This window comes from Oncorhynchus mykiss, chromosome 19 (genome assembly GCF_013265735.2).
Source record: "Oncorhynchus mykiss isolate Arlee chromosome 19, USDA_OmykA_1.1, whole genome shotgun sequence".
Classification (NCBI taxonomy): Eukaryota; Metazoa; Chordata; class Actinopteri; order Salmoniformes; family Salmonidae; genus Oncorhynchus; species Oncorhynchus mykiss.
Window position 1 is genome coordinate 44,126,361 of NC_048583.1, and position 60,948 is coordinate 44,187,308.

The 60,948-nt window shown below is 42.0% G+C and overlaps 3 protein-coding genes across 8 annotated transcripts; 1 reads left to right on the plus strand and 2 right to left on the minus strand.

Annotated features, from left to right (window-relative positions):
• Nucleotides 1–9,410: 9,410 nt before the first annotated feature.
• LOC110497951 (acid phosphatase type 7) lies at nucleotides 9,411–33,905 on the minus strand. 5 transcript variants are annotated; one of them, XM_036954893.1, is made up of 15 exons: nucleotides 33,733–33,905; nucleotides 33,179–33,308; nucleotides 32,259–32,392; nucleotides 30,430–30,633; nucleotides 30,117–30,299; nucleotides 29,906–29,931; nucleotides 28,718–28,815; nucleotides 20,984–21,046; nucleotides 19,974–20,088; nucleotides 19,658–19,771; nucleotides 18,884–18,950; nucleotides 12,285–12,352; nucleotides 12,121–12,192; nucleotides 10,310–10,447; nucleotides 9,411–10,145 (listed from the first exon to the last, which is right to left on the minus strand). In XM_036954893.1, the coding sequence occupies exons 2-15, from the start codon at nucleotides 33,181–33,183 to the stop codon at nucleotides 10,080–10,082; spliced, it is 1,353 nt and encodes a 450-aa protein (XP_036810788.1). In that variant the 5' UTR covers nucleotides 33,184–33,308; nucleotides 33,733–33,905; the 3' UTR covers nucleotides 9,411–10,079. The 5 variants fall into 5 exon arrangements, with proteins under 5 accessions (XP_036810788.1, XP_036810791.1, XP_036810789.1 ...); XM_036954896.1 differs by having other exon boundaries at nucleotides 32,259–32,402; XM_036954894.1 differs by having other exon boundaries at nucleotides 33,827–33,850.
• A 3,766-nt stretch (nucleotides 33,906–37,671) lies between these two features.
• zgc:194887 (fibrinogen-related domain-containing protein) lies at nucleotides 37,672–41,044 on the plus strand. Of its 2 annotated transcripts, none has more exons than XM_021574439.2 (3): nucleotides 37,672–37,821; nucleotides 38,029–38,192; nucleotides 38,894–41,044. In XM_021574439.2, the coding sequence occupies exons 2-3, from the start codon at nucleotides 38,045–38,047 to the stop codon at nucleotides 39,586–39,588; spliced, it is 843 nt and encodes a 280-aa protein (XP_021430114.2). In that variant the 5' UTR covers nucleotides 37,672–37,821; nucleotides 38,029–38,044; the 3' UTR covers nucleotides 39,589–41,044. The 2 variants fall into 2 exon arrangements, with proteins under 2 accessions (XP_021430114.2, XP_036810793.1); XM_036954898.1 differs by having other exon boundaries at nucleotides 37,715–37,821; nucleotides 38,042–38,192.
• An 81-nt stretch (nucleotides 41,045–41,125) lies between these two features.
• Nucleotides 41,126–60,250, minus strand: LOC110497952 (muscarinic acetylcholine receptor M5-like). The gene is made up of 2 exons (XM_021574438.2): nucleotides 59,571–60,250; nucleotides 41,126–42,859 (listed from the first exon to the last, which is right to left on the minus strand). The coding sequence occupies exon 2, from the start codon at nucleotides 42,767–42,769 to the stop codon at nucleotides 41,183–41,185; it is 1,587 nt and encodes a 528-aa protein (XP_021430113.2). The 5' UTR covers nucleotides 42,770–42,859; nucleotides 59,571–60,250; the 3' UTR covers nucleotides 41,126–41,182.
• Between the last annotated feature and the right edge of the window lie 698 nt (nucleotides 60,251–60,948).

The following is a 60,948-nucleotide window of genomic DNA, read 5'->3' on the forward strand; positions in this document are numbered from 1 at the left end:
CTCTTGGTCCCAGCTTTGATGCACCTGTAGCAACCTCGCCTCCTGGATGATAAGAGTTGTGGCTTGGGTGGTTGATGCGGTCTCGTTGATGTGGATGGGGGCGTGCTCCCTCTGTTGTCTCCTGAAGACCACGATCAGCTCCTTCGTTTTGCTGACGTTGAGGTTATTTACCTGGCGCCACTCCGCCAGGGCCCTCACCTCCTCCCTGTATTTACTATGGATCCACAAAACAGCAGCTACTCTTCCTGCGGTCCAGCAAAATTAAGGCAGTTGATACAATTTTAAAAACTTTACATAACATTCACAATTTTCACAACACACTGTGTGCCCTCAGGCCCCTACTCCACCACTACCACATATCTACAGTACTAAATCCATGTGTATGTATAGTGCAGATGTTATCGTGTGTGTGCCTGTGCCAATGTTTGTGTTGCTTCACAGTCTCCGCTTTTCCATAAGGTGTTTTTTTAATCTGTTTTTTAAATCTAATTTTACTGCTTGTATGAGTTACTTGATGTGGAATAGAGTTCCATGTAGTCATGGCTCTATGAAGTACTGTGTGCCTCCCGCTGTGAAAAGATCTCTTGTGGCATGTCTTGTGGGGTATGCATGGGTGTCCGAGCTGTGTGCCAGTAGTTTAGACAGACAGCTCGGTACATTCAACATGTCAATACCTCTCATAAATAAAAGTACTGATGAAGTCAATCTCTCCTCCACTTTCAGCCAGGAGAGATTGACATGCATATTACTAATATTACCACTCTGTGTACATTCAAGTGCCAGCCGTGCTGCCCTGTTCTGTTTTTTTGTTGCATCTGACCACACAACTGAACAGTAGTCAAGGTGCGGCAAAACTAGGGCCTGTAGGACCTGCCTTTTGATAGTGTTGTTAAGGCAGAGTATCGCTTTATTATAGACAGACTTCTCCTCATCTTAGTTACACCTGCATCAATATGTTTTGACCATGACAGTTTACAATATAGGGTTACTGCAAGCAGTTTAGTCATCTCAACTTGCACAATTTCCACATTATTTATTACAAGATTTAGTTGAGGTTTGTAGTGTTTTGTTCCAAATACAATGCTGGTTGTCTCATCATGCTAGGCTGTCTCGTCATTGTTGGTAATCAGGCCTACTACTGTTGAGTTTGAGGTGTGCATGGCCATGTAATCATGGGTGAACTGGGAGTATAGGAGGGGGCTGAGCATACACCCTTGTGGGGCCCCTGTGTTGAGGATCAGCATAGTGGATGTGTTGTTTCCTACCTTCACCACCTGGGCGCAGCCCGTCAGGAAGTCCAGGACCCAGTTGCACAGGGCGGGTTCAGACCTAGGGCCCAGAACTCTCGAACAGTATAAAGTTTGACCTTTGTGGCCAATATTGGGCCCTTTATGGTCTCTATATCAGAGGAGAACAAGGGGAATAGGAGTCAGAGACTTCAAAATGAGAGGGCCATCCCCTTACTGTGTTAAATTGCCTGTAGCAAATTATAATTTGGCTGTAGTAATTGTTCTTGATGCATGGGTTGAATCTGATTGTCCAACAATTAAACTAATGTCTCACTGATCCATCACTGAACAGGGGAAATAATTACACCTGTACTGCCTCTCAGATTGTTGCAGATTTCATTGTCAAAGCTCAGAGAAGCCGGCTCTTGCCTTTGTCTAAACTCCATGAAATGTCTATTTTTATTTCACCTTTATTTAACCAGGTAGGCTAGTTGAGAACAAGTTCTCATTTGCAACTGCGACCTGGCCAAGATAAAGCAGCAATTCGACACATACAACAACACAGAGTTACACATGGAATAAACAAAATGTGGTCAATAATACAGCAGAACAAAATAAAACAAAAAGTCTATATACAGTGAGTGCAAATGATGTAAAATAAGGGAGTTAAGGCAATAAATAGGCCATGGTGGCGAAGTAATTACAATATAGCAATTAAACACTGGAATGGTAGATGTGCAGAAGATGAATGTCCAAGTAGAGATACTGGGGTGCAAAGGAGCAAGATAAATAAATCAATACAGTATGGGGATGATGTAGGTAGATAGATGGGCTGTTTACAGATGGGCTATGTACAGGTGCAGTGATCTGTGAGCTACGCTGACAGCTGATTTTTGCAGTTCGTTCCAGTCATTGGCAGCAGAGAACTGGAAGGAAAGGAGGAATTGGCTTTGGGGGTGACCAGTGAGATATACCTGCTGGAGCACGTACTACGGGTGGGTGCTGCTATGGTGACCAGTGAGCTGAGATAAGGCGGGGCTTTACCTAGCAGAGACTTGAAGATTACCTGTAGCCAGTGGGTTTGGCGACGAGTATGAAGCGAGGGCCAACAAACGAGAGCGTACAGGTCGCAATGGTGGGTAGTGTATGGGGCTTTGGTGACCAAACGGATGGCTCTGTGATAGACCGCATCCAGTTTGTTGAGTAGAGTGTCGGAGGCTATTTTATAGATGACATTACCGAAGTCAAGGATTGGTAGGACGGTCAGTTTTACGAGGGTATGTTTGGCAGCATGAATTAAGGATGCTTTGGCACACCCATAGAGACTGTCAGAGGTCCGGACAACAGGCCCTCCGATTTGACACAATGAACTCTATCAGAGAAGTAGTTGGTAAACCAGGCGAGGCAATCATTTGAGAAACCAAGGCTGCAGAGTCTACCAATAAGAATGTGGTGATTGACAGAGTCGAAAGCCTTGGCCAGGTCGATGAAGACGGCTGCACAGTAATGTTTCCTATCAATGGCAGTTATGATGTCGTTTAGGACCTTGAGCGTGGCTGAGGTGCACCCATGACCAGCTCTGAAACCAGATTGTATAGCGGAGAAGGTACAGTGGGATTCGAAATGGTCGGTAATCTGTTTGTTAACTTGGCTTTTGAAGACCTTAGAAAGACAGGGTAGGATAGATATAGGTCTGTAGCAGTTTGGGTCTAGAGTGTCACCCCCTTTGAAGAGGGGGATAACCGCGGCAGCTTTCCAATCTTTGGGAATCTCAGACGATACGAGAGGTTGAACAGGCTAGTAATAGGGGTTGCAACAATTTCAGCAGATAATTTTAGAATGAGAGGGTGCAGATTGTCTAGCCTGGCTGATTTGTAGGGGTCCAGATTTTGCAGCTCTTTCAGAACATCAGCTATCTGGCTTTGGGTAAAGAAGAAATGGTGGGGGCTTTGGCGGATTGCTGTGGAGGGTGCCGGGCAGTTGACCGGGGTAGGGGTAGCCAGGTGGAAAGCATGGCCAGCCGTAGAGAATTGCTTATTGAAATGCTCAATTATAGTGGATTTTTCGGTGGTGACAGTGTTTCCTAGCCTCAGAGCAGTGAGCAGCTGGGAGGAAGTGCTCTTGTTCTCCATGGACTTTACAGTGTCCCAGAACTTTTTTGAGTTAGTACTACAGGATGCAAATTTCTGTTTGAAAAAGCTATCCTTAGCTTTCCTAACTGCCTGTGTATATTTGTTCCTAACTTCCCTGAAAAGTTGCATATCACGGGGGCTATTCGATCCTAATGCAGAACGCCACAGGATGTTTTTGTGCTGGTCAAGGGCAGATAGGTCTGGAGTGAACCAAGGACTATATCTATTCCTAGTTCTAAATGTTTTGAATGGGGCATGCTTATTTAAAATGGCGAGGAAGGCACTTTTAAAGAATAGCCAGGCATCCTCTACTGACGGGATGAGGTCAATGTCATTCCAGGATACCCCGGCGAGGTCGATTAGAAAGGCCTGGTCGCAGAAGTGTTTAAGGGAGCATTTGACAGTGATGAGGGGTGGTCGTTTGGTCGCAGACCCATTACGGATGTAGGCAATGAGGCAGTGATCACTGAGATCTTGATTGAAAACAGCAGAGGTGTATTTGGAGGGCGAGTTAGTTAGGATGACATCTATGAGGGTGCCCGTGTTTACGGATTTGAAGTTGTACCTGGTAGGTTCATTGATAATTTGTGTGAGATTGAGGGCATCAAGCTTGGATTGTAAGCATGTCCCAGTTTAGGTCACCTAGTAGCACGAGCTCAGAAGATAGATGGGGGGCAATCAATTCACATATGGTATCGAGGGCACAGCTAGGGGCAGAGGGAGGTCTATAGCAAGCGGCAACAGTGAGAGACTTGTTTCTGGAAAGGATAATTTTTAGAAGTAGAAGCTCGAATTGTTTGGGTACAGACTTGGATAGTAATACAGAACTCTGCAGGCTATCTTTGCAGTAGATTGCAACACCGCCCCATTTAGCAGTTCTATATTGGGGGAAAATGTTATAGTTAGCGATGGAGATTTCAGGGTTGTTGGTGGTTTTCCTAAGCCAGGATTCAGACATGGCTAAGACATCCAGGTTGGCAGAGTGTGCTAAAGCAGTGAGTAAAACAAACTTAGGGAGTAGGTTTCTAATGTTAACATTCATGAAACCAAGGCTTTTACGGTTACAGAAGTCAACAAATGAGAGCACCTAGGGAGTGGGAGTGGAGCTAGGCACTGCAGGACCTGGAATAACCTATACATTACCAGGGGAACAGAGGAGAAGTAGGATAAGGGTACGGCTAAATGCTATACAAACTGGCCGTCTAGCACGTTCGGAACAGAGAGTAAAAGGAGCAGGTTTCTGGGCACGATAGCTTAGATTCAAGGCATAGTGTACAGACAAAGGTAAGGTATGATGTGAGTACATTGGAGGTAAACCTAGGCATTGAGTAATGATGAGAGAGATATAGTCTCTAGAGACGTTTAAACCAGGTGATGTCATCGCATATGTAGGAGGTGGGACAACATGGTTGGTTAAGGCATATTGAGCAGGGCTAAAGGCTCTACAGTGAAATAAGACAGTAATCACTAACCAGGACAGTAATGGACGAGGCATATTGATATTAGAGAGGCATGCGTAGCCAAGTGAACATATGGGTCCAGTGAGTGGTTGGGCTGACTGGGGACACGGCGATTCAGACAGTTAGCAGGCCGATGCTAACACGCTAACAGTTAGTAGGCCGGGGCTAAACAAGCTAGCAGTTAGCAGACTGGGGCTGGCAAGCTAGCAGTTAGCAGACCGAGTTAGCAAGCAAGCAGTTAGCAGACCGGGGCAGGCAAGCTAGCAGTTAGCTATCTGCAAAGGATCACACACAGTACATGTGTATTATGTGTTCCGGTCTTGCCAACATGTGTGTTTACAACAAAGGTCAATTCTAATATATGCATGGTCTCATTTGGTATGAAATAGCTCAGCAGTAAGCTATGGTAGTCCCTTTTCAGTTAACATGAGGTGTATTAGTGTATTGACATTGATTCCATCTTAATTGTACACACACTCAAGGTATCTTTCAGTCAAACAGGGACCTCTACAATGAATTCTGGTGGTGGTAACTACTTATAGTACATGTGTATACAGCAATCGATCAAAGGAGGTCACCTTTTGAAAATGTCCATCTGACACCCCATTCTGATGATGTGAGTTGCAACCAGACAATCTGAGCCCATGTGCTGGAATGTGACACTTTGCTTACACATGTTGTGCGAGACGAAAAAACACAGGACTGCCATAGCGTTTTTCCAGCGCTGAGCCCTGTGTTGTGTTTGTTTCAGATTTACTATGGAGGTTAGCTTTTCGTGCTGCGCTCCTCCTGTTGACACCACATTCTTGGGTCCTGTAAATCAGTGGTATTGTTATTAAGAGAAGATCTACAGCAGGAATGTGGGGAGATGTGCAGCGCTGCATACCAGCCTGGGCTCTTTATAAGGGGCAGAGGGAAAATATCTCTCATACAGATATAGGATCTTAATTTGAGCCAGTTTGCTACAGAAACGGAAAATAATCCTGCAGCAACAGGAAATGTGAATTATGATGTGGATTCTTTGTTGGGGTTGATACAATAACTTCTTTGTAGGGCAAATCAAGTCTTACATTTTAAAGTCAAAATTACAAACTTTAGAAACCTTTTTAAAAATTAAATATCCTACAAGTTTGCATTTCCTGCTGTGGAGTAAAATTCTCAGCAACAAAAGAGTGATCAAATTAAGATCCTACATCTGTATCTCTTGCATTGTGGTTGTGGAAGCACACTGAGTGTTCTGATTTGATTAAATTTCTTCACGGAACATCTGAGAGCTTGAATTCATTAAAAATGTTCAAGTCCAAGTCCTCAGAGAGGATGGCAGCAGGCTATCCTTGGATCAAGCAGCTCTCCTCTTGATCTCCTGTGGAGCAAAAATACCACACAGACGTTGACTTTCGAGGGGGAATTTGATGTTGAAGGGACTACTTTACTCTTTTGGAAATAGATAAACAGTGAGGACTAACCGCAGTGCCATTCTGAGGAGAGTTTAGAGTGTTCTACCAGGGATTCTTGGCGGCTGTTTTGAATAGAAGGAGACGTTTTCTTTCCAGTTTCACGTGGGTCTCTACGTGGTCATCACTCTGGAGACTATTAAACCCATCAGCCTCCAGAGGACAACTATTTGGGTATAGATGTGTCATTACTAATGACCTTGTAGTGGTAAAATGAGTGATGATGGAAGTAGATATGTTACATTGAAGAGGTAACATGACCTGGATGGTACAATGGAGGTACTACATCCTGTGCTATATCATCATAACCCAGAGCAAGGCCTGTTAATAGTTCCCAGGGCCATGCAATCTGATTAGGACTAACAAGGTGAATTCCATTGTGTTCATTTGAGATAAGCCAAAGAGCAGGGTCAACCTCTACTTCCTATAGGCTACGTGGAACCGTCAGCCTATCTAGGAAAGGCACTAGGTCTCCTTGACTTCTTACACTGCAGGGCAAAGCAAACAGCAACTTTACTAACACACTATACTAACATGGACTAGGAGTGGTGGATTTAAAAGTGTCTTTAGTGTCTGATCAAAGATTCTGTTATGCCAAACCAGCTTGCTTTTATTTTGCCAAGTAAAAGTGCACATTCCACCAATTCAAAATTATGGCCGGACACACAAGAAAATAACATCTCTGTTCAAGATACAGAAATAATTACTTCGGTCAACAAAGGACTTTTAACCGCAAACCTGCTATCTCTGCCATAGACATTAATAAGCACATCGTATTTCACAAATAGGCATGCGATCTGAAGTGACATGTTATTTTCTCCTTGCTAGTTTTTTCCTAGAAAGGGATACATTTTTCACAAAAACACATGAAGTCAACAACAGACAAACGTGAATACCATGTGATACACTCATTAACAGCATGAACTTTGTGCTTACAAAGCAGCCCCCTCTGCTGAAATGAGATCTATGTATTGTCCTCTCATGTAATATACATTACGGTTAGATGATTGAGAGGGAAAACAGCAGAGCTTTCTAGGATTATAAATGGTGGTCATCAATCATAGTAAACAAACACAATGTCTCAAGATATACATTTACAGCAAGTCAACCAGTCCCCCTCCACCCGACAAATTGTACCCTGTGCACCTCAGCACACACAACAGGGTCTCCGCAATATACTGGATAAAGGGTCAAAGTACAGGAACACAGTGGCATAGGGGTCTTTTATCTTCAGAGTATCTTAAATAATCCCACAGCACCCCCCCAATATATGTATTTTTTAACGCCTTTGCCTTTTGTTAACTAACATGCACACTTCTTTTCTTTTCTTACTAGCACTGACTTAAACTAATAGCTACTTTATTGAGGTAAAATGTACTTACTATGACTGAAATACGCTACATGACCAAAAGTATGTGGACACCTGCTCTTCAAACATTCATTAATATGGAGTTTTTACCCCCTATTGTTATAACAGCCTCCACTCTTCTGATAAGGATTTCCACATTGCTGCGGGGACTTGCTTCCATTCAGCCACGAGTATTAGTGAGGTCAGGCACTGATGTTGGGCGATTAGGTCTGGCTCGCAGTCGGTGTTCCAATTCATCCCAAAGGTGTTCGATGGGGTTGAGGTCAAGGTTCTGTGCAGGCCAGTCAAATGATTCCACAGCAATCTTGACAAACCATTTCTGTATGAACATTGCTTTGTGCAAGGGGGCATTGTCATGTTGAAACAGGAAAGGCCCTTCCCCAAACTTTTGGCACAAAGTTGGAAGCACTGAATCATCTAGAATGTCATTGTATGCTGTAATGTTAAGATTTCCCTTCACTGGAACTAAGGGGCCTAGCCCGAACCATGAAAAATATTCCCAGACCATTATTCCTCCTCCACCAAACTTTATGCATTGGGGCAGGAGGCATTCTCCTGGCATCCACCAAATCCAGATTCGTCCATTGAACTGCCAGATAGTGAAGCGTGATTCATCAATCCGGCGGAGTAGCCTAGTGGTTAGAGCGTTGGACTAGTAACCGGAAGGTTGCAAGTTCAAAATTGTACAAATCTGTCGTTCTGCCCTTGAACAGGCAGTTAACCCACTGTTCCTAGGCCGTCATTGAAAATAAGAATTTGTTCTTAACTGACTTGCCTGGTTAAATAAAGGTAAAAAAAATAATAATCCAGAGAACACGTTTCCACTGCACGAGTCCAATGACGGCGAGCTTTACGCCACTCCAGCCGACGCTTGGCGATCTTAGGCTTGTGTGCTGCTCGGCCCTATCAGCCCATTTCATGAAGCTCCCGACAAACAGTGCTTCCAGAGGCAGTATGGAACTTGGTAGTGAGTGTTGCAACCAAAGACAGATAATGTAAGGTAGTAAAACTGGCAATTAACAGGAGGCATGCGCGCTAGGCTAGGAAATGGACACGTACTGTTAAATGACCCAGGCCTCAGACGACCTCTAACTCTCTGAGCTACTGTTGGGCTCAGTAAATTAACAACCTCCTACGTGTACTGACTTCATTAGTGACTGAATACCACCAGTAACGCAGCAGCCACTGCATGTGTGCAATGGGTAACTTCAACTTCCTGTGTAGCTACCTTTTAAAGCCCCATACTGTGATCTTAGCGGCTTCCTTTTTTTAACATTTGGACATTGATCCAGGTGACGAGTTGTAAAACCTTTTCAATTTACAGGGACTTTATTTATTCACTTGGCAGAATGGTTCTGTACGGGTTACGGTACAGTACCTATTTTGTCGTATACTGCATTTTAACAGCTGGAGTCTGTTAGCTCAAACACACATTGAGTTGGGCTGGTGGGCTGCCAGTAACCATCCCAGTCAGCATGCAGCTCCTGACTGTTGTTGTGTTGGACAAGTCAACTGAGGCTGCAGCGTTTTAGATTTGCCAAGTAAGGATCAGTCATCTTGATGGAATGATGAGAGACTTGATCTTTTAAACATATTTCCAGTTCTTGGCCAGTGGAAAACGTGCTTGGTGCAGCAGATAGGATATGGCCTGGTGGTACTATCCCTTAGTGTGCCTGTGAGGACTCAGGGCATGTTGAGTTAAAGAAGCCAATTTGTTTGAGGTGGCCTGCCAGGTGCCTGCTACTTCTGGAGAAACTGACATACACTTGGAAAGACAGGATTTATTGATATAGTTAAAAGTCTGATGGCTTGTTTTACAGTACCATTCTTAACAAGACAGTAAAATAAGACGATTTACATTGAATCATAGCATTTTTCTATTGGTGCTTTAAACAACTGTTTGTTTGTTCCTTTCTCACTAACAATATACATTTTTATGTTAAACATTTAACAGATACATACAAATCTAGGTAGCAATATGAGTAGACTGTTATAAAATGTAGGCCCCTTACAACCATTTGTCAGGGGAAACTAACCACATTGTGCCCATTTGAATGAAACTAAGATGTACAGAGATATGATTGTGATCTACTGTATAAAATAACTGTCACCTCAGGTTTGGGCCTCTCCCAATGTGCTCAGCTAATTCACTGATTTCATCTTGATTCTTGAATAACCAACAGTAGACAGCATAAATATGAGCAGACAGTTTGAAATCTGAAGATTCGCTTTTCCTCCCAATCTGAAACATGTGTCTAATCCCTAATGGTCCTCCACGGATGGGCCTGTGTGCAAAAATATCCATTATTTGGAAAATAATAATTTTCCTATGATTGGTTTGATAGCAGTCAACAGTGCAGTTCACCATGATTAGGTTTCAAAGTGCATTTCCTGAGAAGAGATGTTGATTTGATTGGCTTGGTTTCTTGGGGTCTTCAGAACCAGGCTGAGAAGCCGTGTTTTTCCTTCACCACCCAGATGCTGTCGATCACCTTACCATACTGAACGACAAAGAGGCATTCTCCTTTATCACTGAGCCAACAAAACTGAATGAACAGTGCAATGACTTGTTTTTTCCCCATGAAGTGTATTACATATCAGTAAGAGATTGGAGAAGATCATTCACTTCATAGTTATAGAACTGAGGACTTCCCTCTCTGCTCACCTGGTCATCGGAGACCTGCTCCAGGTACAGATGGGTGGTGTTGTGCACTTGCATGCGGGTGTATCCATAATCTGTACTGCGGAAGGCACTCCAGTCCCTCGGATTAGGGACGAACGGATCATGATTCTCACGGCAGCCCTGAAAAGACCATAGATATCTACAAGCCATCCTACAGTGCCTAGTGAAAGTCTAAACACCCCTTGCACAGCATATATTTTGCTGACTTGAAGTTAAAAAGAAAAGAAAAAGAAAAAAAGGGATTACATAACATTTTCTTCCCCCTAAAGAACATTTTCTACAGTAAAACCAAATTGTCCAGCAGGGTTAGATATTTAGAAGGTTCTCCTCTAACTTTTTACCTGGGCTTTGCTACTTTCATATTTATTTTGATCATGACAAACTCAGTCCCTCCTGGTGACAAGCATACCCATAACATGATGCTGCCACCACAGAGGGTTTCACTCTGATATGTTATATTGGATGTTATGTTAGCCTCTACGGGATCGGTGTGAGCTAACGTAGGCTAATATGATTAGCATGAGGTAGTAAGTAACAAAAACATTCCCAGGACAGACATATCTCATATGGGCAGAAGCTTAAATTCTTGTTAATCTAACTGCACTGTCCAATTAACAGTAGCTATTAGTGAAAGAATACTATGCTATTGATTGAGAAGAGTGCACAGTTATGAATTTGAAAATGTGTTAATAACCCAATTAGGCACATTTGGGCAGTCTTGATACAACATTATGAACAGATATGCAATAGTTCATTGGATAAGTCTAAAACTTTGCACATGCACTGCTGCCATCTAGTGGCCAAAATCTAAATGGCACCGGGGCTGGAATAATACATTATGGCCTCTTGCATTTCAAAGATGGTACACAAAAAACGCTTGTTTTTTCCCCTCTTTGTACTATCTTTTACCAGATCTAATGTGTTATATTCTCCTACATTAATTTCACATTTCCACAAACTTCAAAGTATTTCTTTTCAAATGGTATCAAGAATATGCATATCCTTGCTTCAGGTCCTGAGCTACAGGCAGTTAGATTTGCGTATGTCATTTCAGGTGAAAACTGAAAAAAAGGGCCCGATCCTTTTAATCCAAACCTGAAGGTTTTAAATTTAGGCCAAAAAGTTATTGGAATCATTTCTTATCCTCCCCTGATCTATTCCTGTTTAAAAATGTATCCCAGACATGCTTTTAAAGCTCATTGGTGGCTTTGCGGTTGAATTGTTAGACATTCACTAACCAAGGGAACTTAGACACAAGAACTAAAATCATGAGAACCACTACTTTTGCAAACAGATAGACCTCATTCAACAAATATGATTTTGTATGAAAATATTTTCTCCTAAACTTATTTAGATGTACCTCAGCAAGGGGTGTGAAGACCTTTGTAATTAAGACTTGTTATTTCAGAAAAAGTATTTTACTTGGAAAATGTGGAGGTTGTGTAGATCAGTGAAAAAAATCCAGACAGAAATTTTAGGTAGCAAAATATTAAAACTGCAAGGCTGTGTAGACTTTCACTAAGCACTGTATGCTACTTCACAGTCCTTTGATAGTCTATAGTGTCCTGTTTTCAGTCAAAGGTTCATGTTGTTTCTGGAGAGCCACATGCCTCCCTAAAGCTCATTCTCAGGCATCTGACATTTGGAACAGGACTGAGGCTCTGGTGCGGTCCTGACACCACTCTGATATGGGGATGACCAACTCATGTGAGCATTTATTCATGTGCATTTATACACCACAGCACACCACCCATTGACTGAAAAATGAGTGGTCAAAGCAGTGGTCTACTTACAGCAGAGCCTGTGATGATATGTACTGGGGCTTTGGGGTTTACATAAGGCTGTTCGATGCTCCCATTGAAGACCTGGAAGAGGAACATTAAAGGCTCTTCAGTCTGACAAAACACTGACGACATGGAGTGTGTGTGATGTAGTGATTATTCACATGAGAACTGACCTTGTAGCCATAGACAGGCCACAACCTCTCATATGTGTGTTCATGGGCCCACAGCTCCAGGTCCACTCCTGGAAAAAGACGTCGCATTAGTTGATATGACAATTTTGATGCAGTACTTACCTAGTATAAGCCTGGGCAATATACATATGGCATGATTTTCAATACTGAAAAAAATACAAATACCACAGCCTTGACATTCCACATTTTGTTGTGTTACATCCAGATTAATTATTATTATTTTTATTTTTTTTAAACAATATCCCATGTCAGTGGAATTATGTTAAGGTGTTTTGTAACCGATGCCTCTTTCCACTCATCAAATTGCAGGTGCACAGTCTGTATAATGTCAAAGTGTAATTACGTTTTTAGAAAGGTTCACAAATGTAAAATGAAAAGCCTTGAGTCAATAATAATTCAACCTCTTTCTTATCTTATGGCAAGCCTAAATCAATTCAGGATTAAAAATGTACTTAAGTCACATTCAGTAAGTTGCAAAGAGTGTGCAATAACATGAATACCTCATCTCTGTACCCCATACATATCTGTAAGGTCCTTCAGTCAAGCAGTACATTTCAAACACAGATTGAGACACAAAGAACATTGAGATTTTCCAATGCCTCGCAAAAAAAGAAACCTTGTAGATGGATAAACATTTTAAAAACAGACATTGAATATACTTTTAAGCAAGGTGAAGCAATTAATTATACTTTGGATGGTGCATCAATATACCCAGTCACGACAAAGATACAGGAGTCCTCCCTAATTCAGTTGCCGGAGAGGAAGGAAACCATTTAGGGATTTCACCTTGAGGTCAAGGGTGACTTTAAAACAGTTAGATTTTAATGGCTTTGATAGGAGAAAACTGAGGATGGATCAACATTGTAGTTACTCTACAAAACTAACCTAATTGACAGAGTGAAAGGAAACCTGTATAGAATCAATTATTTTATTAAAACATGCATCCTTGTCACAACAAGGCACTAAAGTAGTACCGCAAAGAAAATGTGGCAAAGCAATTCCCTTTTTGTCCTGAATACAAACTGTTATGTTTGGGGCAAATCCAATACATTACCGAGTATCACTCTATATGTTCAAGCATAGTGGTGGTTGCATCATGTTATGGGTATGCTTGTAATTGTTAAGGACTGGGGAGTTGTTCCAGGCAAAAATCCTACAAGAAAAGTAGACTGAACCAGGTTTCCACCAGACACGGGGAGATTAATTCACCTTTCAGCAGGAAAATAACCTAAAACAAGGCCAAATCTAAACTGGAGTTGCTCACCAAGACAGTGAAGATTTTTTTTAAGTAAAAAAAAAAAAAAGGCATTAGGTGAACAATAGATAAGTAAAGAAATAAAAACAACAGTAAAGACAGTGAAAAATAACAGTAGCGTGGCAATATACAGGCACCAGTTAGTCAGGCTGATTTGAGGTAGTATGTACATGTAGGCACGGTTAAAGTGACTACACATATATGATAAACAAAGAGTAGCAGTAGCGTAAAAGAGGGGTTGGCGGGTGGTGGGTGGCAGGACACAATGCAGATAGTCTGGGTAGCCAATGTGCAGGGGCACCGGTTAGTCGGGCCAATTGAGGGAGTATGTACATGAATGTATAGTTAAAGTGACCATGCATATATGATAAACAGAGAGAAGCAGCAACGTAAAAGAGGGGTTGGGGGGGGGGGGGGGGGGGGGGGGTACACAATGCAAATAGTCCAGGTAGCCATTTTATTACCTGTTCAGGTAGAAACCTTTTGGTCCTAGACTTGGCGCTCTGGTACTGCTTGCCATGCGGTAGTAGAGCGAACAGTCTGTGGCTGGGGTCTTTGACAATTTTTAGGACCTTCCTCTGACACTGCCTGGGGTAGAGGTCCTGGATGGCAGGCAGCTTAGCCCCAGTGATGTACTGGGCCGTACGCACTACACTCTGTAGTGCCTTGCTGTCGGAGGCCGAGCAGTTGCCATACCAGGCAGTGATACAACCAGTCAGGATGCTCTCGATGGTGCAGCTGTAGAACATTTTGAGGATCTGAGAACCCATGCCAAATCTTTTTAGTTTCCTGAGGGGGAATAGGCTTTGACGTGCCCTCTTCACAACAGTCTTGGTGTGTTTGGACCGTTAGTTGGTGATGTGGACACCAAGGAACTTGAAGCTTTCAACTTACTCCACTACAACCCCTTCGATGATAAATGGGGGCGTGCTCGGTCCTCCTTTTCCTGTAGTCCACAATCATCTCCTTAGTCTTGGTTGAGGGATAGGTTGTCTCGTTGTCGGTGATCAGGCCTACCACTGTTGTGTCGTCTGCAAACTTAATGATGGTGTTGGAGTCGTGCCTGGCCACGCAATCGTGGGTGAACAGGAAGTACAGGAGGGGACAGAGCACGCACCCCTGAGGGGCTCCAGTGTTGAGGATCAGCGTGGCAGATGTGTTGCTACCTACCCTCACCACCTGGGGGCTGCCCGTCAGGAAGTCCAGGATCCAGTTGCAGAGGGAGGTGTTTAGTCCCAGGATTCTTAGCTTAATGATGAGTTTTGAGGGTACTATGGTGTTGAACGCTGAGCTGTAGTCAATGAATAGCATTCTCACGTAGGTGTTCCTTTTGTCCAGGTGGGAAAGGGCAGTGTGGAGTGCAATAGAGATTGCATCAGCTGTGGATCTGTTGGGGAGGTATGCAAATTGGAGTGGGTCTATAGTTTTTGAGATAATGGTGTAGATGTGAGCAATTACCAGCCTTTCAAAGCACTTCATGGCTACGGACGTGAGTGCCACGGGTCTGTAGCCATTTAGGTAGGTTGCCTTCGTGTTCTTGGGCACAGGGACTATGGTGGTCTGCTTGAAACATTTTGGTATTACAAACTCAATCAGGGACATGTTGAAAATGTCAGTGACACCTGCCAGTTTGTCAGCACATGCCCGGAGCACAAATCCTGGTAATCCATCTGGCTCCGCAGCCTTGTGAATGTTGGCCTGTTTAAAGGTCTACTCACGTCGACGACGGAGAGCGTGATAAAACAGCTGTCCGGAACAGCTGATGCTCTCATGTATGCCTCGGTGTTGCTTGCCTCGAAGCGAGCACAGAAGTAATTTAGCTCTTCTGGTAGACTCGTGTCACTGGGCAGCTCGCGGCTGTGCTTCCCTTTGTCATCTGTAATGGTTTGCAAGCCCTGCCACATAAGACGAGCGTCGGAGCCGGTGTAGTACGATTCAATCTTAGTCCTGTATTGACGTTTTGCCTGTTTGATGGTTCGTTGGAGGGCATAGTGAGATTTCTTAAAAGCTTCCGTGTCAGAGTGCCACACCTTGAAAGCGACAGCTCTACCCTTTAGCTCAGTGCGAATGTTGCCTGTAAACCATGGATTCTGGTTGGATTATGTGCGTACAGTCACTGTGGGGACGACGTCCTCGATGCGCTTATTGAAAAAGCCAGTGACTGATGTGGTGCACTCCTCAATGCCATCGGAAGAATCCCGGAACATGTTCCAGTCTGTGCAGTTTAGCATCTGCTTCATCTGACCACTTTTTTATAGACCGAGTCACTGGTGCTTCCTGCTTTAATTTGAGCTTGTAAGCAGGAATCAGGAGGATAGAATTATGGTCAGATTGACCAAATGGAGGGCCAGGGAGCGCTTTGTACGCGTCTCTGTGTGTGGAGTACAGATGATCTAGAACGTTTTCCTCTCTTGTTGCATATTTAACATGCTGATAGAAATTAGGTAGAACTGATTTAAGTTTTGCTGCATTAATGTCTCCGGCCACTAGGAGCACCGCCTCTGGGTGAGTGGTTTCCTGTTTGCTTATTTCCTTAAAACAGCTGACTGAGTGCGGTCTTAGTACCAGCATCCGTCTGTGGTGGTAAATAAACAGCCACTAAAAGTATAGATGAGAACTCTCTTGGCAAATAGTCTGGTCTGCAGTTGATCATAAGATACTCTACTTGAGGCGAGCAAAATCCTGAGACTTCCTTAGATTGTGCACCAGCTGTTGTTTACAAATATGCAAAGACCCCCCCCCCCGCCTCCCATCGTGTTACCGGAGTGTGCTGTTATATCTAGCCGGTGCAGTATATATCCCGCTAGCTGAATAGCCATGTCATCATTCAGCCACGATTCTGTGAAACATAAGAGGTTACCGTTTTTGATGACCCGTTGGTAGGATATTCGTGATCGTACCTCGTCTAATTTACTGTCCAATGATTGTACTTTGGCGAGTAATATTGACGGTAACGGCAGCTTTCCCACTCGCCTTCTGCGGATCCTTACGAGGTACCCCGCTCTGTGTCCTCTGTACCTGTGTCTCTTCCTCTTGCCAATAACTGGGATGTTGGCATTGTCAGGTGTTCGGAGCATGTCCTGTGCGTCCTGCTTGTTGAAGACAAAATCTTTGTCTAACCCGAGGTGAGTGATCGCTGTCCTGATATCCAGAAGCTCTTTTTTACCGTAAAATATGGTGGCAGAAACATTGTGTACAAAATTAGTTACAAATAATGAGAAAAAAAAACACATCATAGCACAATTGGTTGCCGCCCGTAAAACTGCTGCCATTTCTTCCGGCGCCATTTTTCAACAACCAATTTGACAGAGCATGAAGCATAAAAAAAAGCAATTGTTGAACAATCCAGGTATGGAAAACTCTTAGATACTTGCCCAGAAAAATTCACAGCAGCAATCACTGCCAACGGTGATTCTAACATGCATTGACTCACAGGGTTGAATACTTATCTAATAATACACACACACAGTACCAGCCAAAAGTTTGGACACACCTACTCATTCATGGGTTTCTTAAGTTTTACTATTTTCTACATAGTTTTGATGACTTTACTACTGTTCTACTATGAAATAACACATATGGAATCATGTAGTAACTAAAATGTTAAATCAAAATATATTTTATATTTGAGATTCTTCAAAGTAGCCACCCTTTGCCTGATGACAGATTTTCACACTCCTGGCATTCTCTAAACCAGATTCACCTGGAATGCTTTTCCAACTATCTTGAAGGAGTTCCCACACATGCTGAGCACTTGTTGGCTGCTTTTCCTTCACTCTGCGGTCCAACTCATTCCAAACCATCTAAATTGGGTTGAGGTTGGGTGATTATGGAGGCCAGGTCATCTGATGCACACTCCATCTCTCCTTGGTCAAATAGCCATTACACAGCCTGGAGGCGTGTTGGGTCATTGTCCGGTTTAAAAACAAATGATAGTCCCATTAAGCGCAAACCAGTTGGGATGGCGTATCGCTGTGCTAGCCATGCTGGTTAAGTGTGCCTTGAATGCTATTTAAAATCACAAACAATGTCACCAGCAAAGCAGCCCCACACCAATACACCTCCAAAGGACAGATTTCCACCAGTCTAATCTCCATTGCTTGTGTTTCTTTGCCCAAGCAAGTCTCTTCTTATTGGTGTCCTTTAGTAGTGGTTTCTTTGCAGCAATTCAAACATGAAGGCCTGAGTCACTGAACAGTTGATGTCGAGATGTTTCTTACTTGATCTCTGTGAAGCATTTATTTGGGCTGCAAGTTGAGGTGCAGCTAACTAATGAACTTTTCTCTGCAGCAGAGGTAACTCTGGGTCTTCCTCTCCTGTTGCTGTCGTCATGAGAGACAGTTTTATCATAGATTGATGGTTTTTACAACTGCACTTGAAGAAACTTTCAAAGTTCTTGAAATTGTCCGGATTGACTGACCATGTTTTAAAGTAATGATGGACTGTCATTTATCTTTGATTATTTGAGCTGTTCTTGGTCTGTTACCAAATATGGCTATCTTCTGTATACCAAACCTACCTTGTCACAAAACAACTGATTGGCTCAAAGAAATTCCACAAATGAACTTTTAACAAGGCACACCTGTTAATTTAAATTCATTCCAGGTGACTCCCTCATGAAGCTAGTTGAGAGAATACCAAGAGTGTGGGAAGCTATCATCAAGGCAAAGGGTGGCTACTTTCAAGAATCTCAAATACATTTTTTGGTTACTACATGATTCCATATGTGTTTTTTAATAGTTTTGATGTCTTCACTATTATGCTACAATGTAGAAAATAGGATAAATAAATAAAAACCCTTAGGTGTCCAAACTTTTGACTGGTACTGTATACATTTTTAAATAGCACCCCTTGTGTGCACATTCAGTAATACGTATACTTCAGCATGGTACAGAAACGGTATGAAAGGCTTGGGTGGTATCCAGATTATCTACAAAGACTATTGACAGCAACACAAAGGACTAGGAGCAACCGTGGGATCCTCAGGCCTTTTCATTGCATTATGCAATATAGCCATGAAAAGGTGCATTATGACCATTTTAATTAATGAACCCCATAGAACATACCTCACGTTTTACCTATTTACTCACGTTTGCTATTCAAAGAGCACTAAATATAAGGGTTTCACTCAAGAAACACAACCAACAAGCGAGAGAAATGTAACATTGAAAAACATTTGGATAATGGTCAGCTGTTGTAATAAAGGAAAAGTTGTTGGATTACTCTGTTCAAGCCGAGTGCTGGGACGTTAGTCTGTCTGAGAGGACAGATTTGTGACGGTAACAACTTTAGAGCACAGTTCTGTTGTGTAAAATGGAGACCATACCGTATAGATATAATAGATCCTCCAGACCTGGCGCTGGCGGTTTTGTGTCATTCCGTCCCAGGCGGACCTGAAACAGAGCAGAGACAGACAGAGCATGCTGGGATTAGGATCAGAAACGTCATCAGATATCACCCTCATGTCCATGCCAGGCTGTCACTCCTTACCCATGCCAAGTGCTGAATGCAACAGGTCTGAATGGAAACTGTGCTTCAGGGATTAATGTGGACTAGCCAGGCGTTGACAGTTTTAGTCAGACACGGCAACTAATGTCTCCAGCAACAGCGCAGAAAACAAATCCTGTAAATGCTTGTATTTAACATAGAATAGTTCTCTGGGATACAGCCTAGCTGTTCTTTACATATCTGTCAATGCCATGTCAAGTAAATCAGGGCCAAGTGTTATAAAGCGTATTAACAGAGTGATAGAGCGTACCTGGTCAGAAAATAACAGCAATCAACATGTAATGAGTAAATAGTTGCACTGATGGGGAGCAGGGAGATACTTCTGCTTGTAAAACTTCACTTATGATCAGTACAGGGGATGTTTGGCCAGTCAGCTAGTTGCTCAGATTTGGTCAGAGACTAAAACCCCTGTGCATATTAACACTAGTTGCTGTGGAAGTTCACTTGCTGAAAGCAAATTGTACATTAATGAATTCTTACATCCAAGAACACTATTAAATATCACAACTAATACAGAGGGTATAATCATCCATCCATGTAATTGACCCCCACCCCTCTCTCTAATCAGTGAGGTGTTTTGTGCCGTACATACATAACTCTCAAACTGGGTGCAGTCGTCTTTGTCGTTGTTAGAGCAGTACATGGGTCTGTGTCCCATAGTGATGATCCAGGGGCGCTCTGCTCGGTTCTCTGGCTTGTTGGCCTCCTGAGAGAGGATCAGGCAAGAGAAGGAGTCACACCGCTGTGTGTGTGCACGCACATGTGTGTGTTTGTACTGTTTAGGACAGCAAAGTTTATTACTCAAGAAATACTACTAAAAAGGGCATTACTGTCACTGCCAGGTTCAGTTGTCCAGAGATGCGACAAATGGCTTCACTAATACTGGGACTGTAAATTAAGTACTTTACCTCAAGGTCCTTTTTAAGCCACTCGTACTGCTTGAAGATGAGGTCCACACCATAATCAAGAAAGAAGTAGATCTCAGTGGAGAGAGAAATGATATGGGCTGATCCTACATTCCAGCTGTGGACAGAGCATACAAACGATCAAAAGCCTTGACCATCCAAAGTAAACAAACTACTGAGAGGGGCACATACTTAGTCTATAGTGAAAGACTTTCCCCAAAGGAACATTTGCAAAGGAGCGTGTGAAAGATGAAAATTTAACTAACTTGCATTATGTAATAGGCTACATGGCATACATTTGACATTTTGATACATTGCACAAACAAAGAAAATAGTGCTGTGTCATCACTGCTATTTTACGGTACAATCTCTCAAACATTACTAGCTATCTTGTTTTCCAATGGAAGGGATGTGGGTAGTGACTGTGAGAGCCCTATGATTGCACGGTGCCTGGCAGAGTGGGGGACCAGGAGAGAGACATTCTGTATGTGGCTAGCTCACAGCTAAATTGGACAAGATTTAGTGCAGGGATGGGCAACTTTAATCGGGGTGGGGGACAAAGAATCTGAGCTCATCAAGGGGGGCCGCAGTGGCTTGCGGGTCGGCGTAGTCATAGTCTTTTGCGGATCCTTAGCAACATTTGTGTCCCTCATGTACATGTCTGTCTCCTCAGGCATCACCCCAGTCCTGCAGGCTGTGCAGGTGCTGGAAAGAAGGGGCCTCATCCCTTCTTTAGCTTGAGCCAGGGGAGAGAGGGGCAGGTCTGTGGTCTAGGAGGTATTATCTTACTGCCTCAGAGAATGGCATGTGTGTTATGAGCCTGCCACAGATCGGATGTATGGCTCCTTTGTGCCGCCGGCCCCTTCACTCAGACTGAACCAAAGTGTTCCAAAGGGGATGCTAGATAGAGCTCCCCTCTCTTTGGCCAAATCATTTGGGGGTGAGTTTACTTTCATCAATGACTACTTCTATACAGTAGAGGGTAAGTGTGTGTGTGGTAGATGATCCCTTACCTGTACCATAGACTCTCAGTCTGTCCTGGCATGCTGAAGCGGTTCCTGTAGTTGGAAAAGTTGCTGTGAAAACAGAACGGGTTCGGCTAATGAGATGCATGGACTTTAGTGTTCCATCTAGGTGCCTTAAATACCTCAGGTGAGATATTTAGTGCCAGAAACCTTAGTTCTATCATCATGTGGTTCCCTTGTCAGTAGTCGTAAATGTCACAGGTGTGACGAATTGGTTGTCATTTTCACCAAGCTGGCATTGGCATTGGTTGATTGTTTTCCCATTAAAAAAACTATTATTTTGCTTCCAGGCAGCCGCCCACAGGACACCTGCCTTGGGACTGGGTCGCTTTCTGTTTATTAGGTTTGTGTAATTGACTGAAATTATTACTTTGCATTGGTTTGAACAAAAAGTGGATAATTTATTTGGCTAAATGACTTGAATCTGAACTTAAATAAATTGAACTTGATGTATATTGGAAACCTAAAGTGTATTTTTTGTAAAACTATGCATTGACAAAGTTAAACTGGAATCAAACAACCCCATTGTCTGGTCTTTCACACCACCTGCTCAACCCAGATCTTAGAACCTGTTACTTTGCACTTTGTGACATAAACAAGGCTAATCTTAGACAGCTATTCAGAATACATACTACAGAAAGATTCATTACACAATGACACTGCCATTTTTTGTAGTTGCTAGCCAATCGTGGCCGTTACCTCTCCCACACTCACAATAGCTTTGAGTCACATTCCTCATGGAGATGACCTATCTAGCCAACTTTGACTACAGAAGTAAAGCATCTGCTTTAAACCTGCATGGAATACAGCCATTTATTACACTAGTCCACTGCTACAGCCAAGGTCTGTAAGTGGTCACCTCTAGAGACAGGATAGGATACGACCAGACAGTATTTCCTACAACGCCACCACCTCTACCGCTGGTCATTTATCAATATTATAGTGCCAGAACCACCAGATCCGGACACACACAGACCGAACCGGTTCCCCTAATGAGACCCAAACCGAGACTTGTGCCTTGGAGAGCACCAGTCGCAGGCGTGCTATCCACCCACCCAAACACGTGCCATTTCCTAAATATTTCAATTGGCCAAACCTGTGTTAACAAGCGGCATGCAGAAAGGAAATGCCTTTCTAGGAAGACGTTCACTAACGACGGCAGGCCAAGCCAAGAGCTAGCTGTCTTTAGGGGTTGACAGATTTGAATTTCACCAATAAAACTGGGAGCCAATCTTCCTTCCAGTTAAAGCAGTAGAGTCATTCCACAAAATGACTGTCTTTTGCATCCCTTTGATATTTTAAGTAGAAATTGTGCACCAATATTTAATTTTAAAAGCCTGTTAAAGTATATTAAATAAAGTGCCCTTTAATATAGACTGCATGGAGAATAAAATAAATTAGATTTTTTTTTTTTAAATGAATAAAGACTTGCTAAAGTGTCTTTTATTTCCCTCCGTCAACACTAACTTCTAGGAAGATTTTAACCCACTTAACCCCAGCATTTCTCCCTATTTTCACCATTGTAAAGCCCTTGCTACTTTGATGCTTTGACAAAGTCATTTCTGAAGATTATTATTTATTTCTTGTGATTAGTGATTCATTTACATCTGTCTCTCATTTTAAGGTCAACCCTTTCACGTGAACTGAACTCTCGTTTGAATAAAAATAAACATTGAATACGTAGTCAAATCACAGTGTAAAAGCATATTTATATATTTTTTGGGCAATTTACTGGTGTTTTGTGGTGGAAAACTGAGTGGGTCAAGCATAACACATTAACCCTGTTACCCATAAACAGGCTAGAAAGGTTTTAACGATTTAATTTTTTTGTGTGAAACTTGCATTAAAATGCCCATCCCTGGTTGAACACATGGGGATTTATGGCTGATTTAAGATGAAATCGTCAACCCTGTTACGGTCAACCATGCTACTTTATTTGTCACTTAATAGGCACTTACTATAGTCCTTTTTTATTTAACCTCTTGAGATGGGGAAACATGTGTTTTATTAAGTTGAATTTATGCTCTTTGACAGGACGTTAAAATTAGGTGAAATCCAAAGTTTTTTTTAAACCAACTTACACTTCTCAAAAGGCACCGAATTGGTGGAACGACCCAGTAAGGTATGTGGTGAAGTGATGGGGGAGTCTGATAGCTCTCCTGGCTTATGTAAGAGGCAGACAGGGACAGAGCGGGTTAATGCAAAGTTAGGTAACCAGAGACAGTTCTGGTCAGAGATTTAAAGGAAAGATCAGGATCATAGAGAATCTCTAGTTAATGGGATAAGTTGACCTTGGGGTCAAGATTACATGGTCAAATTCAAAGGTACGATAATAACTCAATAATTGAACGGTCTGTTACAATTGACCAGTCCACCATTTGCAACAGAGATTCTGACATAATCCTTTTCATGCTGTAACATACTTAATCCCAAACCATTCTGGGTGGTTGAGAAAGGAAGACACAGTGTGTCCCGCCATATGCAGAACTGGGAGACGCTGTGAGCAGCAGCACGTCTGAGTCAAAGCTACTTAGTCTGGAGCACAGTCATGGGTTAATTCCCCCATCTTGTGGTGGCTAGGCAGGGAAGCAGCTGACTGTTTGTTGGATGGACACGAGACGCAAGGTCTCCTTATGGGCGGACACCTCTTACCTCATACATAAAACAATATACATTTTAAGAGACCCTGGACAATGAAAATAGAACAGGGGTAATAAAAGCACTTCTATTTGGTCCAATAATATATGGACTTGTTTTGGTATACTGAACGATATATGTGCATGTCTAAAGGGGAATCATTACAACTTCCTAACACAGCCGCTCAGAAGTTTTTTTTCTCCTCTACACAGTGGAAAAACTGATCAGCTCAATTGAAAATGCTTATTTGTGTCATTCATTTACATTGTGTCCCCGCATTGCGGGGGACCCTCTTCTACGCTGCTTCTACTCTGTTATTATCTAAGCAGTCACTTTAATAGCTCTACCTACATGTACATAATTACCTCGACACCGGTGCCCCCCCCGCACATTGACCCTGTATATAGCCCCGCTATCGTTATTTACTGCTACTCTTTAATTATTTGTTATTATTATCTCTTACTTTTTTAGGGATTTTCTTAACCGCATCGTTGGTTAAGGGCTTGTAAGTATTGTTGTATTCGGCGCATGTGAGAAATACAATCAGTCATAGTTTGTAACTAGAAAGGCTGTTTCCCTTGAGTGATTTATTTTCCCCTAAAATAATATCATGATACAAATTTGAAGGTAAGTGATCCAGCTTAAACCCTGTCAAATGCAACGTGGATGGACTGGTTCATAATCCTAATCAACAGGACTTTCCCCTGCAAGTAAACTGTTTAGAAACCACACATACTAACAAATCAGATCAGCCCTTTCATTTCACTGATGAGTCTGAGCTACAAGATGCCAACCTAATCCTGGCTTTTTGAAACCTTAAAAGGAACAATTGCTGTCTGAACATCAATTCACGTCATGGCTCATTGTTTGAAATGGCAACAGTCACTTCCTATTGCCTCAGATGGGCCATTGAACTATAGATTGTGCGGGGGAACAAAGGCGCTCTTGACTGGGGCCTTAGCATCTAATGTGGACATGCTGGCCTCATGCAGCTGGAATGCTGAGGACTCGTGGTCAGCCCGGCTCAATTGCTTTTATCAGGGGTGAAAGTAAACCAGTACGGTCCCGTACGGAGTCCTGGCAAAATAAATATTGGGGGTACGGTGTACCGATAAAATCTGAGCCTATTACAATAATTAAAATGTAAAGAAAACTGTAGGCTTTTAAAACATTTATCTTGATGTCAGCTGCATGAAAAATGAGCAAAATCCCTTGAAAACGGGTGGTATACAGTGAACACTCCAACGCTGTGTGGTTCGAGGAGAAATGTCAGTGTTTTCCAAGGCAGAGATGAATGGCCCGAGACTGACGCACACAGACAGCAGTAGACTCATCAATTCAGTCAAAAAATGTAGGCATATTGATAATCATTGAAATGTACTTTACATTCATCAAATGGCAGGTGCAAATAGCTGGAATTAATTTGTGAGTGTGAGAACGTGCGCAGGTACCCTACATGAGCCTTTGATTATTTGACAATCAGATGAAAACACCCTGAATGGTTGTGTTTATGCCACATTAAAAAGGCAATACATTTTTGTTAAGTTAAATGGCAAATCTTTACGACTAGGCCCAAAGAGATTCTATATGAAATTCTATGATTAGGCCCATAAAAACAAATGTGTGCACGTGCTTAGTAGATCCCGTACAGGGAATAAATGACATTTACTTTCACCCCTGCTTTTACTGGGGTAAGAAAATATAAATAAAAAGCAGAAGCAACTGCTGAAAATCTTGGTTCTTAAGTATTATATACTTTTTATCTAAACAATAAAACATACACATACAAACATCATCTACATCACACACTGTCCAAACCCACTAGCACACACCCCCATCGCCAGCATCACTTTCCTCAACATGGCCTGAAACTGCACCATTTTGTTTCTCTCCGTAGCCCACGCACTTTCAATATCTAAATAATAAATCATTTGATTGGTTCTGACAAGCACCACTGAATAAAACAGTGTATCTGATTGAGGGGGATGGTAGGCTTTAGGCTATGTTATCCAAGGTTGGAGGGTACTGCTTTTTGATATCAGGTTCTGATGTCAGGTGACAAGGCCAAGAAAAACAGGCTACTGTTAGCAGCTCCTTAAATTAGGCCAGGCAGTAGGCAGACTAGGCACATTCCACCAGGGAAGAGGAGACCAGGCCTGGCCTGGGGATACAAGAAGCATAATCATTATGATGCATGATTAATGTAGATGTTTAACATTCAATCACTTCCTCATGCTAACACACTCACACCTGAAAGCACATTGTCTGCACGACTCTGTACGGGTACTTCCTGTATATAGCCATGTTATTTTTACTCGTCATTGTTATTCACTATTCACTGTGTATTTATTCATCATGTCACACAGACACAGTACATACATATATTCAGTACCAGTCAAACGTTTGGACACACCTTCTCATTCAAGGGTTTTTCTTTAGTTTTCTATTTTCTACATTGTAGAATAATAGTAAAGACATCATAACTATGACATAACACATAATATAACACATAATGATGTAGTAACCAAAAAAGTGTTAAACAAATCAAAGTATATTTTATATTTGAGATTCTTCAAAGTAGCCACCCTTTGCCTTGAGGACAGCTTCACACAGTCTTGGCATTCTCTCAACCAGCTTCACCTGGAATGCTTTTCCAACAGTCTTGAAGGAGTTCCCATATATGCTGAGCACTTGTTGGCTGCTTTTCCTTCACTCTGTGGTCCAACTTATCCCAAACCATCTCAATTGGGTTGAGGTCGGGTGATTGTGGAGGCCAGGTCATCTGATGCAGCAGCTGATCCATCACTCTTATTCTTGGCCAAATAGCCCTTACAAAGCCTGGAGGTGTGTTGGGTCATTGTCCTGTTGAAAAACAAATGATAGTCCCACTAAGCGCAAACCAGATGGTATGGCGTATCGCTGCAGAATGCTGTGGTAGCCATGTTGGTTAATTGTGCCTATAATTCTAAATAAATTACAGTGTCACCAGAAAAGCACCCCCATACCATCACACCTCCTCCTCCATGCTTCATGGTTTGAACCACACATTCAGAGATCATCCGTTCACCTACTCGGCGTCTCACAAAAACACAGCAGTTGGAACCAAAAACCTAAAATTTGAACTCATCAGACCAAAGGACAGATATCCACTGGTCTAATGTCCATTACTTATGTTTCTTGGCCCAAGCAAGTCTCTTCTTATTATTGGTGTCCTTAAATAGTGGTTTCTTTGCAGCAATTCGACCCTGATTCACGCAGTCTCCTCTGAACAATTGATGTTGAGATGTGTCTGTTACATGAACTCTGTGAAGCATTTATTTGCACTGGTAACTCTAATGAACTTATCCTCTGCAGCAGAGGTAACTCTGGGTCTTCCTTTCCTGTGGCGGTCCTCATGAGAGCCAGTTTTATCATAGCGCTTGATGGTTCTTGCGACTGCACTTGAAGAAACTTTCAACTTTCCAAATTGACTGACCTTCATATCTTCAAGTAATGATGGACAGTCATTTATCTTTGCTTATTTTAGCTGTTCTTGCACTAATATGAACTTGCTATTTTACTAAATAGGGCTATCTTCTGTATACCACCCCTATATTGTCACAACACAACTGATTGACTCAAATTCTTTAAGGAAAGAAATTCCACTATTTAACAAGGCACACCTGTTAATTGAAATGCATTCCAGGTGACTACCTCATGAAGCTGGTTGAGACAATGCCAAGAGTGTGCAAAGCTCTCATCAAGGCAAAGGGTGGCTACATTGAAGAATCTCAAATATAAAATATATTTAGATTTGTTTAACACTTTTGGTCACGACATGATTCAATGTGTTAATTCATAGTTTTGATGTCTTCACTATTATTCTACAATGAAGAAAAACCCTGTAATGAGTAGGTGTGTCCACACTTTTGACTGGTACTGTATTATCTTTATCTCTGCATTGTTGGGAAGGGCCTGTAAGTAAGCATTTCACAGTTAGTCTACACCTGTTGTTTACGAAGCACGTGACAACTACAATTGTATTTGAAACAGACACGCACACACGGTACAGGATATGACACTAAATGGCTGAGCCTGTAAATCCCTGGCCTTTTAGTGCAGCCCTCTCACTGAGCTGATAGCCTAGACCAAGATCCCCAGGACTAAAGCTCTGGTATTCACCCCAATAACCAGGGGGCAACAAGGTTGTCCATCAAGGACAGGGTGGTACTGAGCATGATGAGAGTGGAGTATTTAAACTAAACTTGGTCAATAATATACAGTAGCCTGTTTTTTCTGAGCTGCACAGAAATAACATTACAGACCAGTAGACTTTGTCTGAGAGTCATTGTGTAGTAAATAAACAAAAACAACATTTCAGTGAGTTTCTGTCAGTAGTTTCTGTTGGCCTAGATGCAAGATAGGAAACTGATGTCTCAGTCAGTGTTTATTTTGGACAAGGTTTACTTGTTTAGTTATCGGTGGTTCTTGAAACACCTCCAGACCTTAGAAGAAGAAATAGTTCCCATCTGTTCCAATGGCACAGCGGAGTTGACCAAAGTGTTTTCTATAGTGGAAAAGCTATGGTTGCTCCACTCTGACCAAAATGTTGTTTTTCGGAGCTTCTACCCTTGCCTCACAGTACAGTAGCACATTATGGATATCAAGTCTGGGGAGGTCTGGCAGTCTGTCTCACCAATATGAAATACAGCATGTACCGAGTATTTTTCCCAAACCCTTTAATAATAGCATTGATTAGATGTGACCTGTACAGAATGCACCAAAATATGTACCAGGAGCAGAAAACATTGGCTAATGGTGAGCAGAAAATAAGCCGACTGCTACCATGTTGACTCACTGTTTATGAAGATTAGAAACTGTTCATAACACTGTCAGTTTTAATCATCAGTTTAACACTAAATGACTGGTGCATATGTGTGTGTGTGCATGTGCGTGGGTGTGAAAGAGAGAGAGAAACAGAGAGAAGTAAATAATTAAAGGGGATCATAAGGTTCTACTCATGACAGACAAGCAGAGAGCAAGAGAGAGAGAGAGAGAGAGGACTAAGTAAATAAGTAAAGGGGGTCATGATAAGGTCCTACTCACTATTCAGCCTCGTGGTTCCCAGGACAGGTCATATAGGGCACGTAGGCAGCTATGGACTGGATCTGACGCATGAACTCATCTCCAATCCTGCCGTTGTCCTGAAACAATTAGATTCAGTCATTTACCACAGCATAACAAACCATTTCAGTGGTAATTAAACCTGATATAATAAGGCTGACAGGATACAAGTAAAAAGCACATTAAACGATCTAAAGCCAAAGTACTGTAAATCAATTTTCCAGACAGCTTCAGGAATGTTTCATTTGCATACCAAACAAAACCCCAATGAAACTAGAACCATTGATTTCACAACTATTCTAATGGTGGCAATTGAGCTTATGAACACACTGTGGTGGATGGCATGGTAATCTTCTGATTTTCAGTTGCCATTGCCCTTAATGAGCTTTCAGAAAGAATTTCTATTTATAATATCAAGGAAGCCGCGGAACAGAGTTCGACATTCCAGCTCAAACTCAGCATGAATTGCGGCGATTAATTTTTATGGTTGTCTGCTCATAATGTCCAGCATTTTTCTCCATATTTGAGAAAAGTATGAAAGGAACAACATAACCAACATTGCTATTTAATTTTAGGGAAACAGCAGCAGCTGATGTATGCCATTGGTGATTAATAGATGTCATAGTATTTATGAAGGGCACTGTGAGACTGGCCAGTTAGGTTTGGGGAAAACATGGCCTCTTGTCTACATTAGCTAGTTGTCTCGGCTGAAAAGAGCCCTGCTGTTGTACTTCATTGGTTACTTCAGTGTTATGCACCTAATTCCAGTCTTTCAGCACAGGATTAAGGCATTTCACAGCTATGCAGGTCATTACAGCAGCGTGTCTTAACCATGGCCCAGGCATGATCTGCTGATGAATAGTAATGGGACGCTAGGGATAAGACTGAGCAGGGTTAGAGTAGCTCTATCTCATCTGTCATCATGGATCTAGCCAGACACCCAGATGGTCTTAAGAGGTCTAGCCTCATGCTGACATAATCCACTTTCATATCTTACCCTGAGGGTACCATAAACTTTGAGTGTGCCCCTTATGCCCATAGCTTAACTTCATGAAAATCTAATGAAAAAGTCCTTAACATAATTGGTATGTGTATCATTCTACCAGCTGATCAGTGATGGACGTTGTAACGTGTGTGTGTGCAGGAAACAAAAATATGTAGATATTTTACCTCATGCATGTCATATGCAAAGTCCCCTAGAAAACACAAAACCACATATTGGTCATGCATCACCTCTCCAAAGTGTGCTCCATGTTACACCCAAAGTAAAACACAATGTTATACCACTGTGATTCAAGTTATTATGTAGTTAGGATCAACAATTGTAAACATTGATAAGGTTATTCACTTAAGACAATCAGTTGGGAGTTTAACCACTTACCAACGTGTAGGATGACATCATACATCCCGACCTGGGTCTCCTTTTGTAGTCTGGCCAGAGACTGAGGGTTCTCATTGCCCATGTCCCCATAGACAGCAAACCTGGGACTCCAGCTAGTGCTCTCATTCAGAGCAGTAAAGGAGAATACATCACTCCAGCCAGCCTCACTGCCACAGTGGTACACTGCAGTCAACACAGGGAAGAAATCACTCCCCTATAAATACTATGATGATGACAGGCCACAGACTGAATGTGACAGGCAACAGACATATCCTAAATACATCATGCTAGTTCTATTAACATGGAAACCTACCATAAGCAGAGGCAGGTCTCAGATCAGTGAGAGTGACCCTGTGGATGTACATCTTCCTCCCCTCTGATCCTCCATCCACAAACAGAGTAGCTTTGCCCTTGGCTGTCAGCTCAAACAGCCGTCCGCCCCACAGGCCGTACTCCACGGTGCTCTCCTCCGTCTCATTGAATGTGGTCCAGGTGATCTCCATAGAGCCAGCGAACCCTAGGGAGAAAAGCCCCATAGTTATCCAGCCAGATCAGGCTGCTCACCTTGCCCACCTGGAAAGAGTTACAGCCCTGGATACTTACTGATCCACTTACGTAAGCTGGGAGAAACTAGCTCAAAAGGCTGATTGTTCAATAGCTCACAGAGCTTGACATTATATTTTGTTTACCACTTGGTCAAAAGCTCAAGTCACTTGTTCCCCCCCCCCCCCCCCCCCAAAAAAAAAAGTCTAACACCATTTTTACATCATTGTATGATGCAAGGAACCACTTTACAAAATAAAATGAATTACTATATTTTTTACCATAGAGAATCAGACAAAAATGAAGGCTACACTCTACCTATTGGCTTCTTTGCATATCCAAACCTCAAAATACAACACTGCCCCATTAAGGCTCTCATGGAGGATGGTTGGCCACCCTTGGTAGCCTATAAAATATTGCAATATTACAATTACAACCAAATAGTTTTTATATCTTTATAAAATAATTATCTCCAGTGCTCGAAATGAAGGGTGTCCCGTTGTCCCTGGGATGATCAAAGATATGTCTGCAGTTCAAAACAGACTCTAAGACAGTTCTGGGACAACAGATGCTAAATTCATACAACCACAGCAGATTACATGTTTTATTTATTTTTAAGTAATGAGGCTGATGCAGCAGATTAGACCGTTTATCTTAAAATGTTGATAAAGTTGTATTACTTCCTATTATAAGCTCAACAATGCTCACATGGCTTTAAGTCACATGTGAATGTACCAAAATGCAGTTAGTGGGAAAACACTGGTCTCAGAAGTGAACCACGTGCATGAGCGCTTTCATGTGACATAGATTCAAATATCAGTACAAAATGAAAGGAGAGGGGAGATCTAAAGATGCATCAACCAGGCAGGGTTACTAACATCACTAGGAGTTATGCCTTTGGCTGCTGGACAATAAAATACAATTGATTTGAAAACCAACAGAGCTTGAGAGAAATGCTGGTTTCAATGGCATATTAAGTGTTTATAAAATCATTTTCTCAACATTTCTATGGTCATATTTTGGTTAGGCTACTTTGAAACAAGGTAAGACAACCATAAAATGGCATAAAACGTCCAGGTTTTAAACAATTACGTTTATGGTTAAATAGCTTCTGCTCAGATTCAAGGTGGGTGATGTGCGGTGCGCAACAGGCTCTGCCCTTCACTCTCCGCTCTCTTGATAATTTGATCTGAATGAACCATGACTCGAGTATGTCGACAGAATCAAGCCTTTAGACCGGGAGTTAGCAACTTTGTGTGTGGGACACAAAAAAATCTGAATTCATACACCACATTCATACACCGCCCCCCCCCCAGGTACCACATTCATACACCGCCCCCCCAGGTACCACATTCATACACCGCCCCACAGGTACCAAATTCATACACCGCCCCCCAGGTACCACATTCATACACCGCCCCCCAGGTACCACATTCATACACCGCCCCCCAGGTACCACATTCATACACCGCCCCCCAGGTACCACATTCATACACCGCCCCCCAGGTACCACATTCATACACCGCCCCCCAGGTTAAAGCCTGGACATATATATAGATTTTTATATTAAAGATGAATGGAAACAGATCAAAGACCTACCTGCATAGGAAATGTGCACCTGCTCAGGCTGGGTCCCAATGGGAGGAACACTAAGCACTAGCAGGGGTGCCAAGCTCAACGCAACGAACACAGCAACAACAACAGACACCATCTTTGCTCTGTCTGGTCGACTTCTGCACAGTCCTGAGGGGAAAGGAGAGGTGCAATTCACACAGTAGGAAGTGGATACCAGTAATATACTAATATACTGCTGTGTCTGCAGTCCCATGACTTTTGTTGCCCTCTCATACAAAGTCACATGATGTCATAAAAAACATGTAGGCTAGTTAAACTCAATAGACTCTGCTTCCCTTAAATGAAACCCAGCCTTTCAGGATACAAATAGTCTCAATTAGGCTACAGAAAACTGTGCCAGATACATGTTCTTCTACAGTTGTGCTAGTGTACTGCACAGTCAGCCAGTCAGTCAGTGTGTCTCTGATGAGGAAATCAGAATCAGTTGACCAAACTGATGAAACAGCAGCCAAACCTGTGAAGTCAGCAAATGCAGTGTGGCAAGGCATGATGAGTCAATAAAAGCAGTTGATGTTGTTTGCGATTGTTGATGTGTGCTCATTTAAAGGACAAGTCATTCGCTTTGAGTGGATCTATTCTTGCATTGGCTTTCTAACTGATGAGAACTGTATCACTTTATGATTGCCTCCCCCATAAAATTATACAAGCCTTAACATGTTATTAAAAACGTCAACTATGATTCTCTTTTAAAACAGTATGTTAGAGAGATGCAGTGAAAGATCCAATCTACTATGAGAACAAGATAAACCTAAAAGTTATCGAAAATAGATTATTCATTCTGTATTTAAAGCAATTAAGATTTCTATTTTGAAATCGAATGCACTGAGCACATTGGACACTAGGGGGTCGACAACAATAATCCAGTATGCCTATTGTACATTTACCGCATTTATGAATCCCAATAACGTCCAGCAGCCAATTTGAGCCTGGGGACGAGGTTAATGAATCCCCAACAAAGTCTCTGGTCACAGTTCAGGAAAGGAACCGGGGCTTCGTTTGGGTTAAGAAACCAAGCTGAAAAGGATAGTAAAACCAGCCTCATTAGATCAGAATATATGACTTCTTAGAAAGTACATCAACACTGACAGGTAACGTTAGGTGATTGCAGCATTAGCAAGGTAGCTAACTAGTAGAGTAGGTTAGATCGAGGAAGTGTTAGTACAAGCCACGTTATATGTGCTCATCGTCTATAGCTATCCTTCGACATTATACTGCTGCCTCGAGCTCTTTGTCAGCTGTGCTGCTGCTGTTAACAGATAACGCAACTAGGAGACAGCAGCCAATGCTAACTGCAATGCTGGATTCACTGGATGATAACTGTAAAACAGATATGTATCGTGGTAATTGCAAGTGTACAGTAGCTTCCTATAAATTGAAATGCGCAAAATAACCAAACGTGGCAAAAATACATTAGCTAGACAGACAAAGTTGCCCTCACCTTTTCTGGTTACGTCATTATTCAAAATAACAACAATGTGCCCGCGAAGAATTGTGGGTAAAACCAGTTTACCCAGTTTGTGTGAAATCCTTACTTCAAATAGTTGCAAAATGTTCCGTTTTGCAACGAAAATGTGCGGTTATGTTGGACAGATTCAGGTAGTTCCCTCCCTGTTTGCTGAACCTGTCTAATAGATAACAGTTTAGAGTAATGATTACACTGCTGCTTTCCCTATATAGTGTATGTAGGGCCACAGACAAACCTAGGAATAATTTAGCTTTAAATGTATGTGTATGTTTAATGTGTGTGATTCAGGTTCCCACTCGGCCGTCAGCCCTTCAATCCGTTATTGTACAGACAGCTGTACTTTCTCTCTCACTGTGGGTATTCCCAGAGCCATTTACAGTGCTTTGTGTGTGTGTGAGGAGTTTTGATGTACATTGATTGAAAAGAATGTGTACTTTTTGCCTCATGAGCATAGTTCAACTGTTGTACACCAACAGAACCAAATATAATATTGAATTACTCCGGTGTTTGTAAACAAAGTAAAAGTAAACAAACACTATATAGCCTCCACACATGGTTAAAACTGCAATTCTGATATCATAGATGGATCCATAGCTCTGCCTATGAATTTGAGAGTGATTACATTTCTCCAGCCCCATCCTTCAGCTTTTCTACTGATACAGAGGCTGGGAGATGGCTTTGTTATTGTTAACTGCTGATTGCCACTTTAATTAAATCTTGAACTGGAACAACCCTCATACCTTTTTTCATCGCTTCATATAACTGATGATTGAATCTAGTACGTCTGAGTATTCAACCATGTCTTTGTTTCATAGACGTCTGGCAGGTCGTTCAAGGAACAACCCTGGAAGACTGAAGGGAGTTGTGTCGTGTACTGTAAGTGGAAGACCCACCATCTCACTATCATTCGGAGGAAGCAGCGATCCACAGGGAGGACTTATGATGTGGCCAACAAGGAGAACGAAATGGCCTGTGTGCAGAGCATGTAGCATCGTCTACATGGACCCATGGGAGTTTCCACCCACTGCCCATCATACTAACAAGACTGACGAGGCTGGTTCAAAAGACAATGACTACTTCACAGAGGTGTGAAATATCAGTAGTCTGTTTGCCTGAAGGGTTGATTGTCTCATCATCGTGATATGCTTGGTGTCACAAATATTTGAATGTATTCCACCTCCGGTCTTCTGTTTTCCACAATACAAAGCTGCTCTTTGGAAGAAATCTGAGACTAAATCTAGCCTTGACCCTGTGACGAAGAAATGTTGGAGAACTGCTTACATATTTTTTAAGGTACAGTAGAACTTGTCAAGATTGAAATATCAGAGGTTTTATTGGTCCAAAGTTTTGATTCTATAATAGCATAGCTCTTTTGTCCTACAGTATCAGACACTTGTAAGTAATAACAAAAAGGTACATTTCTAATGTTTTTTTCCTGGTAAAAAACAATGATTACAATTTACGTTTAATGCCATTTATGTATTATTTATCTAATCTTTCCCCGATAGTCTTGATGATGAGTCAGAGTCATCCAGTGTTTCCATTGGCTGTTGTGTTGACCTTTTCCCTCTAGTGAAAAAGGTTCTCACTAGTCCATATGAAGAGTGAGTACCACTGTTAATGACACACTATCCATTACAAATTCTTGATAATCCAACCAAACTGATCCCATGTTGTCTTGCAGCTACCTGGTAGTTGGATAACGATGGGTACAATCAGTGTTGAAACATTGGTGGCCAGAGCTCTCAACAAGTCGAGGTACTAACGCTCAATCTATGGATGGGTAGGTTTTAACAGAAAATATATGGCAATCTATCGTAAATTTGGTAATTTATACTTGAATAACTTTTTAAAAATGTATTCATATACAGAATTAATGTATTATGTCTGTGTCCATATTCTCCATGAGTTTAGTAGATAGACCATACACAGTTCAAGAGAAAATAGCCTAATTAATGAACAAAAAGCATCTAATCAACAATGACATTTTTCAATCAACTCTGCAACTCTTCCATCATTTACTTTTTTCCAAACTGCCTCCAGTTTGATGCCAAAACAGTTCCTAGCAACTCCCTTTGCAACACTATTTAAAATACATGATCATTTGAACATAAGTACAAATAGTGTTTGTGATGTATGTGACATTCGTTCCTGTTTTTCAGGCTATAGACTCTTACCTGTTTCAGTTGCCATGCTTGCAATGGTGGCCCATGTCAAGCTCAAGTCCTGATGACTTTGTTTCCTAATTCCCATTGTGAAACAACGCACAAGAACCAAATGGACTTGTGACTCAATGAACTGCACTACTTGAAGTTTTATGCTTGGAAAAACATAACCTGGTTCATTTGAGGTCTGCTAAAGAGTGTCTATCTGACTCAGAGAGACACTCCAGACAATGATTGTGCCTAATTCTTTTTAATGGCACAGTGCAGTCAAACAGGATTTCCCTGTGTTTTATATACTGTATATTTCACATGCTATGAGGTTGGAATAATAATGTGAAATTGTGGAAATGATAATAATGCCCTTTTAGTGTAAGAGCTGTTTGAAAAGACTGACATTTCTGACTGTTTTAGTGGGATGGGGTTTTGGTCTTACATGGTACTATCACCATGCGGTAAATTAGTTAATAGACCAATGAGAAAGAGGGTTCCAAACATCTCTGCCAATGACAGCTAATTTCCACTCCAACCACTCCCAGAAAGTCCCAGCAAAGTTCTTGATGAAAGTAATTGCTCTTTGCTAAGAAGCTATTTTTGTTTCTTTTTGACCATTTTAATTGAAAACAATCACAGTAAAAGTACTTAGTTGTTACCCATAAGTGATTTGGTATTGAGCTAAAAATGGCTGCATTGGATCTTTAAAGCATTTTCATTGAATTCGAATTTGATATGACCACAATGCTATCATGATTTCATCTCAACGGCACAACATTGATCCAAAGGATGAAAGCGCATAGAACTGTCTGGTTACAGTAGTGAACCATTTGAAGTTGTATTTAGCTCATTAAAATGGTACTTAAACTTGTTTTATTGTAAACTAATAAATTACTTAGATATAAAAATGTCAGCCATAAAATGTTACCCTGTGTGGCTCAGTTGTTAGAACATGGCACTTGCAACGCCAGGGTTGTGGGTTTGATTCCGGGCGGGGATGTGAATAGTCTGGGTAGCCATTTGACTAGATGTTCAGGAGTCTTATGGCTTGGGGGTAGAAGCTGTTTAGAAGCCTCTTGGACCTAGACTTGGCACTCCGGTTAATAGCAACTTCCACTGCTGAAGGTTTTATTTTTGTTTAGTCAGGCTATTGAAATATTCCAAGCCCTAGTTAGAGCCCATAACAAGGACCCAGAGTATAAATAATGCCTCGAGTTTTTCTTGGTCAGGTCACATGGTTAGAAAATATTCCTGGCCCTATTCATAAGGTACATCTACAGTATGTGTTGTGTTAGTGCACAGGTCCTCCAGACATAGTTTAAATGCTCTGTTTGAATCATCATGAAGATAAGTTGTTTAGGCCTTATCATGTATGGCGCTTTGTTTATGACTATCTTTGTATATTAAAACAAATAGCTGTAAAATACCTCTTTGCAAAACAGGGACATGGTGATACAGTATTTGTGATGATGGGGGAACACATTTAGGGGATGCCAGTTTTAAAAGTTGTCTTGTTTGTTGTTCTACTTGATCAGCTAAAACAAACTGACATTGCAACACCAAGACAAAGGTTACAATCGCTTCTTCCCAGCAGTGGAGGAAGTGTTCAGAAGGTGAGATATTAGGCAACCATCCCACTTGACACAGATACGTTGAAGGTTGCTTTAACCCATGGTGTTTCCTATTGTGACGTGAAGCTGAGGCTGAAGTCCAGTCGTGACTGGCCTGTAGAGGCTGTGTGGAAGGGACTGCACCTCAGTGGACTGGTTGGCAGCCTGGGTGGCCTTGTTTGTTCTCCCCCCCCCCCCCCCCATATAGTGCTATCAAAGTACAATGTGTGTATAACGGTTTATGGTCACAGAGCACAGCACACAAACACACACACAGTGGAACAGTAACAGCGAAGGTAAGTGTTCATTCTTTACAACATTTCAGTAAGGTTCTTAAAGTACCTGTTCTATACATTGTATTAAAAAATGACAGATTTTTGTCCAAGTATGAAATTGTCAAATACATGTATCTCTTGAATGGGCATAACACAATTGTTAGAGAAATTGCATTACCACTCTGTATGTATGGTCAATTGAATCCACATGTCTGTTTACCCTGAAAGAACTTCCCGTTAGAAGATGCAGAGTTTTGGGACATGGGCAGTGGCAGTAGCAGCAACACTGGTGATCAGTCTGATGGGAGTACACACTAAACACCTGGTAGCTGAGAACACCCATCTCCTGACCTCTGAAGAGCACAAGATGGTCCTCAACCAGGGAATGAAAGGTAGGGATGACAATACTGTACTATTATTAATGGAATATCATTACCAACATAATGTAGAAATGGATTCTACAGTAGGACTTATGGCTGTTTCTGTAGTTGTCATGTGTCGTTTCAGTGGGATTTAAATTGTATTAATAGTATTAATTAATTAAGTATAAATTGTATTAATGTGTGGTGCTTGAAGTATCATATCTTTGCTGAAAGACAAACCCGTTTGTTTTGAGTCTCTGTAATTCTGGAGGTAGTTCAAATGCAAAAGCCTAGACGGAATTACTTACTGACCCTTCTATACTTCATACTGGACAACTGTGTTCCTATAAACTTCTTTGACATTTCTTACCTGCTGCTGAGAACAGTAGTGTATTGTAGTGACACACTTTTGTCAGACTTAACAGCAGAGATGCTACGTTAGAGCATCAAGTTTTGACTACGCTTGTCATGGACACGGTGAAATCCCATGGATTATGAAACTGCCAACAGTCATGAAGATTAGCCCATTGATGATAAGACAGGGAGTGGCAGGTTAATCATCGTGGTCCGTCATCATACAATACCTTGAATAGGTGTACACAATGATTAGAAAAATACATCCAGATTATCTGCTTTGATTTACTCAGCTTGATCTCATGTTAGTCGTCAACTCTTTGTGCAATTTGCGTATTGTGGGTGTTAATTCAGTTTGTTGCTATTTCACCCTTCAGAGTACCCCAGGGATTGCTATGAGATGTTGATGGGTTCAGGGGGTCAGGCCAGAGATGGAGTGTACTTGATTCAGCCAGCTGACTACCCCATCCTGGCCTACTGTGCCATGCAAGATGGTGGTTGGACCGTAGTGCAGCACATCACGGTTAACAGCAGCGTGGACTTCGACCGCACCTGGGTCGAATACAAGCAGGGTTTCGGGGTGCTGAATGGTGACCACTGGCTGGGGAACGAACACCTCCACCATCTCACCCGAGGGCCAGGACGCTACAAGCTGGGGGTCAAGCTGGTGGACAAAGATGCCGTCGCCAAGATTGGCGAGTATGACCCTTTCATGGTGGAGGACGAGCGGTCTGGGTTCAGGCTGCGTCTTGGTCTGTTCCAGGGCTCTGCCTTAGACGCTCTCACCCAGGACACAGAGAACTACCTGCATGACAACCAGAGGTTTACCACCAAGGACCGAGACAATGACAACTACTTCCAAAACTGTGCTAAGCTGGAGTTCCAGGGTGTGGCGGGAGGGGGCTGGTGGTACGACGCCTGTGCTGGGGCCAACCTCAACCGCAGGAACGTGATCTACTGGCAGAAGGACTGCAACAAAGAGCACTTGTGTAAATACGCCTGGATGATGGTAAAGCCCTCAGACACAGTAAAGGTGGTCCACACTGGGGACTGTAAGAAGGATGAACTGTGAGTCTGTTGTCTGGAGATTAGGTTGATCCATGCCATCTGTGGTTATTCTAACGCAGTGGTTCTCAAAACATTGTTTACGTAATAGAGACAATAGTTCAACACATTTAATTCAGAAATACATAGAGACATATGATCACAAAATGCTGTAAACAAAACAGTTCAGTATCAACTGATTTGTCACGCATTTTTTTAAGTAATAAAAAAAAAGCTATAGTCATTTTGGGGACTTCATACACTTAAATCTCCCCCTCTACCTTTCCCCCAGAACTGTATGTCTAAATGATCACAGACCACATTTTGTGGTCATTATATCATAGCTTATTACACATGTAAAACCACTTTTGCTGTATTTATTTACTCACCTAATATCACCGAATGAATGTGTTGGTTGTTGGCACAAAAAAACAATATATACTGGATCAAAATAAGATTCAATCCGGTAAGTTTACAGTAGGTTTTCTGATGACACATTTGATTAAATAACTAGATTTTAACGTTTTTTGATGGTTCTGGTCAATTGAAATTCTGTGAATGTAATGTCTAGCAATGGGGACATGAGAATTATACAGCACAGAATGACCAAAACAAAAGCCTGTCTCCTGAGTACAGACAGACGTTAAACACATTCTAATGAATACATGACACAGAACAGTGCATGAATCAAAGCCTACGGTCTCCCACTCAGTATGGATGTAAATGTTGAGGGCTGTCACTGTACTGAGTGACTTACAGTGACCCTGGACAGATTAAATCACTCCCTGATATGATCCCATGCTTAGGCCTGAACTGAACCCACTATGATTGATTAAAGGCTAATCCTTATCTGACAAGTAATTTGTCAGGTGTATACTTTATGCGGAAGTGTCCCATAAACTATTGCATGAAATCACGTGTTTTACACAGTTTATGTGCAGATTAAAGCTGCTGAGTTGAGAGTAAGACTAATCGTTAAATAGAATTTGATATTGCAAACTCAGCATTTACTTTAATCAAATCTCTTCCCCTCTGTTTCTGTGGTGTCTGGATTCATTTGGATTGAGGGATGAATACATTTGTACTGTATATGTGTTTGTGCTTGTGTATTGGTGGAAAGATTGGCTGTTGAATGTTTGATTATTAGTATCTGACAAAAGTCAATGGTACATGTGAACAAGGCTTTGATGATCAGAGTGTACAATCATTTGTTATCCAGCTCACTCTGAAATCAAGTCAAGAGCTGTGATAGCCCTTAAAATAAACACAATGTAGTCTAACATAATGCCTAGAAAACATTCAGAACATGTTTTTCTATGAAATATCTCAAACTTTTTTGTGCATGTTGGGTTATTTTTAATATTTACATGTTCAATTATGTATTGGTGTACAGTATCAGCATTTGGGGCAAGATTATCAAACACTTCTGAATTCCTTGTGAGCAGTGATCAAGGTATTGATTAAAGAACAATACCATTGACAAACTAGAGTCTTGTCTCTAACCTTTGCACTTTTGACACACCCTACATGTAGACATAACTCAAATACTGACAGAAATATTTCCACATCTATCGAGTCATATAGTCTTCATACTCGTTCCTCTGAAGGAAGGTGTGAATGGCTCATGTTAGCTTGCTGCTCACTACAGGGTTTTGCCCGTACCAGTAAAGTTTCTCTTCCACTCTCTTCTTCTTCCACTGACAGAGCAGCAGCATGCGGAAGGTCTTCTGGAAGGTCTTGTTGCAGAGCGCGTAGCACATTGGGTTGACTGTACTGTTGACATAGCACAGCCAGTAGCCCAGGTGCCAGAGAGACACAGGGATACAGTCAGAGCAGAAGGTGGAGATGAGCACCATGATGTTGTATGGTGTCCACGTCAGGATAAAGGCCAGCAAGATAGCACTGAGAGTCTGGGCAGCCTTCCTCTCCTTAATCAGCACCATCCTCTTCCTCTTGGTCAGCTGGATCTTCAGAGTGGTGTCTATTGGCTTGGAGGAGGAGGTGGAGGGTGGGGCACTCATAGAGTCAGCTGAAGAGAAAGATGATGGGGCCATGTTAGTGTCCCCATTCTTGCTTTGCTGGGCACCGCTGCTAGTGTCTTTGGGAACTGGTTTAAACTTGTAGGACACACACTTCTTGCTCTTCTGGGAGTTGGTCTTTGGTGGCGTGTGGAAGAAGTTGTTCTCCTCATAACTGCTGAGCTGTTCTTTATCACAGCCCGCTGCACCCGTGCTCTGCCTACACTCCTGGTTCCGGCAGGTGGGCTGAAAGGCCCCCGGGGACACGGGCCGCTCCTCGTCCTCCGAGGAGGCATAGCTGTTGAAGGTGGTCAGCTGCTCACTCTTGGACCACTCGTCGTTGGTGGCTGCTGCTGATTTGGCTGCATTGCTCCTGTTGGAGGAGGACCAGGAGGCCTGGGTTCTGTCGCGGGAGGCAGAGCTGAGCTGCTTGCAGTTGAAGCAGGATCTAATGATGGTTTTCTGGGGCTTGGTGACACCAGTGTCTGTGGAACTGTTGATGCCCTGGAGCTCAGCGAGGTCCTTGGTGCGACGTTCCGTCTCCTTGTAGATCCGACAGTACAGGATGGTCATGATTGACACTGGGATGTAAAACGCAGCAATGGCTGTCCCAAATGTTATCACTGGCTCCGAGAAGAACTGGATCTGACACTGCCTTTCAGGGACTGTCCTTTTCCCCACAAAATACTGCCAGCACAGTATGGGAGGGGCCCACAGGATGAGGGACACCAGCCAGGCCATGCCTATCATGACCCCAGCTCGTTTGGGGGTGCGCTTGGCTCTGTAGGTCAGGGGTCTGGTGATGGAGAAGTACCGGTCAAAACTGATTACCAGCAGGTTCATCACTGACGCATTACTGGCCACGTAGTCCAAAGCCAACCAGAGGTCACAAGCCACACTCCCCAGTGCCCAGTATCCCATCAGTATGTAGGAGGTGTAGAGGTTCATAGAGAACACACCTATAATGAGGTCAGCTACAGCCAAACTCAGCAGGTAGTAGTTGTTGACTGTCTTCAGCTGGCTGTTAACCTTAAACGACAGCATCACCAGGACGTTCCCCACTATCGTAATCAGGCTCACGATGGCCGACACAGTTGCTATGGTTATGACCTCCCATAGACTGTGTGTGACAGGGTGGATGTCTGATGCATTGCCATTTATGGACAAGTTCTGTATTCCCCCACCTTCCATGTTGTTTCTCTAACGTTGTCCTTATTGTGGTATGAGTGGTATGGCTATGAGAGAGTAATCTGTTGGGTATGCCATCTTGAGTAGGCTATCCTAGAAAGAAGAACAAATAAAGTGAGTTAATAAAATAACAAATGCAGTTGTACATGTACAGTATATAAAATAAAGGGTAGTGCCATAAATAGTCACTAGATGGCAGTAATAATCAACAATCATCCCCATGTGAGTCTAGTAGTAAGTAGGGCAGCAATGCTCACACTGGCCAAATATGGGGTCCATTCACCTTGCAAAACATCTTGTCTAGACAGTTTAAGACCTCAATGTAAATAGTGTGAAAACAGCACCTAAAAAGTATGCATGTTTGTGCTGTGTGATATTAAAGTGCATGATTCTATTTTTGCTGCAAAAAAAGTTCAGGTAGAGCTGTGTCACACATGAATATCTGTATGAACATTTTAGGGCCATTAGGTCATATAAGCACTCAGGTCTCTTTTGCTATAGTTCTTGTGTGTTCATCTAGTATGTAAAGATATGTGTGTCTGTATTGAGGTCTCTCACAGACAGTTTGTTACACTACAGAGGTACATTAGCAGACAAAGAGGCTTAGCAGATTGACACATGGGTCATTGTAGGCAGTCTAGCCAAATGACACTTTTTAAATCCAGGTCATTAAAATAACTAATAATAGTCTGTTGCTCATCAATATCAGCAAGCATGTTTCTTGTCTGTATTAAATGGATATAGATGTCACAGTATTATCTCAGTGGCTCTCTGTAACCAGGGTGACGATGAAGTGATTGCTTCTGATTCTGAATGACGAACACTGATATCAGTAGAGCTAAATAAAATGTGCTTAAGCGTTGTACTGATGGAACAATCAACAAACAGACAAAAGATGACCATGACATTTCTGTCCCAGAGGTTGTTTGAATTGTCTGGCGAGGCGGTGGTTTTATCAGGGTTTTTCTCTGCCTCCTGGCTGAGTTTACCCAGCTGAAGAAGAGTAGCATCCCAGTTCTTGGGACACGTAGTGCGCCATATGTACTGACCGGGATTGATAAAACACAATTAAACCTGGGCCTTTGCAGTTTCTCCACACACCTTAATGAGATGAATCCACCTCAGATCACCATGGCGGTGCTAAATCCCAAGGTCTTGGTCTCTATTTTTCTATCTGTTTTCCTGGCTTCAGCCTCTCCACTCCGCTTCTGAATGGGCTGACTGGGATGTTTTATTTCAATGTCAAGACTGTTATGGTTTGTGATTAAGTAGATTGTAGATTAGCAACAAAATACAGGCTACCAGGCTACCAGAATTGTCCTTTACACTTAACACTTTTTCTCCAAAGTGACCTACAGATTCTGAAGTGTCATATGTCAAATGGCCTCCATGGTAATTGAACATGCAACCCTGGATTCGATTCTAACCAATTGGGTTAAAACAGAGGCTTACATCTAGCCCTGGAGACAGGAACTTCAAGTGCTCATTTCAGCGTTGCCCATTTCTTCCCGGCAGGTTATTCAGTGTAATGATCATGAACTCAGGCATTATGTCAATGGAACAGCACCCTTAGAGACTGTGGAATGAAATAATGATTGGAGTGATTGCTATCATTTATTCTTCCTGTGTTTCTCTGTCACATCTGACAGCAATCGTTTCTCCTTTCATTTCATTTTGTTCTTGACAATACTGTAGGGAGGAAAAGAAAACCACATCTCTAATAATATTGAGATGAAGAAATGGTGCTGTTAAGAGAGATGTGAGCAACATTTAGTGAGTCATATTTGATCTAAACTGAGTATACCAAAAATTAGGAACACCTTCCAGTAGAGTGTGAAAAACACACCAACGTTGCAGTTCTTGACACAAACCGGTGTGCCTGGCACCTACTACCATAGTCCGTTCAAAGGCACTTCAATCTTTTGTCTCGCCCATTCACCCTCTGAATGGCACAGATACACAATCCATGTCTCAATTGTGTCCAGGCTTAAAAATCATTGTTTAACCTGTCTCCTCCCCTTTGTCTACACTGTTTGAAGAAGGATCATAGCTTTCACCTGGATTCACCTGGTCAGTCTATGTAATGGAAAGAGCAGGTGTTCTTAGTGTTTGTATACTCAGTGTATAAGGTTGACTGTGTCTACTACCATGAAAATACATCTAATGGGAGATCAGGGTGGTAGCGTTTTTAGCATAGACAACCTGTGCCTATGTATGAAACCTGTGTCTATGTGTTACCATGAGCCTAAGTATGCAATGTCCCAGGTCATCTCATTGCTAACCCAATGTTTCTGGAGAACCTCCAACATGGGTAATGTCCATTTTGTTGAGAGGGGATGAAGGTGGCATCACAGATGCCGAGTTTAGGGCCTTGTTAAATGGATATCCACTGTACACCTTGTCCATGATACTTAGGATCAATGGGATCACTCAGTAATGGAAGAATTCCCATTATCATCTATAAAGTCGACACTTGCTTAGTCGTTCCCTTCCTCAAAACATCTGCATCATCAGTCTACTGAGAGATCTTTGTGTCATACACCAGATGCTCTTCAAATACATTTTGAGTCCTGCCGTAAGTTGTAACAATGGAAACATTGACAGTTCATTACATAAGACGCAGTATGGTGTGCGATATCTTGCTTAACTTGCTGTCTCAATTTTAGCTTTGCTGTCTCAGTATAACTATTATGATAGACTATCACATCCTCCATTTCTGATCCTGGATACCTGAATAACTCATATGTTATCCTCTCAGCCTTGGAAGATGAATCTATACTTTGTCAGTTCATCTACCAGTAGTATTTTGACCCTATCGGGACCTATGCTTCGGAGTAACTTCTCCACTCATTGGTATTCTGTTTCCACACTGTGGCAGCCTGAGGTCCACACAAATGACATTCCACTCACCACAGGGAGGCTCAGCGAGCCCTTGGATCGCCCTTCAGCTTATTACTGTGACATTTTATATCACTCACATAATCAACATCACAACACTGGAGAGCCCAGGTATCACTTGACAGCTGATTTTCTTCTTCTGTGCTGTCCCTTTAGATGATGAACTAATCTGTCTCCCTCTCTCTATTTCTCCTTCAATCTATCACTCTCTCGCTCCCTCTCTTTATTTCTCCTTCAATCTATCAGTCTCTCTCTCTCCCTCTCTTTATTTCTCCTTCAATATATCAGTCTCTCTCTTTCCCTCTCTTTATTTCTCCTTCAGTCTATCAGTCTCTCTCTCCCTCTCTTTATTTCTCCTTCAATCTGTCAGTCTCCATCTCTCCCTCTCTTTATTTCTCCTTCAATCTTTCACTCTCTCTCTCCCTCGCTTTATTTCTCCTTCAATCTGTCAGTCTCTCTCTCTCCCTCTCTTTATTTCTCCTTCAATCTATCACTCTCTCTCCCTCTCTTTATTTCTCCTTCAATCTATCAGTCTCTCTCTTTCCCTCTCTTTATTTCTCCTTCAATCTATCAGTCTCTCTCTTTCCCTCTTTATTTCTCCTTCAATCTATCAGTCTCTCTCTTTCCCTCTCTTTATTTCTCCTTCAATCTATCAGTATCTCTCTCTTTTTATTTATCCTTCAATCTATTACTCTCTCTCTCTCTCTTTATTTCTCCTTCAATCTATCAGTCTCTCTCCCTCTCTTTATTTCTCCTTCAATCTATCAGTATCTCTCTCCCTCTCTTTATTTCTCCTTCAATCTATCAGTCTCTCTCTCCCTCTCTTTATTTCTCCTTCAATCTATCAGTCTCTCTCTCCCTCTCTTTATTTCTCCTTCAATCTATCAGTCTCTCTCTCTCTCTTTATTTCTCCTTCAATCTATCAGTCTTTCTCTCCCTCTCTTTATTTCTCCTTCAATCTATCACTCTCTCTCCCTCTCTTTATTTCTCCTTCAATCTATCTGTCTCTCTCTCCCTCTCTTTATTTCTCCTTCAATCTGTCAGTCTCTCCATCTCTCCCTCTTTATTTCTCCTTCAATCTTTCACTCTCTCTCTCCCTCTCTTTATTTCTCCTTCAATCTGTCTGTCTCTCTCTCTCCCTCTCTTTATTTCTCCTTCAATATATCAGTTTTTCTCTCTCTCTCTCTCTCCCTCTCTTTATTTCTCCTTCAATCTATCAGTCTCTCTCTCTCTCTCTCTCTCTTTATTTCTCCTTCAATCTATCAGTCTCTCTCTCTCTCTCTCTCCCTCTCTTTATTTCTCCTTCAATGTATCAGTCTCTCCCTATCCCTCTCTTTATTTCTCCTTCAATCTGTCAGTCTCTCTCTCCCTCGCTTTATTTCTCCTTCAATCTATCAGTCTCTCTCTCTCTCCCTCTCTTTATTTCTCCTTCAATCTATCAGTCTCTCCCTCTCTTTATTTCTCCTTCAATCTATCAGTCTCTCTCTCCCTCTCTTTATTTCTCCTTCAATCTGTCAGTCTCTCCATCTCTCCCTCTCTTTATTTCTCCTTCAATCTATCAGTCTCTCTCTTTCCCTCTCTTTATTGCTCCTTCAATCTATCAGTCTCTCTCTCTCTTTTTATTTATCCTTCAATCTATTATTCTCTCTCTCTCCCTCTCTTTATTTCTCCTTCAATCTATCAGTCTCTCTCTCTCCTTTATTTCTCCTTCAATCTATCAGTCTCTCTCTCTCCCTCTCTATTTCTCCTTCAATCTATCAGTCTTTCTCTTTCCCTCTCTTTATTTCTCCTTCAATGTATCAGTCTCTCCCTCTCCCTCTCTTTATTTCTCCTTCAATCTATCAGTCTCTCCCTCGCTTTATTTCTCCTTCAATCTATCAGTCTCTCTCTCTCTCCCTCTCTTTATTTCTCCTTCAATCTATCAGTCTCTCCCTCTCTTTATTTCTCCTTCAATCTATCAGTCTCTCTCTCCCTCTCTTTATTTCTCCTTCAATCTGTCAGTCTCTCCATCTCTCCCTCTCTTTATTTCTCCTTCAATCTATCACTATCACTCTCCCTCTCTTTATTTCTCCTTCAATCTATCAGTCTCTCTCTTTCCCTCTCTTTATTTCTCCTTCAATCTATCAGTCTCTCTCTCTCTTTTTATTTCTCCTTCAATCTATTATTGTCTCTCTCTCTCTCTTTATTTCTCCTTCAATCTATCAGTCTCTCTCTCCCTCTCTTTATTTCTCCTTCAATCTATCAGTCTCTCTCTCTCCCTCTCTTTATTTCTCCTTCAATCTATCAGTATCTCTCTCCCTCTCTTTATTTCTCCTTCAATCTATCACTCTCTCTCTCCCTCTCTTTATTTCTCCTTCAATCTATCAGTATCTCTCTCTCCCTCTCTTTATTTCTCCTTCAATCTATCACTCTCTCTCTCTCTCTCCCTCTCTTTATTTCTCCTTCAATCTATCACTCTCTCTCTCTCTCTCTCTCTCTCTCTCTCTTTATTTCTCCTTCAATCTATCAGTCTCTCTCTCCCTCTCTTTATTTATCCTTCAATCTATCAGTCTCTCTCTCTCCTTCTTTATTTCTCCTTCAATCTATCAGTCTCTCTCTCCCCCTCTCTTTATTTCTCCTTCAATCTATCAGTCTCTCTCTTTCCCTCTCTTTATTTCTCCTTCAATGTATCAGTCTCTCCCTCTCCCTCTCTTTATTTCTCCTTCAATCTGTCAGTCTCTCTCTCTCCCTCTCTTTATTTCTCCTTCAATCTGTCATTCTCTCTCTCTCCCTCTCTTTATTTCTCCTTCAATCTGTCAGTCTCTCTCGCTCCCTCTCTTTATTTCTCCTTCAATCTGTCAGTCTCTCTCTCTCCCTCTCTGTATTTCTCCTTCAATCTATCAGTCTCTCTCCTTCCAACCCTCTCATTCGCCATTTACTGCTTGCTCTGGAAGAAACACACTTTTATTTGATCATAAGGCAAAATTGCAGAAATGATCAAGTTCAAAGTAGCCTAACTGGCCTCACTCAAAAATGGTGCTTCTGGTTGGCACCTGTCTCCATTTCCCACGCCTGACGAAAGGGAATATGTGTGCTTGAGGTGTAAGCCCTTGTCTAGTAGACTGAGGGTCTCCAGAAAAAGCTTGTTCTCCTCTAAGAGCTGGAGACATAGGCCAGGCCACTCTCTCAGTCAGCGAGTTCCATGCCAGGAAGTGGATTAATTAATTATGACTACTATGCATCGACACTTGAGTGACAAGGCGTTCTCGACTTCAGTCTCTGACTCATCAATGACTGTCTCTCATGCTTAAATATACACACATGCACTCAGGCAAAAATGCATGCACATACTATATTCAGGTACACACAAGCACACGGCACATGAGACTCAACGTAGTAGGGCCAAAGAAAAACATTGTTCCATTCCACAAATATTATGTAAGCAATTGAGGAGGAAGAGCAGCTTGAGAGGGGTTGAACAAGGCAAGCACACAACTTCCATTTCCCCCTAGTCTCTCGTGGACAGACTACGCAAACATAAATGGTACTGTAGATCTGTCATAATACAACAGGATGCGTGAAATAATGAGGACCATTACTTCCAGTGCTTTGGACAAATCAGGATTTCGCAGGTGTTAGCATCTTTAGAATTTCGGAACGGGAGGTGACATTTGGAGGTGACAAAATGGCGCAAAACATGAGTCATTATGGTCAGATTAACACCAGCAGTTCAAAGCTTGGGGACAGTTCACAATGTTCCAGCAAACACTAAGAATACTATGAATACTGATGATACATATGCGCATTGTTTTTATTTATTTTGTTCTAAGCCTTCCCCAAACCATAGCCTTAACCTTAAAGGGGAATTTAAAATATTTCAATTTCATATTTAATCATCTCCAGCGCCACCCTAACATCAACATACAGTATGTGAAAATTGCACTTTTCTATGTTTTTTAGCAAAAAAAAACAAAGAGGGAGATGTGTTTCCATTGACATCATCGGCGTGCATCATGTGATTTTACCAATTATGAATAGGCCGTGTCTACTAATTGTCTACTAATTGCCTACTAATTGGTTTAGGGTATTATTGGAAACACTTCTTCTATATTTCTTACTGCAAAATATAGAAACGAGCCATTTTAACATATGTTGGGGTGATGAATATGAAGTTTTAAATAAGCAATGAAATGTCTAAACTGTTGACATGAGTCAAAGGGCCAGATTCAAACCCATGCCGTGTCAGCGTGCATGGCGTCCGGCCCGCCACAGGAGTCGCTAGTGCCCGATTGGACAAGAACATCCCTACCGGCCAAACCCTCCCCTAACCCGGATGACGCTGGGCCAATTGTGCGCCACCCCATGGGTCTCCCAGGTCACGGACGGCTGCGACAGAGCCTGGACTCGAACCAGGATCTCTAGCGGCACAGCTAGCACTGTGATGCAGTGCCTTAGACCGCTGCACAACTCGGGAGGCCTGACTACATATATTTCAACTGTATACAGTATTTGGGTCTTTTTTATGGATTTGGCTGCCTTCTTTATCTTTGCATTAGTGTGTATGAGTTTTAGCTGAACTACAAATCACAATAAAACCTGAAAGTGAGATGGATTCTAAGGGCTAGATTCAATCCGAAGCGTAAATTGAAATGAAATGTTAATTTTAGATTGAGCCGACTTAAACAGTAATTACCATGAATGCAGTCGTCGCCAGTGCAAGAACATTGCCTTAAATTTCAATCATGCTGTAGTGCGGATCTTCTCTTTTTATTTGAGGTATTTTCCTATCTGCACCTCATTACATTGGTCAGGTGTGTATCAATGAACGGTATCTATGGCAGCGCTCAGAGTAGATCTCATGCTCATTACCCAAGTCCATTGGCAGTCAGCCATCAGCCTTCCACTGCCATGGCTTCTCTGTCCACTAGTCTCCACACGCACCGGCACTGACCACTCCTCAGAGTCACGTTTAACGTTTCCTTGCACAGCAGCTCTGCTCATGTTTGTGCTAAAAGTGAATGGGGATGAGTGTGTGTTTGTGTGTGTGAGAGAGAGAGAGAGAGAGACAGAGGGAGAGACAGGGGGAGAGAGAGTGCACGTGTATGTTGTTCTGTGTGCGTGCTCTGGAGAGCGGTAGTATTAACCTCATGCTTAAGATAAATCAGTCCTCTAAAGCCATCTACACACAGTGATGGTACATACAACTGGAGCTGCTTGACATGGATTTCATCAATCTTTTCACATTTGTTTCATATCAATCATTTAAAGCTATTATGCATTATCTATATCCTAATGTACCATTGAATTACCTTCAGTGGGTGCTAATTTTCTCCTTCAGCACACTAAGTGTCGTTTTACAACTGTGATGACAAACTTTGTAATGGCATTTCCATTCAGACGAGAGATGCTAAGTATTATTATTACATTCATTTTATGATCAGTTTGAAGGATATGACAATAGCTGTCTGCTGATGATACTCATGACCATACTGACTGTCTGCTGAAGATACTCATGACCATACTGACTGTCTGCTGATGATACTCATGACCATACTGACTGTCTGCTGATGATACTCATGACCATACTGACTGTCTGATGAAGATACTCATGACCATACTGACTGTCTGCTGATGATACTCATGACCATACTGACTGTCTGCTGATGATACTCATGACCATACTGACTGTCTGCTGAAGATACTCATGACCATACTGACTGTCTGCTGATGATACTCATGACCATACTGACTGTCTGCTGATGATACTCATGACTATACTGACTGTCTGATGAAGATACTCATGACCATACTGACTGTCTGCTGATGATACTCATGACCATACTGACTGTCTGCTGATGATACTCATGCCCATAACTATCTGCCTCTGAGGATCCATATTTTCTATCACCACTGGAACATTGTGTTACTGCTACGTCTCTACTTTGCATTCTTATTGTTGTCTGACTGTTGGGCTTATTTGATGGAACCTGGCTATTATAAATTATCCTCAATGTGTCATGACTCTCTCACACACAACACTACCTCTTCCAAGGCCTGCATGGAAAGGACTTAGAGACTTTGTCAATAAATTCAGGTGGACAACATACTCACAGTTTGCATCTACCGACCTTATTGTTGATGTATGAAACATGGGTAGGTATGCCCAAACACGCTTCAGTCCAGCTTAAACGAAAAAGGGGCAATCAGGTGCTCGGCTGAGGGACTTGAAAATCCCAAAAGACATTCCTTACCCCAGGATACTTCAACTGGTGACTATCATCCATTACCCCAGGATACTTCAACTGGTGACTATCATCCATTACCCCAGGATACTTCAACTGGTGACTATCATCCATTACCCCAGGATACTTCAACTTGTGACTATCATCCATTACCCCAGGATACTTCTATTGGTGACTATCATCCATTACCCCAGGATACTTCTATTGGTGACTATCATCCATTACCCCAGGATACTTCAACTGGTGACTATCATTCATTACCCCAGGATACTTCTATTGGTGACTATCATCCATTACCCCAGGATACTTCAACTGGTGACTATCATCCATTACCCCAGGATACTTCAACTGGTGACTATCATCCATTACCCCAGGATACTTCAACTGGTGACTATCATCCATTACCCCAGGATACTTCTACTGGTGACTATCATCCATTACCCCAGGATATTTCTACTGGTGACTATCATCCATTACCCCAGGATATTTCAACTGGTGACTATCATCCATTACCCCAGGATACTTCTACTGGTGACTATCATCCATTACCCCAGAATACTTCAACTGGTGACTATCATCCATTACCCCAGGATACTTTTACTGGTGACTATCATCCATTACCCCAGGATACTTCTACTGGTGACTATCATCCATTACCCCAGGATACTTCTACTGGTGACTATCATCCATTACCCCAGGATACTTCAACTGGTGACTATCATCCATTACCCCAGGATACTTCTACTGGTGACTATCATCCATTACCCCAGGATACTTCTACTGGTGACTATCATCCATTACCCCAGGATACTTCAACTGGTGATAGATTTATTGACGGGACAAACAAACAATAGGTTTATGTTTCGGCTTGAATTACCTTCATCAGAGACTTCAATAGGAAAAGGTTGGGAGGCACCTATATACCCTTACAGGGGAGTGTCCCGCTCTTCATGTCACTCAAACTTGTCAATACTGTCAGTAGTAGTAGCAACTATACCGGTCATTCAAACAAGAGTATGATCATCATTCAAGTTTCCTACACATACTTTCCACTTGAATAACAAAAGACATAGAAATAAACAAAGAAGAACGTATTTACAAAAAAGATAGCTGTTCATTCAGACCATTTGGCTCGACGCAATCTAAGCAGTCGATCCAAAGTTCCTCTCTGTAACAATTTCCTCACAAAATTATTGCACCCTTATTCCCCAGAATTTCAAGGCAGAGGCAGAGTCATGATTGGCAATCACATATTCCATATTCTTGTACTACAATTTATAAAGAATTTTATCTTGTATTCTTTATGAGTGTGGGTGGTAGAATACTTTTGTGTCACTTGAGTTGGAACAATGTGTGCAATGATCGCAGCAGTAGAAGTCATTAGGGGGACTTGTGGGAGACCGGTAGAGGGAGCAGGTGCAGGATTCAGGAGCATGCGCTTCTTCTTCTTCATTGCTGGAGTTTAAAACTTCTTATGGCTGCAGGGGCAGTATTGAGTAGCTTGGATGAAAGGTGGCCAGAGGTTTCCAGAGATGCCCAGAGTAAACGGCCTGCTCCGCAGTCCCAGTTGCTAATATATGCATATTATTAGTCATATTGGATCAAAAACACTCAGAAATTTCTAAAATTGTTTGAATGATGTCTGTGAGTATAACAGAACTCATATGGCAGGCAAAAACCTGAGAAGAAATCCAAACAGGAAGTGGGAAATCTGAGGTTGGTCGATTTTCAACCCAGCCCCTATTGAATACACAGTGGGATATTGGTTATGTTGCACTTCCTAAGGCTTCCACTAGATGTCAACCGTCTTTAGAAACTTGAATGAGGCTTCTACTGTGATATGGGGCCGGATGAGACCTCTTTGAGTCAGTGGTCTGGCAGAGAGCCAGGTCCTGGTCATGCGCATTTCACATGATGGTGACCTGCGTTCCATGGCTTTTCTACAGACAATGGAATTCTCCGGTTGGAAAGTTATTGAAGATTTATGATAAAAACGTCCTAAAGATTAATTCTATACTTAGTTTGAAATGTTTCTACAACCTGTAATATAACTTTTTTTAAGTTTTCGTCCGACGTTCGGCTGGACCTGCACAAGCATTTGGATTTGTGTACTAAACGCCCTAACAAAAGTAGCTACTTGGACATAAATAATGGACATTATCTAACATTTATTGTGGAACTAGGATTCCTGGGAGTGCATTCTGATGATGATCATCAAAGTTAAGAGAATATTTAGAATGTTATTTCTGATTTCTGTTGACTCCAACATGGCGGATTATTGCATGGTTTGCTTTTTCCGTAAAGTTTTTTGAAATCTGACACAGCGGTTGCATTAAGGAGGGGTATATCTATATTTCCATGTCTAACAATTGTATTTTCATCAACATTTATAATGAGTATTTCTGTAAAATGATGTGCCTCTGCAATATCACCGGATGTTTTTGGAACTAGTGAACGTAACGCGCCAGTGTATACTGAGATTGTTTTTTATATAAATATGAACTTTATCAAACAAAACAAACAGGTATTGTGTAACATGAAGTGCTATGAGTGTCATCTGATGAAGATCATCAAAGGTTAGTGATTAATTTTATCTCTATTTGTGATTTTTGTGACTCCTCTCTTTGGCTGGGAAATGGCTGTGTTTTTCTGTGAGTTGGTGGTGACCTAACATAATCGTTTGTGGTGCTTTCACTGTAAAGCCTATTTGAAATTGGGCACTGTGGTGGGATTAACAACAACCTTTAAAACGGTATAAAATACATGTATGTTTGAGGAATTTTAATTATGAGATTTCTGTTGTTTTGAATTTGGCGCCCTGCACTTTCACTGGCTGTTGTCATATCGACCCCGTTAACGGGATTACAGCCATAAGAAGTTGATTGGCATCCAATATGTTGCATTACCAACCCCAACTGAACTATAGTATAAATTCATTACACTGTGATAAAACATGGGAAAAGGGTCAAAATGAAATACAAATATATTAAAAACTACCCTGCCAACTAACTACACACATTAAAAACCCACCACCCTATTCCACTATTTAACCTTAATCTGATCCTACCCCAGACCAACGACCTGAGAGGACAGGACACCCCCACTCACACCCTGTAACTCTTCTGAAGTCAAATCTTAAGCACCCTAGTACTTCTCTGCAGCTGCCACCACAACATCTATTTTCTGTGACTTATGTTCCATCTCTGTGGTGCAGTTTTCAATCATTGCTATGAATGCTAAGAAGCCAAACTTACTGAAACATGTATCACTCATTGGCCTATCCCTCTTATCTGACACAGATCTACTATTCACTCTTGATCAACCCTCCTCTACCTTCTTCATTGCCTCACCATACGACATCTTCTGTTCTACTCTGACCACCTCAACCTGCCTCTCTCGAACCTGACACCTCCGAAACTCAACACTCCTCTGTCCCATGTCCTCCTGCACACTTCCCACATCTTGGAATCTCCCTCCTACACACTGCTGCGACATGCCCATAAACGTGACACCTATAACACCGCAGTGTATTCAGCACAACAGCTCTAACATCATAACTCATATATCCCAACATTACTTTGTCAGGTAAAGACTCCGAATCAAAACTCAAAAGAACAGATTGTGTCACCTCTGTTTCACCACACTCCCAACCGGATATGCATCGCACCAACGGGCGGGCGTCACAAACACCAGGAATCTTCAACTTAAATTGCTCCACCTCCACACTTAACGCTGCCCCGGAAATCCCTCCCCTAAGGTAAAAGTCTTTCCCCAAATTGCGTTGCACCGAGTGCCTGCTCCCTCTGATTACGGGTTACCTTCACCGACTCAACAGCACTCACCATCTTTTCCACCCAACCTTAAACCACCCATGGATCACCCTCTTCAAAAATCTCACTCGCACTGGACCAAACGTATCTTTATCACAACCATGTCCATCAATGCAAGGTTCGGGCTCCGAGCTCCTCACAACACCTTCTACCCCTTTCATATCACTTCCAGAACTCGAACTGGCGTCCGGCTCACTCTGTTTGAACCTGACACCAATATTCCTTGACATACCCTCATACAACAAAAATCTACTCAAATCCTTTTCTGTGCCCCTCCTGACTACTAGAATATTGTCAATATAATATGTGCCACATGACAATATTAGAAAAGAATGGGTTAGATACAGCATTATTAATGATTTTTTTCTTCCCATAAAACCCATAAATAAAGGAGCATAATTTGACGCTCCCATCGCTGTTCACTGGCATTGGAGGTAAAAAGAGCCAGCATATTGAAAAAAAGTTCATAGATAATGCAATTTCAGTTCATGTCAAATCAAAACCAGAAGGGGGCAGCAGACCTTCAAGGGTGTGTATCTAAAGTTGGATAGGCCTTCTTTTTACATTCGGCATCACTCCATCAAGCGAAATATAGTATTCTTTCAAACAAATATATCTAAATATATTTCAGGATGCTATGTATCCCTGGAAATAATCCAAATTCATGTAAACATTACAATTTTGAAAACACGGTAACACTTTAGATAGTCTGTAGAGCATCTACAGATGGACTATTTACAGACTATCAGTAACATTTCAACTATCTACTAGTCCTAGCCCTAACCTTAACGTTAACCCATATCCTAAACCTAACCCTACCCCCAACCCTAACTTTAACCCTAACCCGTTATTCTAAACCTAACCCTAACCTTAACCTTAGTAAGCAGTTGGTTATCAACAGGTAGTTTATTGATAGTATGACCGTCTGTAAAGCATCTACAGATGGACTATCTGGACAATCAAAATAAAGTGTGACTGAAAACATAGCTTGTGCAAAAAAAGTTCTAAGCTAACATGTAGAAATGTTTTAAAATGGTCATACCAAGGATCATTTAGCTATTCGATTTAGAATTTTAAGACCTCCAAAGGTATCAACATTTTTTATAATTTTGGGGGGGGAATGAAACATTGAATTTGGCATTATTGCTATTAGCCAATAGAAATGCATTGAATTCACTACAGATTCACTACATGCAACAACAGATAGTTCCCCCAAAAAATCTAAAATAAGTTTGTTCTGAAGTTTCTGTCCTCTACATCTAAGAGACGTATGAAATATCAGGAAAATATATATATTGTTTTTACATGTACTGTATTCATCACCTTAATTTCCACAGAGGGGTCATATTAGTGTGTAGCCCAAACCGTTCAGACACTACAGACAGAAGTTGTCAGATGAGGCTGTACAGACTTCAGATGAGTCTTGTGGGACATCCTGGAGCAAAATGGAGAACACTATCATATTCGTGAGAGTCCCATCTCTCAATGGAGTGGCCATAATAGTTTATAGGTCAAACCTTTGACGCTAGAGACGTTTTCATGAGAAGACCGATTTTCTGGATGTCTCATGGTCTGACAAACATAGCTCTAGCTCTGCCACCTTTCACTGCAAATGCGGAAAGGCGATATCGGTGGATGAGGTGGATTGAGACCATGAAAAAACACATATCTCTGGCTTAAACAGACAGTTTTTGATGGTGATGTTTTATTATGTTAATTAGATAACCTAGGGGCTGCAGAAATAGTAGGCCAAGGGTTAAGCATATTTTAAAACAGGCTTAACAAACACTTTGTATGTTTTTTTTACACCTTTAACGTAGGCCCGGCCTAGTCGTTACCTCATATCCCAGCCAAAATGCCTTGCATTGCAAATGGGAAGAAAGCACTTACCATTGGCTCAATTTACCCTCATATTTAAGCTTATAGAGACCCCAACTGATATATAGAACAATCTTAAAATGATCTTCTTTGGTTTAGATATAAGCATCATGACACCTCTAAAACAATACATTCATTTGACCTATGTTGCTTCGCACTGGGCACAGACGTCAGATCAATGTTTATTTTTGATTTACATTTGGTTGAGTTGTCAACTAATGTGAATTTAACATGAAATCAGCAAAACATTTCACCATGACATTGGATTTAGGTTAAAAGTTGGAAGAAAAAAAATACGAAATTCCACTACGTTGATGACTTTTAGCAAATCCAATCAGTTTTCCACGTTGATTCAATGTCATAGCATTGAATTTATTTGTTGAAATGTGGAAACATCATTGATTCAACCAGTTTTTCCATGTGTTTTCTTCCTTCACAGACTCAATGAAATGATGACCTCTTCCTAAATATTTGGTGAAATTATCCATTTTGTGTGTGGTTTCCTAGAAACATGGGTGGATTAACTTTCTCCTTTGGCTCAATTTAACCCACTCTCCCCTATAGCATCTCTAGTCAACTCTGGTTCTGGTGATATACAGTCTTGTAGAAAGCCTTGACTTCTCCCCAGACATGATTCCTAATTGCCTCATAATAACATTGAGGTTCTTTTTGTTCCCATATGTGAGGCTCCAAGGTCTTTACCACTACCACTGTCGCATTTGTCATGTCTCCAAGCTTGGCAGATCCTTCCTGTTTTGTGGCAACCTATCCCTGAATATTTGATAGCCTTGTGCCTCAACACATTTCTTTAACGCTCCACCAAGTTTGAGGGCTCTGCAAGGACTCGTTAAAATCACGCTCCACTGCTTAATCCTTTTTTGTCATTTTTATTCAGTCAAAGAGCAGAGCAGGGGATCGAGGGCTGGAAGGGTCACATAGCCCCTTCAATGGGTCAAATAAAGATTTACTGGGTTTGAGTGGTGGAGGAGTGTGACCTTAGGATGAGAGACAGCCTACAGTCAGTTGTACAGTAGCTAGATTTCTTGGGACCATTTGGAGACAATTCCACTGTGTACTAAATTCAAATGAAATGTTATCATTGTTCTGTTGAGTTACAAGATAACACGTTCTAGGGCTTTAGTGTTATTCTCTTCATTTGCTTTTTGTCTGCACATGCTCATTCTTCTGCACCTGTCCCCTGCCTCCGGGGGAAAACGAGAGATAAAGAGAAGAGACACATGGAAAGGAGAGATAGGGGGAGAGAGTTGGTTAATTAGAGGAGAATAAGAAAGCTACAAAGAGCCAGATGGATGTGAAAGGAAGCAAGACTGGAGGAGGGAGGAAGATGAAGAAAACATGATAATAAGGAAAGGGAGAATAAGATTTTGAGAAAATAAACAGAAGGATACATAGTGGGAGAGAGGTCAGGGATATATATATATATATATGGGATGTACAGGGGATGGAGTGCACAGTCTGCTGTCAGAGGAGAATATAGTGATGGAGGAAGAGGAAGATTAAAAGTGATGAATGGGGAGGAAAATTAAGTAAATGTACAGAAATGTGATGTGAGAGCAAGGTATAGAGACATACCGTGCATGTGCACAAACGTGACCTGAGATAGAGGTATGACTTTTCCATGAGCTGCTACCTCCTCAGGAAAGCTGTCTGTATGTAATTCATCAGTGATTCACTGTAGAAACCTAAATGTGTGTGCTGCTATGTGATACAGTTACCCTACGTGACTGCCTGTTCCTTTTCCACTGTAACTCCTTCTCTCTGTTTGAGCACCACCTAACTGTTCCTTTCATGAAGGTAAAAGGATGCATTAAATATACACGCTAAGACCTCTCAGACGTGCTCGCAGCAGTTTCCGCTCGCCTTTATAGAGGTCAAACTTCTGTGCATATAAAACCCCCAGAAGAATCACTTGTGTTCCTCTAGTTAAAGCAGAGCAAGCCACAGACACATACTCACAGTTGACTTTCACTATTCAAGCCCCGTTGCCTTCAGTGTGACAGCAGGATCTTCTTGATGTGTGAAGATAGATTCTCCCAGTTAATATTTAATCCTTTTGTTTTGCTCTGAACTCTCAAGGTTAATCTCAGGGCTGAAAAGTGTAATCACAACCCTGGGAAAGAGGATGAGGATGAGGTCACAGCGGATGAGAAATCTAACTGACAGTATCCCAACATGCTACAGAAGTCCAGATATATAGATCCCAGAGTAATATTGTATGTCGGGAAGTAGAAGGCTGTAGTTGTCACCGCTCAGACGTTGACTACAGAGAAGAGGACATCTCTTTCGGAGAGAAAAAATGGAGAGAAATCAGTCAACGTAGCAGTCCAATGAAGAAGATTATCCACAAGTTGCATGGCATCCTTACTTTGTTATTTGTGAATTAACCAATGCTCTAGAGGAGTAGAGGAAGGTTTCTGATGAGGAGAGAAAGAGAGAGAGAGAAAGAGGAGGGGTGAACTTTCCCCTGAACTGCTGTAGACTGGCTGGTGACGCTCACTCCCTTTCAGTGAAGTTGGATCTCAGTCAGTGTCTGTGGCAGAAAGGAAAAGAGATGATGCTTGATCCCTGCTAATACTACTGTCCTCCCTGACAGACACAGATGTAGCTGACGCTAGCTGGGAGGAGAAATTCCCATAGGGCTGATTGGTTCATCATGTTTCGGGACAGTGAGCATGCAGCCCAGCCACGGAGCCAAGAAGAGAGGGAGGAGAGAGGGGTGGATCTGAGGGGAGGTTTGGAAGGTGAGAGCAGAAGGGAGCGGAGGGGTGTGACTGGGCAGGAGGGGAGGTGGAGAGGGGGGGTGATGGTTTATCTGCATTTCTGTGAGTACGCACAGCTCTAACGAGCAGAGCAGAACCGTCTCATACAGAGTGAGCCCGTTAATTAGCCTTAGGGCACAGCTATTGTCTCCTCCCCAAAGAGCAACAGGGAGACACAGCCCAGGTTATCAGCCATGATTGGTATTGATTGTATTGAAACAGCTTTGGGTGAGCAGCGCCTATCACTGACTCCAACTGTAGCTTTCTGTGCCGCTCCATAAATCCTACTGCTTTTCCCCTTTTTACAAGCAGCGTTGACCTGGACTGGCCAGATAAGGATGTTGCTGAGGCTACAGCGTTTCTCCATGGGACCTTTGTCTGTGTCTTTGTGCGCCCACATGGCTGGGTTTTTAACTAGATGGGATACAGCTTATCTCAGAAATAAAATAGAAAGCATGAATCTGTATCCCATCTAGCCATGACCCGGCTGCCGTGTGGAGAAGCATTTGTTGGCATTATTAGTAGGGAAAGGCTAGGGCTGTGGCTGTGGCAGGGCTTTATCAGAATAAACCCCT

What these genes read in the sequence shown, in the direction of transcription:
- zgc:194887 (XM_021574439.2), top strand. Translation starts at nt 38,045, where the DNA reads ATGCAGAGTTTTGGGACATGGGCAGTGGCAGTAGCAGCAACACTGGTG. An exon ending in CCTCAACCAGGGAATGAAAG is followed by an intron (nt 38,193 to 38,893) that starts GTAGGGATGACA and finishes TTCACCCTTCAG; the next exon opens with AGTACCCCAGGGATTGCTAT.
- LOC110497952 (XM_021574438.2), bottom strand. Translation starts at nt 42,769, where the DNA reads ATGGAAGGTGGGGGAATACAGAACTTGTCCATAAATGGCAATGCATCA.
- LOC110497951 (XM_036954893.1), bottom strand. An exon ending in GGCTTAAAAAGGACCTTGAG is followed by an intron (nt 19,772 to 19,973) that starts GTAAAGTACTTA and finishes ATCCTCTCTCAG; the next exon opens with GAGGCCAACAAGCCAGAGAA. An exon ending in GCACCCAGTTTGAGAGTTAT is followed by an intron (nt 18,951 to 19,657) that starts GTATGTACGGCA and finishes GCTCTGTTTCAG; the next exon opens with GTCCGCCTGGGACGGAATGA.